The sequence below is a fragment of the Aedes aegypti genome, chromosome 3 (genome assembly GCF_002204515.2).
Source record: "Aedes aegypti strain LVP_AGWG chromosome 3, AaegL5.0 Primary Assembly, whole genome shotgun sequence".
NCBI lineage: Eukaryota > Metazoa > Arthropoda > Insecta > Diptera > Culicidae > Aedes > Aedes aegypti.
This window is the reverse complement of record NC_035109.1, coordinates 122,142,734-122,197,262: the sequence shown is the minus strand read 5'-3', so window position 1 is coordinate 122,197,262 and position 54,529 is coordinate 122,142,734. Positions and strand designations below refer to the sequence as shown.

General features: G+C 36.6%; 1 protein-coding gene across 1 annotated transcript; it reads right to left on the bottom strand.

Annotated features, from left to right (window-relative positions):
• Positions 1–5,197: 5,197 nt before the first annotated feature.
• On the bottom strand, positions 5,198–50,440 carry LOC5572560 (pre-mRNA 3' end processing protein WDR33). The gene is made up of 8 exons (XM_001654024.2): positions 49,806–50,440; positions 32,495–32,764; positions 32,258–32,409; positions 19,345–19,442; positions 19,153–19,279; positions 18,857–19,090; positions 18,230–18,783; positions 5,198–6,709 (listed from the first exon to the last, which is right to left on the bottom strand). Exons 1-8 carry the CDS (start codon positions 50,067–50,069, stop codon positions 5,451–5,453), a joined length of 2,958 nt encoding a protein of 985 aa, XP_001654074.2. The 5' UTR covers positions 50,070–50,440; the 3' UTR covers positions 5,198–5,450.
• Between the last annotated feature and the right edge of the window lie 4,089 nt (positions 50,441–54,529).

Here is a 54,529-nt window from a genome sequence, read left to right as displayed (position 1 = left end):
TTTGCATTAAAATAAAACCTATCGTTTTTTGAAACAAATAACAAGGTTTTTTGACGTGAAATTGTTTTTGTTTGAAATAAACATTCATCTTTATTACTCCCAGTCCCCTGAAACCTTGTTTTTAAATGAATCAAATTACGATAATCGCTTTTAAAAGTCTACTTTATTTTTATTTTACGTAAGTATATGAAACTTGCTCCATAATCCATTTGACTGGAAGACGAGCATTATCCGCTCCGCGACAAAGCAATAGGATGAAACCATCAGCTAGTGTAGGAGTTGACTGCAATAGTTGAATTTTTTTTTAGTGAAAACAAAAATTTAGAAAGAAAGGCCAAAACTTACCACAATTAGCTGAGATTATAGTTTATGGGTTACTCCGAAACTTTGATAAAAAATCGATGACCTCAATTCCTTAAACATAAATTTTCGATTCTATGACATTCCCCAGAAAACCATTCCCCTGAAACCCATTCCCCAGAATTCCATTCCCCAGAATCTCATTCCCCAGAATGTACCATTCCCCAGAATTTCACTCCCCAGAATGAACCATTCCCCAGAAAACCAATCCCCAGAATGGACCATTCCCCAGAAAATTATATACCTACTTTAAAGTTTTGAAATAATCTATTTAAAAAAATAACTTGAAAATTAAACTGCATACAAAGTTGTTTACAAGTACATGAGAAGATTAGCATTGGTGCTGCTAATTATGAACACTTTACGAATAATTCAAATTTCATTTGCAAATGAACTATCACAGAAGTTTCACTTTTATTGGCACTTATGAAGACTGATAGATCAGTCAATGGGGAAACACAATATCCAATATTTATTTAAAAGAATATACAACTCATCACTACTCTGCACAAAATGGAGCTACACCCTTCTTTCGGTATAGTAGTTTACAAATGTATAATTTCATATGTATGTCCAATTTTTATCAAATGTAGTGATGTATGCAGCTTTTCATCAATGTTTTAAGAAGGTGCATCATCTCTTACTTTTTAGGGCTACACCGATTAGAATCAAGACGTTCGTAGTATCATATTATAAGTTTCCGATATAATGATTACGTAAACTCGGCAGAATAAAAACTTACTATTCTACACATTAAAATGATACGCCCTTCTTTGCGTCAAGTCTAAATTACAAATGACTTGTTTAATTTTGCATAAAATAGTGATACACCCTTCTTTCAGTCTTATCCTGTTGACGATATAGACAAAATTTTCCGTAAGGATACCAAATGGCAAGAAGGCATTTGGCATGATTGATTAAATGATCAAGGACCATTTGATATAATGGTCATTTGGCTAATGACCATTTGGCATGACATGAAGAACATCCTTTTTGAAAAGAAGGAGCATAAGTATGGCTGAATGGCAAATGGCTTTATACCAAATCATTTTATGCCAAGTGACCTTATGCTATATGGGCTCTCCATCAAAATGGATATTCATATAGCTTTCTGGGGAATGGTGCATTCTGGGGAATGGAATTCTGGGGAATGTTACATTCTGGGGAACGATTTTCTGGGGAACGGAATTCTGGGGAATGGTTTTCGGGGGAATGGTTTTCTGGGGAATGTTATAGAATCAAATTTTCCGCACGTTTGCATTTTGATCTAATTCAACGCACTAGAAATATTCACATTCTCGCTGTTTCAAAACCAAAATGGTGGGCCAGTTTTTGTTCTACGAATGATTAATTTAATTAACAATGAAGGAAATTGAAACAAATAAAACTATCATTTAATGTAAAGTTTTTCTTTTGTTGTTTCAACAAATGTCTTGTAAGGATTGCTTCAACAATATTTGTGTTTTATTCTGATAAAAAATATTGTTGTTTCAACGCATTTTTTTATAGTAACAAATTGAAAAGGTTTATTGAAAACAAAAATAATATTTATTGATTTGACTAGCTATTAATTCTCTGCGTGTTGGAAATGTTGCAGTTATAATGTTGTCGAATCATTTCAACAAACATAACTGAACAGAAGAAAATTCAAGTAACAAGAATAAAATTTTCTTTGTATATATGTTACTTATGTTATTGTTCATTGAGACGCCTAACAAGGTAATAGAAATCGTGAATGTAACTGTTAGTTTTTGGATTTATTGTCCAAAACGATAAACTTTTCACTTACCCCACCTGTGGGGCAAGTGAAAAGTAAGGAGACTTTTTTTAATAACTTTTTTTTTTACTTTTTTCTTCAATTATACATAAAAATCAATTTCAGTATACTGCTTATATTTGGTGGGAATCAAGCTAAAAAATATACTCGACCTCATTTGTTTTAATTTAAGGTCTCTAGAATTTGAAGAATCCCAACTATGCAAAATCCATTACCCACTTGCCCCATGGTACCTTTATCAAATTCCTCAAGGAATACCGAAAGGTGGCTTCAAAGCTTTTGCTACAATTCTCTTGCAAATTAGTCAAAGAATATTGTGAGATTTGTTGATAATATTTTTGAGATATTTCGCTGAAAGTTTCTGTAAATCCTTCAAATTAGTTTTCAAAAAAAAAACTAATTCTTTCAAAATAAGTAATATTTCCAAAATAAATCCAAAATTGCGTCAGTAATTCTCGTTTTTTTTTTAAATTCTGGTTCAAATCTCCGGATCATACAATTATCTACGTTCTATCTATGTTTTCAAAATGTGTCTTGCCTTCAGAGGAAACCCCCAGTAATACATTTGCTTCCCAAATTAACATAGCAAAGCAAAGAAACTATTGAAAAATATTTAGCAAAGTGATTTATTAAGATATACACTTGTATTTAGATTTTGTAAGAGAATTAAATAATTACATAATCAACTCATAACTAATCACTGTCCCAATATTCTCTCTTTCTCACCTGCTTATCTGTTGCAGTATACAAGTATAAGAAATTGTTTTTTTTATTACTATAGTAAAGCTACATTGTACTTATTAAGTATTAGGTATTATTAATTTTTTTTTTATCTTTCTTGATATTATCAAGACCGGAATTCCCGGTGAGTGAAGAGTTTTGTAGTACTAGAACACCGTAGAAGATCGCTTAACATTACCTAATCATGGAACGGCTTTTTGCTCTTTTTTGTTTAAAATAGACTTTACCCAGAAGGGGCATTTGTCTCTACTTTGATCTATTATTTTAGGTAGAAAGCTTTTGATCTTTCTTTGCTCTTATCCGCAACCTGGTGCACGCGCCCTGTTGGGTCTCGAAAAACCTCGTAAAAGACTACAAACCGTCAATGGCATTCCCATATACTACCCCATACATTACACATTCAAGGGTCTGATTGTGCTCATAACCCACCCTCAGTTTGTAATCTTCTCACCAGCTTGAAATTATGTTTTCCTGGAGTATAAATCATTTCAATAAATAGTAACCGTAGTATGCAATAGTTTGAAAAGGATTACTAAATCATAATATCCACAAAATCTAATTATTGTAATGAACATTTTGCCATTGTTTCGAAGTTCATGAAACCTCTAATCAACACTACAAAATACAGCGATCAAATATCCTAAATCATCGCTCTCTGGAAAACATAATTCCAAGCCCAGGGGCCAAGAAATATTCAAGGAATCTGAAAAGAAACTTTAGAAAAATGGTTGGTGAACTCTTTGAAGAATTTGTGGAAAGAACCCTTGCGTGGTGATCTTGAAGATAATTGTGGTAAGATTCTTAGATTTTTTTTGAGAAATTTTCAGTGATTCCAGGAAACCCTGAACAAATTATTATTGAACAATTGGATAATATTTTAATCTAACGATTGCAATTTATATGATATAAGCACGTGGGGAACCTTCCTAGGGAAATGTTGAAAAGATTTTTTAAAGCATTCTCGGGGGAGATTCTTCGAGATTTTTTTGTTAAGCTCAGAAAGTCTAAATAAATTTCAGAAAAAAAATTAAATACATTATAACTACTTATCCCGGAAATGATTTTCCATGGGAATGCCAGGAGGAACTCAGTGAAACTGGTAAATGAGTTGTTGGTGCTGAAAAAGTAAAGAAATAATTCACGAAAGAATCCCCGTGGAAATTCTTAGAGGAATCTCTTAAGGCTAAGTAGCCCGTCATTCGTTTTGGCAACAATGATGACTTTTCAGCTTGCATTTCAAAGTGATACAACTCAGTCTTGATAGTTTATATTGACTTGAAAAAGTATCACTGTACGCCCTTACATGCATAAAGTATGCTGACACATTTTCAGCTGTGTCAGTGCAAAACCAACTGATTTTCTTCGATTCGAAATCGTGAGATGAATTAGCAACAATCATCAACGACGCGTACAAATTTCAATGAAGGCCTACTCGCCTTAAAAGCACATGGTTGTATACCTGGAAAGTATGTTGAAGAATCACAAAGGATACGCTAATGAATATATTCATCGTTCTTTGGAAGGAACTCTTGATAGATTTTTTACTGGATTCGATAAAGAAGGAATGTTTTCCGTAGTGAACATAGAAATTTACAAATATCACTGCTGTGCAGCGATGTCAGACAAAATTACAAACAAATAAAATCTATGTAAACTACGAAATTTGGGAAAATCGTGATTTTTATGACCGATATAACTTCTGACATGTCTGTTAAGGCAAATGATACAAATTACTAAATGTAGCCAGTGTATGCTTTAAAATGATTCAGATGTAGCTTATAAAAATCACGGACAACGTCTTCAGCCATTTAGCTGCATAGACTAACTTAACACTAGACAACGGACAAGCATACTCGAGTGGTACAACATTCATGACGAAAGGTTTCAATTACTGAAGCGGCAATCGAACACATACTCCATAACACGATGCGCTTATCTGCCTGGACAACACTAAGCGCACGGCCACAGAAACCATTATGATTAGGGTTAATATACATTTCGTGATTGCGTGATTCATCGTAAATAATCATAAATCACGATTTTTTTTCACTCTTGAAACTATAACAAATAGTGAAACAAACCTGAAAATTGTATGATAACAGTCCAACGTTTGTTGGTGCCTACGGTTATTTCTTTCGTATTGATTTGAAAACCTAATATCACAGGCAAACGTACATAACTAGTAGCAACCGTTCTCGAGCGATGAACCGACGTCAAACATGACGATGTCTTCAAAAGGCTACTACATACGTTCCTCTGTGATACACGGTTATTTTTTTTCAAAGGTTTAGTTTATTCTAAACTCTAACAGCTTAAGTGTTGCATTCCAACGGACTTTCATTGATTTTCTCATTCAACCAATAAAGCTACACAATATTTCGCAGACTGACTCAGCATATTTTATACACAGCTTCTTCACGCATTCGACCACGTTTCGCACTTACACTCATATTGAACTATTTTATCTGAATAGCAGTAGTAGGTAATGGTTGCTAAAACCCGAATCAAGCTGTACAAACCAAAGGTAGAGAAACAAAATCATTACATCCCTAATACTTATTCAGTACACGACTTAGTTCCTCCGATTGCCACCTCGGAATCCACCCCGTTGGTTACCTCGGCCACCTCTCATGTTGTTCCTGTTGCGATTACCACCCCGGTTGTTATTCCATCCACCGTCGTCATTGTTTCCTCCGTGATCTGGACCGAAATTGCCACCATTGTTGCCGAAGTTGTTGAAATTGTTCGGCGGAGGGCCTGCACCGAAGTTATTATTAAAACCACCTGGCGGCGGCGGCGGTCCGTTGAAGTTGAAATTGCCCGGCGGTCCAGAGTTGAAGTTCGGTGGTGGCCCCGAATTGAAGTTAGGTGCCATTCCCGGAGGGCCATTCGGATTGAAGTTGTTCGGGTTAAAGTTGTTGGGTCCGGGTCCAAAAGCATTTGGTGGACCTTGTCCGAAAGCGTTCGGACCCGAGCCGAAATTGTTTGGCCTGCTGTTGAAGTTGTTTGGTCCAGGGCCAAAGGTATTTGGGCCCGAATTGAAATTTGCGGAAGCAAAGTTGTTTGGACCACCAAAGTTGTTCGAAGGACCTTGGTTGAAGTTGAGATTTTTTGATTGGTTGCCAAACCCAAATCCATCTCTGCTGTTGTTGTCCTTGCTATTGTCCCCTCCTAAACTACTAGGGCGATCAACTTCCATCTCCCACGAGTTGCCTCCTAGTCCGGAACCTTCATCATTAATTGAGCTATATTTAGCGGTGGTCCATTGTCCATTACTATTGGTAGTATGACTGTCTATAGGGGACCTCCTAGGCGATGGATAGCCACTATTACCCATATCCTCTTCGTCCCAGTTCTTCTCGTTATGTTCAGCCCAGAACTTTTTCTCCTCTTCCTGCTCCCGACGTTCTTTTTCCTTCTGCTTTTCCCGTTCTCTGCCCTTTTTACTGTTTCTTAGGGCCATTTCGTCTTCAACTTCATCCGTGCTGAACTTGATGTCTGGTGGAGGGAATATGTCCAGCTGTAATAAGGATGGTATACCTGCAGTCGGATCTGGTGCGGGTGGTGGAGGAGTTCTTCTTTTCATCAACGATGTGGACGAGAGCAACGGTTCGGTCGCTTCTGGTGGTTCCGATGGTTCGATTACAGTCGCTTTGTTGTAGATGAAGGTGGGATCGATTTCCAGTTTTATCCTGGTATCGTCCAAGTTGTTGAAATCCTCCTCGTTGATTGGCGGTATGATGTCGTGAAGATCTGGAATCCTGCCCATTATGATGAACCTGTTCAGCGATGCAGGACCTTCCAGAATGGCAGCTTCCAAATCGGAACCAGCTGTGAGAGGCAATGACATGAAAGTTTCAGGGTGAGTATATTGCATAACTCAAGTAATGTTTATAAAGCTTCTGTCTGTGCTCAAGAAAAGATAAGTTGTCTGTGCTTTGGGGTCATATTGCTCCCAAATTCAAATCGTGAAAACTACAAAATTTTGTTGGATTATCGTTGCTTTGGAAAGAAAAATTAAACATATTTTACTGAAAAACTTTGGACGCTTATATCTTAGAAACAGGTTTATACAGAAATAAGGTAGCGGGCCATTTGGCATAAGGTCATTTGGCATAATAACCATTTCATAACAATTAATTGGCATAATGGCCTTTTGGCTTATGCCTTCCTTAGCCGAGTGGTTTGATTCCGCGGCTATCAAGCAACGCCATGCTGAAGGTGTCTGCGTTCGATTCCCGGTCGGCCCAGGATCATTTCATAATGGAAATTTCATTTACTTCCCTGGGCATAGAATATCATCGTATCTGCCAAACGATATACAAATGCGAAAATGGCCACGTTGGCAAAGAAAGATCTCAGTTAATTACTGTGAAAGTGCTCACAAGAACACTAAACTGAGAAGCAGGCTCTGTCTCAGTGGGGACGTAATGCCAAGAAGAAAAAGATGCCCTTTGGCTCAATCAAAATTATATCCCTTCGTTGAAAATATGATTGTTCTGGTTGTCCGACATTTCACGGAAAACCATTTCACGGTGTAATATTTCGTAATTTGTAACATTTTGCGGTTAGTAAATACCATTTCGCGGTACATACCTTTTTGCGGTCATAACTTTATACATTTCAAGGTGATGAATAAACTGGTTATCTGATATGATCCTTATTAATTTGATTGGTGGTCCTTTTTAGTTTCACCGTCCTCAGCATTTTTGGCAATTCGATTTGCCGATTCTTTAGCTGTCCTTATTGTGATTAGTTATCATCCTTCCTAGTTCATCACCCTGATACTGAAGACTTTTTTGCACCTTTTTCAATTTTATCACTTTTTGGGGAAATGGCATTCCGAAAATGGGTCCCCGTTGACCTTCGGGGAAAAGTACTACAATCATTATTTCGAATTACTCCTGCACATACACGTATACACATTTACCTCCAGTGCAACATGTGAGGTGATTGATGGCCCGGGACTAATTAAAGCCATGGATCGCAATAGGAAGTACCTCCAGAAAATACTGGTGGCTGCTGAGCAACTCGATGTCATCATCGAGTTTGTTAAGAGCAAAAGCAATATCACCAAGGATTTAAAATGAAGACTGCTGAAATTGCGACATTCAGTCCTAGCTGCAAAGCAGGACTACCAGAAGGCCAAGGCACAACTTGGCAAGGTAGAAGGCAAAAAAAAAAGACACTAAGTCGTGCCAGACTGAAATGTGGTTGCTAAGGTAAAAGTGACCAGCGCGACCGTAGTACAAGCCGCAGTAGTAGCTAAGAAAAAAGAACCACGAGATCGCCCGAACCAGGCAGTGCATCCACAGGAACCATGCGCGCAAAGCAACAGCAACCTGTTGATACGAGTTGGAAATAGTAAACAACTTTTTCTCAAGGAAAAACCTAAATCGAAGACATTGAAACGTAGGGACTTAGGCAAGGCTCTTGTTATCAAAACGAAGGAGGCGAAATACGCCGAGCTTCTGAAGGCGATACGAAGCACGGGGATGTTAAGAAAGACACCGAGCAAAAGGGTGCAGCTTATAAGCAACAAGCAAAATAAGTACTTGGCGACGAAGTTTATGTAAGATCCTTGACTGCAGAAGCGATTCTCCAGTGTAAAAATCTGGATGAAAACATCGAGGCAGCGGAGTTCTCGGCTGCCCTCAAAGAGCAGTGTGACATCGACATATTCAGTTAGGCCATTCCCCTTCAGAAAGGGCCCGCAGGGCACCCCGATGGCGGCGATCAGACTGAGCTTACAACAGCCTCCTGAAGTTTGCTTCAAGTGTTTCCGGAAGGACCATAAATCGTGGAAAAGCAATACTCCCGACAGAGGTAAGCTGTGCAGAAAATTCGGCACCGAAGGCCATAGGGCAAACAATTGTAGGCAAATCGCTAAGTTCCCAATATGTGTCGACAGAGCAGACAAAGGACACTTAACGAATGGACCCAAATGGCCGGGCACAAGCGAAGTACCAAAGTAGCCAAAACGGAAGTAACAAAATTAAATTTAAACCACTGTGATGCAACCCAGCAGCTGCTTTGGCAGTCTGTCTCGGAAACGTAGACCGACGTGGTATTACTATTGGAGTCATACCGCATACCAGCCAACAACGGAAATTGGGTGGCCGATCCGATAGGTCTCAAAAGCTAGCAGCTCTTTCTCAAAAGACGGTTTTGTGATAGCAAAAATTTACGGCGTGAGGTCAACTATTGTTGGAATGCTTGGCCGCCTTAAATTGAAAGCTCTACTTCAATTGTGGGTACAGTGAGTACCTTCTGCAGAAATTGTACAGAATCGATTATCGACGTGACATTCTGTAGTCCTATTTCGGTATCATGAACTGCCACGTTAATGACGGTTATACTCATAACGATCATCAATCGATTCGCTATTATAGTATAATACCAGGCAGGCGGCAGGCATGTAACTAGACCCAAGTCTGAGGAATATTTATACATGAATCAGATATAATACTAAGCTTTCATTTGAGGTTATATTTTCTCAGATTGGACTATTCTTGCAAACGTATCAAACATTTATGTCGAAAAAGAGCCAAAAAAGTTGGGCAGGCCTGTTCTACACACTTCATGTACGCTTAACTCATCCTTCTGCAGCTAGGAAGTGCTAGTGAGCTATAAATATTTCAAGATCATATATCTCAAGATGTAGTTGTTCCAAAGCAAGCCATTTGCTGGTGAGAAATCTAACATAATATATAGAATTTTCCGTGAAGGTATCCTTCTTGGAAAATAACTCGAGAAATATTCGAAAGAACTGCAATCTCTGGATGGAATGGTAAAAATCCCTACAGACACCAGGTGGAATTAATTGTGAATTGCTGGAAGTGTTCTTAATAAATTTCCTGGAACAATCTCTGGAGAAATTGTGGAGCTCTTTCTCATAAAAAAAATCTTTGAGCTGTTAAGTGGAATACCTATAAGAAAATGAAAACCGAATTTAGTATAAGGTACCGTGGGGCAAGTGGGTAATGAAATTCGCATAGTTGAGATTCTTCAAATTCTAGAGACTTTAAATTGAAACAAATGAGGTCGTGTATGTTTTTTAGCGTGAATCCCACCAATAATGAGCAGCATGTTGAAATTGATTTTTATGAAAATTTGAAGAAAAAATACAGAAAAAGTTTTTGAAAAATGTCTCCTTACTTTTCACTTGCCCTAAAAGTGGGGCAATTGAAAAGTTTACCGTTTTGAACAATAAATTCAAAAACAAACAGTTGTATTCACGGTTTTTATTAGCTTTAACATTTGTTAAGGCTTCCCAATGAACAATAACATAAGTAACATGTGAACAAAGAAAATGTTATTCTTTTCACTTGAATTTTCTTCTGTTCAGTTATATTAGTTGAAATGATTCGACAACATTATAACTGCAACATTTCCAATGTTAGTTCTTACATTATAGGACAGCAATTGCATTTCTAGAGTTCTGTTTGATCTTTCGACCTTAACGCTTGCTTTTGCCTGAGCGAGCGACGAGGGCAGGATCAAACATGTTGCGCGTCGATCTCGTAAGTGAAAAAGTGGCGTGATCGGGGAGTTCGGTTGGAGTAAGTTAAAAAGTGCCGCGATCGGTTAGTTCTTTTTGATCTTTCGACGACCTTGACGCTTGCTCCTGGGCAGTGCGTCAAGAAAGCCCGAGCTGTCGTCCGTTTTTTTTTTTTTTTTTCGGGTCGCGCGCCTATTATTTTTTTTTTCTGAGTGCTAGCCGAGCAAACGAGTGAAGCTGAAAGTGGATTGTGGCTGCTCAGTCAAGGATAACGGATCAATTGGACTGCACATTTAATCGTTACAATGGTGGGATGTAAATATGATGTTTCAACAAACTATGGATGGTTCGTCACTGTGAGTGTCGACACCAACTCTGATTCATGATTTATTTATGTTTAACATTTTTTTCAGAACACCCCTTATATACCTTTATTTTTGTAATTAAAAAAACTTTGAATGGTTCGACACTACAAGTGTAGACTTGCGAAAGGTTCACTTTATTCAACAAACTTTGGATGGTTCGCCACTGTAAGTGTCGGCATAAGAATAAGAGTGTTCTATGATGTCCCAACCAATTGAGTCTTTCGTTTCTTTTCAAATGAGTAAAATATAATAACACATGCTTCCGTACTGACAGCTGTAGGAATATTACATTTAGGTATTTGTTCAACAAACTTTGAATGGCTCGTCACCTCAAGTGTCGGCATAATTTTCTTCTACATAGAAATTATATGAACAATTATATTTACGTATAAGCATGTATATATCTCACAAATCATTGTTTATCATGGTCTAATCGCTTATCAAAGTGAATCCTTTGACCCAATGGGGAGGTAACAAACATCCCTCCCAGTAACTTTTGTGGAGATGCAGAGGCAAACACGGTCTCCAAATAGAAAAGGTTACACACTAACATTCCTTCCCTCAATCCCACCTGACTGCAAGGACGTGGCCGGCGCCGTTATTGACCTTGTATAAATAGAGGCACTGAGTTATGCACACTGAAGAAGATTATGGCCAATCCCAGCTGAACTTCTAGTTGATTCTTTGTGCATTTTCACTGACTTCGGTCAATCACGGAATAGCAACCATTGATATGTGTAGTCAGTCTAAGCTAAGCTAAGCTATAGGACAGCAATTGCATTTCTGCTCTGTAGAATTTCCACCGCTCGTTATTTGTTTTTTGAGAAAGTCGGATATGACGTCGGATAACTCTTCGGGAGAAATCAAATGGAATCCTTCAATAACGCATTTAGAATCTTTTTTATGTGGATAGACCTATACCCCATTTTTATGTTTTGAAGTAGCATTACATAGACATTCCACGAGATTTCCATGTGTTCTCTAAAATTGCAAGTTTTCAGTCAACGTCTTCCTTTTAATTGGCTGCCCGAAGTAGACATATTTATATTGTAATGTTTGGCAACATCTTTTAGAGAAGTTCCATGATTTCTAATAGCTTTTAACGCTTGAGTATAGTGTTTCTTGAATTATCAGCACATTATGTTTTTCTATGATAATTGCGAACCATTTTTACTTATGACTACTTAAAAAGAAAACACAAATTCAATCTCTAATGATAAACTTTTCACTTGCCCCACCTGATAAGAAAATTGAAGGTGTTTAAATTTAGTTATTTTTAGGTCTACGTCGAATTAATTCTAAAACTTTTTTTATTGCAGTTTCAAACTGTCACAGAGGACAACTAAGAATGGTACAGAAAATTATTTTCCGCAACTTTTTTCCACTGAAAATATTAAAATAAGATTGTACGCCGCCAACTTGTTACGGAGTAACAGTTGACAAATTAACAATTTTTCGCTCTATTATTCAATAATGGCTGAAAAATCTCAGAGATCTCTTTCCTATCGTAATGTTCTCAATGGCCTCAAAGGTTTAGGCATGAGTTTAAAACGTTAATTCACATATTCAGTAAAATATATCAACTGTTTTCACTTACCCCATTTACCCACTTGCCCCGCGGTACCTTAATATCATTTATTTCCACTTGAGATTGTATCCTTTAACAGATACGCGTATTTCGATTTTGACTGTAAATCCTTCTTCAGTGTCGTGTACTAGACTAGTCTCGACAGTATAGGTATGACTAGTCATGACACTGAAGACGGCCTTACAGCTGAGATCGGAATATGCGTATTTATCAAAGGATACAGTGGAATTAAGTGGTAGAGATGATCGGGTCTCGGGTTTTCGAACCCGAAACCCGACCCGAACCCGAACCCGACGGGTTCGGGTCGGGTTCGAGTTTGAAAATTTGAAATTTTTCTGGTTCGGGTTCGGGTCGGGTTTGAAGGCTACAAAATTATCGGGTACGGGTCGGGTTCGGGCTTACAAAAAGTCGGGTTTGAGTCGGGTTAAGGTCGGGTTTGGTAAGAATTGTGAACAGAGTAACAAACTAAAAGCTTCCCTATGCATCAGGAACGATGAATTTACCATCTTTTCAAACTCGGGTTTTATTCGGGTATTCTTACAAATATTTTTCGGGTTTCGGGTCGGGTTCGGGTTTGCACAGCAAAAATTTGTCGGGTTCGGGTCGGGTCCGGGTTTGCTTTTCAATTACAGGGTGTCTACTCGTTTACCGAAATGAAATTCCCTGATATTTCCAGGTTTTATAAATTAGTTCCAGGTTCAAGAAACACTCTAATTTTATAAGACCAAAACAAACTAATGACAATTTTAAAAAGTTTTTTTTAAAGTGTCTTCACTCATCTAGACTTTTTAAAGCAATGTGCTAAAAATATTAAAGCTTAAGTCGAATATTCATATGAATTGTATTTAATAAAGATGGTGTTTTGTTTTATTTTGCTTGAAAAAGTTCTGTCCATCATCGGGTTTAGAACACGGATAATAAAGTTCCCGTTCAATCGAACCCGACCTGTATAACATTTACAAATGTGGTAATTTAGGTGAATGATTAATTATTTGCATTCCATTCAAAAACTATCAAGAGCTCTGAATAAAACATGATTGTAAAAAAATAATTCAAAAATGTTTAAATTCCAGATTACTTATCCGGAATTGGTTTTTCCGAAACTGAATATTTTCCAATAATTTTAGAAATTGTTCATGAAGCATGGCCGAGTGTTTTGCAATAAGAAAATTCAGAAAAAGACTAAACAGTAATCAAAAAACAAAACAGGAACCAGGAGAAAAAAGTTTGATTTTTTATGGAATCAGACCTGACATTTCTCTGAGCATATTTTTTTTGTTTGAACTTCCTCGAGACATTACGAAAAATAATAGTGTTTGTTTTACTGCATTTTCAATGATTTTCTCAAGGAATTTCATCAGAAATAATCTCAGGTATTTGCCCAAAGATACAGATATAACTCTGAAGATTTCTTCATATTAGATACATGGATAGATATTTTAATTTCTCTCCCGGATTTCATTTAGTGATTGGCAGTGGGGTGTTTTGAAAGCTACAAAGCTCATATTTGGCCACAATATGCGTCCTACTAAAGCGCTTCTTATTGCACTGTTTCAGATAATTCGACCGAAAAAAACCCCCATGCCAAAGTGAATCATGGAAGTGCCCAAGTAGCTCTGCACCCTATAATTTCATATATTAAAAAGACGCGGACACCTTCTTCAGCCATTCAGCTGCACAGACTGTAACTTAACACTAGACAACGGACAAGCATGCTCCAGTGGCACAACCGTGAAACATTCACGACGAAAAGTTTCAATGGCTGAGGCGGGAATCGAACCTGCACTCCATGACACGACGCAATTAAATGCCTGACGACACTAACCGCACGGCCACGAAGCCCTCATTTTTCAAGAAAATCTCTAGTCCTCAAGGTTTTATTGGTGATTTTCTCATCGGTTTCCTAGAACATCGTCCAAAGGCTCTCATTTTTAACATGTTGCAATATTCAACCTGAAATGCCTCCAGGAATTTCTCAGGATTTCCTACATAATTGTCCTTCAGAATTTCTTCAAGATTTTGACTTGGAATTTCTCTTAGGATATCTTGAGAAATTACTCCAGAGATATCTAAGATTTCTTTGGAAATTCCAGAAACAGGAAATTCCACTAACAGTAACTCCTTCAGTAAATTTTAGAGATTTTTCAATGAAGTTTTCACAAATTTTTACAAGCATTCTTCCAAGAGTTTTTCGTGAAGAATTTCCAGCAAATATTAGAGTAACCTCTAAAAAAAACTTGTGTAAGTTCTTAAGTCATTCTTGATAAATAAGGATTATTAGGAAAACTATTGACAAAACTTAAAGAGTAATTGCTAAAATTATAGAAACAAAAAAAAAAAAAAAGAAAAAACAGATCAATATTAAATCTCTGTGAAGCAACTCCTTGAAAAACTCAATCGCTACGAAATTGTGTAAGAATAATTCTTATTATTATCGGAGGATTTCTTGGAAAAACAGTAGTAGTAGTAATTAATGTGGAATCTTAGATTAACTTTTGAGAATTCTATGGTATTTTTATTAGATTCATTGAGGAATGTTTGGAACAACTGTAATCCTTGGATGAAATACAGAGGAAATCCCAAAAATGAATAATAGAGAAACTGAACCACGAAACACAGGTCGAATATGAAATGTTCCTAATAGATTTACTAATTAATTACTCGAGGAATTTTTGTAACAATTCTTTGGAGTGTATGTGGACATAGAAGCGTAGAAATTCTTAAAACAATCCCTGAAAGCTTATGAATTAACCTTTGCGGGCTTCTTGGAAGATATTCTGTGGGAATCTTTGGAAGATCTGATAAAGTTCCAGCTGGAAAATTCAGTTGAAGAATTAGTGAAAAAATATCTCAAGGAAGTCCTAGAATAGTCTTTGAAAAAAAAAATTAAGTAATCCTTAAGGAAATGACTGGAGGTAGTATTGTTGAAGTGCTCAAGGATGTCCTGAACGAAATTCTGATGACATTCCCTTAAGCATCCTTTGAAAAATTGCTGGTAGAATTGGCAGAGGAATCTCTTGAAGAATTCCTGGAGAGAATCCTGTATTTGTCCCTGAAAGTATTCCAGATGAAATATCTGGAGAAAACACAAGGAAAATTCTCGGAACATTTTCTCTAGAAATATGTGAAGAATTTCTGATAGAATTAGTTGAATAGTCTCGTAACAGGCTCTGAAAGTTTCTTTTGCATCAGAATTCACTACAAGCAAGATAGGGAAAAGAGATCCTTTAGATACCATATTGGTTAAATTAGGTCTCATCATAAATAGAGACTTATTAGAGATTTGAATAAAAATAGAGATCTAGTCTCTAAAAAGAAACCTGCCCCTCAGCCCTACATACGTGAATCCTATACTGATCAAATATACTTGAAGATATTTTATGTTTAGATAAGTATAGCATAGCATAGACTGACTGTACATGTCAATGCTTGCTACTTCGTGATTGGTCGGAACTGGTAAGAATTGCACTCACCAGTTGGTAATCTATTCTCGACTGAACACGTATATCTTCTCGCACTCACACAACATGAACCACACACGACGCCACGACAAAAACACGACTGCTTGGACTTCCACGACGCACTCCTAAAGATATTTGATGTTTAGATAGGGCTATTAAGTTCCACACGCAGCGAACTGGACCATCGAAATTCATACATTTTGCCTTACACGCAGCGAACTGGACCATCGAAATTCATACATTTTGCCTTATGAAAGATGGAACGATTATCGCAATACGAACGCTTTCTGTATCGTTTTAGCTTCACTCCATATCAAGGCGTCGATAGGCGCGGGGTGTACGCACGAGCCTATCGATCGCAAGGTCCTTGGTTCGATTCCAGGTTGCCGCGAAAACTATTTTTGTTTTCAAATTTTGGTTTCATAAGGCAAATTTATGAATTTCAATACGATTCCTTGTGGCGAATTTTCATAAGGGGTTCCTATGTTTATCGATAGTCCATTTGCCTGAGTGCATTCCTGAAAAGATCCTCACTGTATAGTTTAAGTAACGTTATGATAGCGGCGCAGCCGAATTTTTTTTTGAAAAGAGTATTCTGGTGGTAAGCTCTGGATTTTGACGCAAAAATCCTTTGTAGTGAACATATTCTACCATGAATTACTACTTCAAATTTTTTCCTGATTTTAATTCAAATTCCCTGACAATTCCAGGATATTTCCAGGTTGAATAAAATTCCCTGATAATTCCAGGTTTTCCAGATTTTTTCCAGGTAGTAGACACCCTGAATTATTGTCTCGGGTTCGGGTCGGGTCCGGGTTTGAAGAAATAAAATAAGTCGGGTACGGGTCGGGTTCGGGTTTGAAAAATGTGAAACCCGACCATCTCTATTAAGTGGTCTAGTACTAAATTCCATTTTTAATTGCTATTTCTGAGATAATCAGTGGATGAAATCTTGAAAGAATACTTCTCGCTTAATTTATGATCTCGCCCTAAAAGCCATTGGTAACCAAGTGTGTAGTTTGTTCTTACTGAGCAACAGATTGAATTTACGCATTATTCAACGAAGCTAAGATAAAGAGAAGATCTTCCTCTATCTCCCAGTGTTTTTTTTTTAATAAAGACACTTTACATCAGAGGGGTGCATTCGTGTCAGATCTCCCAGTGGTGGTAGTTTTTGTCTTAGTTCATTCATTTGTTCAAAAAGAACGAGCTACACCCTCGGTTACCAATGGTTTTTAGGGCGAAATCGTAAATTATGTGAGTTTTGCATAAATGGCTAGAAGAATAAATGGAAGAATCGACATAGGAATATCTCGATGAATTCTTGCTGGATTTCCTGAAAAAAAAACCCTCATTCATTCTTCCTGAAAATTTCAGCTCATTTGGTCGTTCCATGAGCTGGCGCATTTGAATTGAAATTAATATGGGATTTCCAGCTCAAACATATGAAAAACAGTATATCATCTACTGGATTCAGGATAATTGTTGATCGCATTCAATTGAACCCAGAATGTCAGAAACACTACATCATACCTTAGTGAACAATATTGTAGAAGGTTGTATCATGATTAAAATTGATAAAGTTGGTGTTTAAACTATCTGAAGTAGATCTGAAAACCAGCTCTGAATTTCTTCAACATAGCATGATGGTTACCACAAGGCGAATCATAGCCACCTATGACGCTGGGCGAGCTGCTGCGCAAGGCGCATGCGTAAATGTGAATGTTCGGGAGTTCTGATCTAAGCCTAACTTTAGACAACTGAAGGGTTAATGAAAATGAGCTTACATCCAGATACAACCTTCTGCTATTATGTTCATTAGGGTATCAACAAGTGTGTTTGTCATTCTGGGCCCAATTGAACACGATCAATTAGTGTACAGAACAAAACCGTGACAAAGAATCAATTTTCAATATTGAAGGTGTATTTGGTTTCGCATAAAGGTTTACTGGAGACATAATCCTTTCTTATCTTCATAATCTTGAGATATAGGAGGTCATAACTAATTCATGGACAGGACATTAGCGTCATCACGCGTTGAAATCCCAATTATCTAATATGTTCGATATAGCAGCTCTCTTGCTGTTGCTAATTTCTACGGACGCATGTATGATTTTGTATTGATCTGGTTTGAGCGCCCAAAGTTAAAAAAAATATGTTTGGATCTTTTTGCAAAACAACCCATCCTTGCACCCCACCATCTCTTTTTTGAATTTTGATAGAATTATTTTTGAAAGTAAACTAAACTGTAAACAAAATGAAAATCCGTTTAAATTTCGCAAATTGATCGCGTTTTAAATTTGGGGTAAATACGACCCAAGGCACAGACAACGTACAATGTTAAAAAAATACTCTAGAATCTCTAGTGATAGAAATTGGGAATCAGATCACTGACAAACAGGTTACAGCTCTTCAAAGTGTTAACGATATACTTACGTAGAATAGGGATGACTCGATCATACAGGATAATCGCTGTAGGTGCCATCTTTTTAAGCGGCAGCGCTCCTGGATTGCTTTCGACAATCTGCGATATGACTTCTTTGATTTCTTCGGACGCTTCGCGGTGCTCTTCGTACTTACTGGCCTCATTCCACTGAGCTTGGAAGTTACGCGGAATCGGTTTGCTGTAGGGAATTTTCTTCTCCCTCATCTTCTCGTTGAAATTCGTTACGTTGGCAAAGTCCAAACCCGGAATGACGCCATTGTTGTTCGTTCCTAAACTGTCCGCGATGTCGATTTTGTCCTCTGGGCCCATACCCGGAATGACGACGTGATCATCCAGTTCGCATTCGTCCAAACCAGCCAAACTGGCCGGCAATGTGTTGAGATTGTACTTGTCTCGCATTTGATCACCGGGCCGATTTCTGGTCCAAAATTTGATTGTGTGGTCGTTCGATCCGGAACACAAGATGTGACCCAGAGGGTGCCACGCTAACGTCCACACTATACTCTCGTGGGCGTTATCGATTCCACCGACTTCTTTATCAGTTCTGAAAGATGCATGTTACGTGATTATCGTAGATCGATGCAATCAGCTAATTAGTTATACTGAAATGACCTTACCCAACGTTCCAGAACAGAATCGATCCATCGGACCCACCCGAGGCGAACAGACCCTCGTGAACAGGATGCCACGATACCGCACTGGCTTCCTTTTTGTGACCGCGGAAGACTTGGACCTCTTCGCTCAGATTTCGCAAATCGAACAACTTCAGCAAGTGGTCTCGCGAAGCTGTGACCAGCCAGTTTCCGTTGTCGTTCCACTTAAGATCCATGACGGTCGATTTGTGAGCATGCCTGGAATGGAAGAACATTTTTGATTAGGGGTTTAGATGGTCACATGATTCAGTTAAACTTACAGAGTAGCTAACGCTACATTACTCTTTGGATCCCAAATTTTGATTGGCTGTTGATTATCCTTGCTTCCGGAAACGATCAACGCTTTCTGCGGATGCCAGTGGACACATTTTACATCCGCGCCATGACCTTGAAGATAAAATAAACCTTTGAGTTCGTCAAATTCTCAACTGTAGATCATCGAACCAACTGACCTCTCAGAACACGTTCCTCTTGACAACGAAGGAAATCCCAGACACGAACCGTGCCGTCATCGCTGCAGCTGGCAAACTTGGAATCCGACGGACTGAAGCTGTATGGGTTGTGGGAGAAAGGGAAAGATAGACCGTTTCGTGATTAGGTACACCGTGTCAGGGACAGATATTTTTCTCTTTTATGTGTATAGGCCAAGTTTCGGGAGGGGGATGTCTCTTATTCTCTTAGTATATTCAATCTTTATTTTTATTTCAAAGTAACATGTGTATCAGCCAAGTCTTAGGGGAATGGATATTTCTTATTTTATTGAAACTTTATTAAGAAACAGAATGTAGAATAAATCGCCGGGAAAAGCTGGTCCTCTCGTGGTCGGTTTGCGGTGGATGGTGCTCTGGAAGTTTCTGCCTAATCCAGGGTCCATGCCCAAGCCCAAGTTCAAAACCATTGCAATCAAATCGAGTACTCGAGAGTTGGACGGATGGAGACGGTTTTATTTATTTCTTTATTCAAATCAAGCGACATGGATATCCCTTGCATGGACTTTTTAAAAAACGACAACATTTTATTCAACAGGAGATTTGGACAAATGAAACTCTATTGGGTCTCTTTCGAATAGGAAACAGTAAGAGAAATAAAAAGCCCTTGGTTATAGTAAAATCAACTCGATTTATTGATTCCATTTGGAAGATGAAGGGAAGCATTTTGAGACGGGGCTTTCATCTATGATTCATTTTTATTAAAGATTTCATTCAAAAAGTACAAAATCTACGTTCACTTATATATTATTATTACAATCAAATACAGTCTTTTGGGTTCAGTTAATATTTGTATGATTTGAAAACATTTTTATGGGCAAGAAATTTTCATAAGACACACGCCTATCGACACATACGTTTATATACATTTTTTACCGTGTTCAGCTCTAGTATGAAAATAAGATAACTTTCAAAATCTGTAAGTATTACCTAATAAGAATAATTCTGTTTCTAGCATTCGTCTTCAGTAGCGTTACAAATCGTAAGGCGAGTTATATAAATTTTGTAACTCGCCATACGATTTGTAACTCTTGTTGAAGATACCCTTCACGACAGAAATGACTCTGCTCGTCATACTAACATTTTATTGATGTTTTTTTCCAGCGGTTTTTCCATAAATTGACATTGTGTATCACACGATTTACTCCAAAATTTGAGTACAGGATTTTCTCTAAAATATTCGTTCCGCATTTGTTTAAGACCTAATCAGGTATTTCTCTGCGGATACCTCCACAAATTACTTCAGACATTCGTCCAGAGAAGGACAGCAATAGCTGTAGCGGTAAACACGCAGCTATGCAGCAAGACCACATTGAGGGTGATAAGTGCGGTGAGTTGCTGGAGGCTTTTTTCGGGTTGGAAATTCTCTCGACATTCCAGGACTTGAAGTATCTTTGTGCATGTGGCAAATAAATCCTTCAGATATGATGAAGATGCATCGAAGCCACACTTCAAATTATCAACAATACAAATTTAGAGAACCAAACATCCGTTCAAACAGAAAAATTGTAATTCTTGTTGAATATATTGGAATAATCTCTTGAAGGATTTTTTAAATCCTGTGTTTCAGTGGGAGAAATTCAGTATAAATAACACAGCGTAACAAAAATGACATTTTTGCGTGTCTCAAGGATTAAATTATGTGTCTCTAGTAGATTTGGGTTTGCTGAATCTGATGCCATTCTCAGAAAAGATTCAGCACGTCACAATTTTTAGCTACAGGTCGCCAAAGTTGTATAAAATAACGGTTTTATTAATGTTTACATGAAATTTAAAGTACAATTTATCTAACTTTTTTGTAATTTTATCCACCAAACATGCAAAATAGAGTTTAAACTTTCATTTCAGATTTAATTTGATTTAAATTGCACGATTAAATTTCGATTAAACCGATTTTTTCAACATGCTTGCAGTCTCCATAGAAAATTCGTCGTTTCTCTATATGGCAAAATACTATAATTTTTTAAACCATAAAAAATAACTCTTCCGCATCGAAAGTATAATAAACTTTGATGATAAGTATTGTTGTACACATAAATTTTGAATTTGTTTGAATTTGAGCTCCTTGCGCCTATAGTAAAACCTATTGTTCCTTTTGTAGCACGCACTGAGAGAAACTATTTTTTATTATACGAAATAATTGATAAATTAAGAACTTTCTTTACATCAAGTGAAAGCTTTTGATGCACACTTTAATAAATACAAAATAATAGAGTTTTCGTAGTTTTCATAGCTTTTAGATGATGTAAAAATAATTACACTAGCGATATTTTTCGATTTTATACGAATTTTTGTTCTTAGCTATGCGGCTATTGGTACATCGACCCTAAATGATAAAAATTTCATATTTGATGCTGAAATTCACGAACAGGCAGAATTGACTTTAAGTAATAGACACTGGTATCACTATTGAATAATAATTGTCGTCAAACAACGTTCAAGTATTCATTATAGAAACGTATTTTTTATATAGAAATATTCGATTAACGAAACAGTGTTAAAAAGTTAATCAATGGAAAATGTATAGTTTATTTGTTGGAACTTCGATTTTTATTTCGGAAATGATTTCCAGCAAAATTAGTACTCTGTTTTGAAGACGAATTTCTGACAAACTCTTGGATTTTTTTTTGGTTTTTATTTCTAACCGACTCTGGCTAATCTTCTGTAGGAGTTGTATTCAGGTTCTTTCAGAAGGCAAGTTTACGATTCCTCCTATAGCCGCAGATTACTGCAGTAAGCTCACTAGTAATTTATTCAGCAGATCCGTCAGGTATCAGTCCTGGTTTATGACACAATTTATTGAAATAATTCGGACAAAAAATTCATCCCATAGTCGCTTTTCAAGTTTTGTCAGAATCTTCTCCAATACTTTTCCCAGAAAATTTTACATTTTCCGTTGACGATATTCACCTAAATCTTGACACTTTCGCTGATTTCAAAACAATACTATAGTTGTCTTTATAATAACAAATATCTATTTCTTTCTGTTTGTATTTGAAAAACTAAAAGTGACTTTAGTGACCATTTTTTTTGAAAAAAGCGACTTTTTAGTGATCAGGTCGAAAAAAAGTGAGCAAGTCACTAAAAAGTGATTTGCTACCAGCCCTGATACCGGGGAAATTACCGGGAGAATTTCTTGGGCTATCGCTGCAGGAGTTCCTGAATCTACTAAAGAAATCTCTGGATGATTCACTGGAAAAAATGCTGTAGCACGAGAAATGTGTGGAGGTTTTCTTGAAGAACCTGGACGATTCTTCCACGAAATTTCGTAGAATTTTTTTAATTTCTATCTTGATTTCTCGAAAAAATTTTTAATGAATTTTCATTTAGTTCAACAGTGGATTATATTTACCAAAACAAATCGTAGAAATCCCTGAAGATTTTTTTTTAAATTGGAAGAGCTTCTGGTATGCCCTTATATAATCCATCAAACGCGTACCATATCGAGTTCAGGTAGATCCCGGGTCACACAACTGCTCTGAGCTGTGTCTCTGACGAATAGGACCGTCATATGTGGATTCAGCAGCCTTCTCTAAATGATAAATAAAACCGATAACGTGCCTGTTATCCAGTCGAGAAATGTGACAATTTTGGACATAAGTTTGTTTATTGTGCAAGAAAAAATAAGGCCCCTCTTTGAGTAATACACGGCACGAGTAATACAAAAATTCAGCATATTCATAAAAACGTTGATGAAGGGTTAAAACAAAATAGTGGTGCTTGAAATTTAAATAAAATAAACATTCTGTCCTCCAGGTTAAGAGTGGCTGATCATCATCCGAGATAAACTCTGCGCTAAATCGTGATTTACCGGTTATCTAAGGATTTGATGTCAACTTATGCACAACCAACCTTTTCAGTGCAGAGTACTGTCTCTAGATTTTTATTCTTAAAGATTTGAGGTTCCCTGTCATCAAAGAGTCTTCTGAAAAGTTGTTCGACTATGTCATTCCCACAACATTACCAGGGACACTAAATGTCTACTTGGACGGCTTAAATCTTTTCGGATAGATGTTTTTTTTTTAGATAAGTCAACGTCAATACCTTTCTTGAGCCTAAGAGGCGCGACCACGTTTCAAACCGCGGGTAGAACAAAAGGAGACAATACGCTCAAAATTTTACAAAAAAAAAAAATAAAATAATAAAGAATCTATCTCGAAGACCGGACAATTTTAAGTGATGTTTTCAGTTGTATTTATATAAAACTTTATTGATAAATTTTCCATTTTTTCCTGCAGTCCCTCCAGTGATTTATCTAAATATTCCTTTGAATAAATTCTTAAAAGATTATTTCTGGGATTCTATCATAAATTTCTATGCAAAAAATATTCCCAAGTTTAAAGATAAAACCTCAGCCATTTTACAACAAGTCGACATATCAAGAAAGCAAAAAAATAAACCAAAGGAATGCACGGATTAATGCCTAAGAACGTTTTTTGTGCTATTCACGAACAGCACATAAGAAATCTTGAAATTGATTACAATTTGAAGCGGGATCGAATCCAGGTCCAAGAATGGGAAACTTGATGCTACACTTGCGTCGTCTCCTTTTTTGTTGATGACACGTGGATTCGACTATGAGGACAAAGATAGCTCCAGCTCTACTCTTTGAAACTCGTTGAGTAAAGCACAATGTGCTTCATTTGGTGCTTTTCATAGGAGACATAATCGAGAACTAATGTGATTGACGGTGGTGTCGAATCATTTTTTGCTTGCTCAAGTACGCTGCAAGTGCGTGAATTTCAAACTACGGCGTAGTACATTTCATACAATGATCAAAAATTATTTTGTTATTAGAGGCCGTGAATTAATTATGTAAGGAATTATGTGGAAAGGGAGTCATGAGGAGGGGGAGGGAATTGTTTCTTACGTGCCAGACAAATTATTCTTAATTTTCATACAAAAAATCTTCCCACGGGGAAAAGGGGTGTCAAAATCTTGACATCCCCGCGTCTCCTGTAGGAAAAACAGATAAATAACAGGCCTTTTCAAGTGACAGGTCCGTCTATGCATTTGTTTACATCGGCGGAGGACCGGCGCTAAGGCCCCAAGCACAATGTGAACGGCAACGCGGTACAACGGCAAAACGGCATACCCATCTTGATCTACACTTTACTTATCAATCCCATGTTGACTAAATCCTTTTCAACATTGACTTGACAAGTAGAGTGTAGCTCAAGATGGGCTTGCCGTTTTGCCGTTGTACCGCGCTGCCGCTCACATTGTGCTTGGGGCTTAACACGGGCCTGTCATTTTCATAGAAAAACTGTCAAAGAGCTTCCGGATCAGCTGATTTGAAATGTCTCGTGAAAAGACCTATCCTAAATGCATATTCTGCTGTCAAGGGCTATTGAGGGCGAAATGTGTGATACTATTCGTAAAAGAACAAGAGAATATGTTTATGCTTTGTGAAACTTATGTCGTTTTTGTTTTTAGGAACTGGGTCGGTGATCAACACATAAACAAACCAACGTTAGGCAAATTGTAGTTCGGTCGAACCTGAATCGGGTTAGGGTTGAAACTGTGATTCAGAACGGGTTGCGCCAGTTCCAACCTAGGTTCAAAAACGAATTCGACATTAGCAACCATTATCAAATTCACCGACAACCTAGCAAAGAAAAGCAATCCTCAACTTCGCCTTCTTTGTAAAAAAAAAACTCTTATCGCGTTTGGTCTTTACGCATTTGATATTTGCCTTTCAAACGCACACAGCAATAACATAAACACAACGCGAAAATGTTGTCAGATGTATTGAATCTAATCAAAGCAGTCGTTTGTTCAGGAAATTTTCAAAACTGCTGGTCAACACGAAAAGAATACCGAAGTCATCGACCGGTCCATGATTAAACAAGCTTCTTTTTCTTATTCTTCTTGGCATTAACGTCCTTACTGGGACAGAGCCTGCTTCTCAGCTTAGTGTTCTTATGACCACTTCCACAGTTTTTAACTGAGAGCTTTCTTTGCCAAAAGAGCCATTTTCGCATTCGTATATCGTGTGGCAGGTACGATTATTCTGTATGCCCAGTGAAGTCAAGAAAAACAGGCTAAGTTCTTTCAATAAATCTAAGACAAAGAAACATAAAACGTCGGAATAAATTATCAGAAAATGAAAGATCAATTTTTTTTTTGAGCTGGATGTTTTTACCCCCTTAGTAATGAAGTTAAGAGCAACGCTTCGATGAACGATTCTCACAACTATTTTGATGTTTTTTGGACTTAAATTATGATTTTATTTTCTAACTACATTTGTAGAACTTCAAAAGACATCAAATTGTTTCAATCCGAAGACATTAAATTATTATACACCGTTATTACGAAGAATTTTCAACCGAAATCTTATGACTTCCGCACGAAATAAGATTCGAAGATAAACGCGCACACTTTTTCAAATATTGATAAAATTTCACGTTTACTATATTTAATCCTCAAGTATCTTGATTTGCAAGGACCAATTGTTGCAAATACTATAGTGATACATAAACGTGCAAGTTGATTGAAGTTTTAAATCTGATAATCATATTTTGGGTCACAATCCGTAATAGGGTTACTTTAGGCAAAATGAGTCAAGGAGCAAGATATTTGAGCGCAATATACATTTTTGATGACATGAATAATTTTGTCAGATGAGCAGCATGTTTTTACTTAAGATCTGCCAATTAATTACTATAATTTTTACATTTCCTGCTTGTAAAACATAATTATGTATTTTACCTGTTTTTCTTACGCGATACACTCCATATAGGTAGTCCATTTCAAATCGATACGGTGCAAGATTGATCATTTAATGCAACCATTTAAATTTCACATCAGGGGGGGTTGGCAATTCCAAAAAAATTTGGTCTCAAGGGGGCGAAAGTCAAAACAGTTTGGGAAACATTGCATTAATATATTCTTCTAGGCTTCGTAAACACTATCGATCTTGTATGTATGAAACATTGGACAAGCATTTGATTCTACTGAGGTCGTGTGTGCTGTGTAGATAAGGAGTGTATCGAAAAGTAGTCGCAAACATTCAAAACGGTATATCTCAGAGCATAGTTCATCTTTTTAAAAGCTTTTTTCACGCAAATCTCCATCATGTCATCAAATATTGAAGCAAGTAAAAAAAATATTGATTAATATGCAGTCTTAATATAAATACAACAAGGTTTACAAAGCATAGAAAATAAAATCTTGCACAAAATTACATTTTTGAAGTGTCTTCTGAAGATTCGATGATTTGTATTGAACAAAATTTATATCAAACAAAATAAGATGAGAAGCTTATTCTATCGGAAAAAATGTTTACTTCACACAGCACGAAAAACGGATTAAAAAAAAAATATTGCTCTAAGAAAGCTCAAATATTGGAATAAGGTCGGTTTTAGAAAGTCACTTTTGTATAATCAACTTTTGAGGCTCTGTCATATACAGTGGTAATATTATACAGCAGGGTGCCGGTACCAATGGTTGTAATGTACCAGTAGATTGGACTATGGAATAAAACGAATATTTTTCGATAAAAACGACATGTGATATTTTTGGTGGATAGATCGTCTCTAGTTTAGTCGATTTGCCAAATTTCAGCTTTTTATTTTATTAAAAAGTCATATAAATAATTAAGTTTATGCAAAAAAATTGCTCCCTTGCACCAGTAGTAGCCGTCGTGTTCCAGTAGTGGATCAACGGATGGAAGCAGTTCTTAAAATGGATGTATAAAAATGAAGAAAAGCCCTAGAGATGATCTTTATGCTTCATTCGAAAGATATTAATTGCTGTTCCGAGGGGAAAATGTTAATCCTATGTAAAAATTTGCCATTTTGTTTAAAATTCCTTATATCATTCCCGAACGTCTACTACTGGAGCACTAGCGCAACTACTGGAACACGTGTACCAATAGTGGCTCAAGCGATTTTATGTTAAAAATATAGTTTTATCACTCTTTTTATAGTTTTCCCATATAGTAGAAGTTGAAATCTTTCTGTTGACACCAAAATATCTCTGTTAAGGCTTTTCGTTATTTTGTTATGATTTTTTATAGCTTAGGTAGTCCACTAATGGCACTGGCACCCTATCAATTTTTGCTTACGTTACTTCATAAATATGCAAAGAAACTTTTCCAATCAAAAAATATTTTTTTATTCGTTACAATCGTTCGATACTACCATTAACGTGTAGAAAGAAAAAATAAAAAAACAAGGTCCTTCAAAATCGACTTTTTTATTTTTGTATTTGCTCTCAAATGCTTGTTAATGTATTTTTCAAAATATTTTTTAAACTTTGTCATAAGAGATTTGGCACAGAATATATTAGCATAAACATAATTTTTTTTTTTTAATTTAACACGTTTATTAACATATCAATTTTTTCAGAGGTGTGCAAGATTTTCATCGACATCTGTTAGTAATTTGCAAAATTATCATACAAAATGCCACTTTATTGAAACAATATTACCGCATCATAATTTTTAAATACATTGTAAAGCATTTCTGATCAAAAAATTGTTTCTAGGTGCAACCCAATAGTTTAGAGACTGTTTTGAATGTTTGCGACTACTTTTCGATACACTCCTTAGAGAGAAACGAGGATAGGTTTTTTATTAGAGGATGCCTAACTGCTGCACATCACCCATTATTGGACATCGTTGATCTTTTTTCTATGGTTTCAGGATTTAAAATACATAATAGTTGATTGTTGGATAAATCTCGCAGTTTGACTTCAAATTTTCTATCCAGTTTGGACATACGTTCGTGGGTTATGCAAATGTTGAAGAAGTCAGAAGAATCGTTCATTATTCAAGTTTTATACTTCTTATTAATAACAATTAATATGGCGGACATTTAAAAAAATCAAATGGTGTTAGTCCTTCTAAAAGTTAGATGTTCTATGACACCCTAAAATGATGAATTTATAAAGGTGTTATTTTCGATTATTTATTTAAAATTAACCACTTGTCCCAGAGATACGATTTGTCGTTGGGAAATCTCGACATCTGGAAAGTTTGAGCTATTAAAATTATACATCAATATTTCAAATATTTGCTGAGATAATTCAAATTATATTTTGACCCATTCTTATCCTTCTGACCCATCGTAAGCCCCATCGACAATAATTCTTTCCAAAGTTTATGTAGGAAAATGATCTCCGATCCGTTTGAGTACCAAGCTTTAATTTGATGGGTATTTCTCTACAAGCTTTTATTTGATAAGTGTTTTCGGATGTAAATACTTGTCTTTTAGATAATGTTCTTCTACCATAGACACTCTGAATTGTTTATGATCTATCTACAATCCAGATTTACAAGCAAATCTTTTGAATGAAACTTTAGGTAAAAGCTAGGCTACTAAGTTGTTAATTTTAGTTAGGATATTCGTTTAGTGTTGTTTAAATTAGAGGGGTCTATATTTTTATATAAAAAAGTCATCTTTCTTATTTGTAGAAATTTTGGTAAAAATGCCTCAGCAAAGTTGTAGAAGATTCAATTCACTTTGATTGACGTTATAAAGGGTGTCCACGATTAAATTGCCACACTATGAAATTGCTCTAACTTTCTAACCGTTGGGTAGATTTTAATGAAAATTTGAGTGGATTTAGTTCATAGTGCATTATTTACATCCTGCAAGTTTTAAAGTCCTATGATCAAAACTCGCGGAAATGGAGTCGTAAGAACAGCTCGTGCGTGATAAAATCTTGCGCATTCATCACGAGAACAAGGATCTCTCGCATCGTTTCATCGCTAAAACGTAGGGAATCGCGAATTTCACGGTGTCGCGAGTGACTAAGCGGTTCGAGGAACGACTGACCACCGATCGGAAGCCCAGAAGTGAAGGAAAAAGTATTCCGTACAACACCAAAAATCACAACCGCGTAGTTGGGGCCTTCAACCGAAACCCGAACGCTTCCGTTCGGGATGTGGCTAAGAACCTGCACCTAAGACGAAGTTTTGTCCAGAAGGCCAAAACTAAGGCTGGGCTTCGAACGTTCAAGGTACAAAAGGCCCCTAATCGCGACGAGAAGCAGAACAAGTCCGCCAAAACCCGTGCCAAGAAGTTGTACCTCAACATGCTGACGAAAGTTGAATGCTGCATCATGAACGACGAAACATATGTGAAGGCCGACTTCAAACAGATCCCCGGCAACCTGTTTTTCACGGCCAAGGATAAGTTCAGCGTTCCGGAGCATGTCGGCACTCAGAAGATGTTCAAATTTGCAAAGCAATTCCTGGTTTAGCAAGCCATCTGCACGTGCGGTAAGCGGAGTGCACCTTTCGTGACACGATGAACGGACAGGTGTACATGAAAGAGTGCCTCCAGAAGCGGCTGCTTCCCACAACTTCCCAACAATCTTCTGGCCGGATTTGGCCTCATGCCACTACTCCAAGGACGTGCTGAAGTGGTATGCGGACAATAAGGTCAATTTCGTGCCGAAAATGTTCAACCCTCCCAACATTCCGGAGCTCCGCCCCATCGATAAGTACTGAGCGATTATGAAGCAGCACCTTCTTAAACGACCTAAGGTAGTGAAGACAGTCGAGGAACTGAAGAAAGTATGGGTTTACATGCAAAAAACGGTTGATTCACAGGTTGTGCAGAATCTTATGGCCGGGGCTAAGGCCAAGGTGCGGGCATTTGCGTATGGACTGTAAATAAAATACGAGTAAAATGGTAAAATGAAGTTTAATAGTTATTTTTCAATCCCTGAAAATTTGATGGCAATCGGATGAAAACTCGAATTTTGCGAATCAATTTTGTGTGTGGCAATTTCATCGTGGACACCCTTTACTAATTAGATCGGACCGAGTCGCCAATAATAATTGTCACCTCCTCCAACTCGCCCCATTTCCCCGCCTCCCAGAAGAAGTACAACTAGCGACCTGCGGTTAATATCGGATCAAGCATTACAGATGCACTAGCCATCAAAATATGAATTCAGTAATGCAATACTTCATACTAAATATTGCTTAGTTTGACATTTTCAGATACTACCGCGAGGACGCCATTCACCGCTTATTTAACAGCATTTCAACATGTTAAATTCTTTCAAAAATAATTCGTTTTATATTTTTCATAACTTTTTGCGCTAGACGCAAGATAAACCATTTGTTTTTGAAGGAAAAAAGTTGAAATCTGAAAAATGTATGATGGTATCGAATGACATGTATACCAATGATACAGGTTTAGGGCGCCATTCACCGCTCATCCTAAGTATGAGGCCCTATACACAGCACTATTTGGAATCAATTTACTTCCATTAGCTGGTTATTATCTTTGTAGTGTAGTACGACAACATATTTAACATTACCAGCTGAGAAGCATTTTTTGATCTGCCATAGTAAAATCATTGTTGAACTCATATTTATTGCCTTAAACAGCCTAAAATTATTTTTTAGAAAAAATGTATAAGATAAAATCACATAAATTTCATTCTGATACACCTCTTCTTGGTATACCAATACATGCTAATAACTTTTATTGCGAAGATTGTTCATATTTTTCAAAATAACTCAATGAGCGGTGAATAGCGTCTTTACGGTATTTTTGTTTTGAATTCCTAACAATGGTAATTTCAATATGTTTCCATTTCCATTGGAAGATTTATGATGATCAAACATAAATTTCGAATAATTAAAAATCATAAAAATCCTCATCAAAATTCAGTGTTTGGAATGTGAGGAAACTATATAAGCAAACCGAGATATAACGGTACGTATAAAAATGTATCCTATTCTCGACATTCGATTCATCATTTTTCAAAACCATTCTTTCACATGGTAGCTCTTAGAGCAAGGAAGAGAAATGTACTGTAGCAAACATTTTCCACCTCTACATGCATATGTTTCTACACGACCATCAAAATCCAAAGCAAACCATGACCGTTCAAAACAAAATAATGTCACAGCTCGTCATAAACTGTAATCTTCTTCTTTCTAACGTTTATTCAAACCCGAATGCGAAAAGACTTAAGCACAGTGGCAACACGATTTTTTCGGTTTTCGGGGTTTTGACTTTTTTTTGTTCTATAAAGACAGCATAAAAGTGAACTTGTTACAACAGAATGATTGTGCTCTTGCTGTTAGTAATACCTAATAGATTTCAATTAATTGAAAACACAAGCGAAATATTAGCGATTGAATTATTTCACATTTTTTTCAATCATTCACCTCGGGATGGCTGCCCGAAAACGATAGTTACTAAAAATAATTCCATACTCATCAGATCAATCCAATAGTCAACAAACTGTTTCAAAAGTAAAGCTATTGATAATCACTATCTTTTTTTTCAAAGTGATTCCGAAAAATTTAGCCCAAAGAAAGGGTTTTTTTTTACCAAGATCCAGACAACTTGATCGAAAGAAACTTCCTTACATTTTTCGTTGTCATTGGTTGTCAAGAATTTTTTATACAAAAGTAGGAATTTATGGATATTAAAAACATATCTAAAGCTGTACACGGTATTCATTCATACTGATCCATTCACACATTGCAGGGACTGTACGGGACGAGGATCATTTTTTATTTGTATCACAGTTTATTTCCTTGAAAGTCAGACTATATCCGGCAGATTGTGATGTAGATTTTATTAATCAGTGGGGATCGAATCGATAAGAGAGTGGAAGGATTTGGACCCTAACGTTTTTATTGTATGATTCTCTCTCTAAAGACCGACGCCAAATCACACGAGCCAGCTTTTGTATTGGAATGTTTGGCATTTTAAAAGAGACTTTTTGATACCAGTATATTAACAAGAGAATAAAGAGGGTATACTTAATTGTGAGAAGATAGGTTGCTACAGGGCGATACACAGAACCAGCGGCCAGTAAATACCAACAGAGAATCCTCCATTGGTAAGCTTCTGGCACCGATTGACCGATATTGTTGCTGCTGTAGTGGCAGTAGTACCTGATTCCACGGATGGGTTCCTTGTGAGCCTGGAACATTTTCACATTGTTCATGTTGGATTGCCAGTACTTGACGTAGCCGCTGTGGTCGCCTGTCACCATCCAGTTGTCGTTGTGAGACCACACCATTGTTCTCACGGATACGTCATGGGCCTGAGGATAAAACACACTTAGTTTCTGCCTTAAGGCTATGCTTATTACAGCTCAATCATTGATCACTCGATCAATGAAACATTACCTGTAGAATCGTTTCGAAATTGAACGTCAGTCCATTCCACAGCGTAAACTCTCCAGAACTGGCACCGGTCACAAGACGTCGCCCTTCCGGAGTCCATGCAAGCGTGAAAATAGGACAACGCATTTTGTTGGTGGCCGTTTTGACGAAGCGCGTCGTGACCGCGTTGGTTGGATTATCCATGTAACTTGGTGGCGGTAGCAACTCCGGAATGTAGATATTTTCGGGCTGGAGAGCCCGTCGATCGCGGTAATCACGTGCCCAAGTGCGAGTCTGGAAATCACAAAGCGAAACCATTTATTTATTAGCTGATGTCAAAGTTGATCACAATTTTCAATTTTAAAATAATGTTTTCTGTAGGCGTCGCAAGGGAGCGACAAGATTTAAATTTCATGTTTTTGGTGAAAATTGAGCAAGCCATTTTATAGTCAGTCAGCATCGAAGCGTCCTGTATTCTACCTAGCTTCTCTACTGGAGAAGGGTTGGCTCAAAGCTTTGAGCTTTGCTACCAACACAGGCAAAATACAGGAGGATTCATTGTGCTCTTATACTGACGGCAATCAACCAAACGGTTCTATCGATCGATGACTGATATTGGGAATTAACACGCAGTCAGAGATGGCCTGCTTGCTCAATTTTCACCATCTAATTAAATTTAAATCATGTCGCTCCCTTGCGCCGCCTATCCACCTATTCATTTCAACAAAATGCCGTTCTGTGACTAAGTGATGTTATGTGATCTCCTATGGTGTTGTAGTACTATAAAGTATTTTACTCTCTGGAAATTCTTGCCTTGATAATAACTTTTCATTTAATAATTAAAAAAAAAAGAAAACATTTTGAGCTCTGTTAGGGTAAATTATGTATTTTGGACAGGCTAAGGATATGTCTGGAAACGGCGATCGATTAACTGCCTTAGATACTAATATTTTATCATGTTCTGATATTTATATGCTTAATGTATCATTGTTTTCTGAGTTTCTGGAGAGAAAAAGCTTACAAACTGTAGCAATAGGTGCCAAAATAGCGTTTTTTAATTGCCTGTCTGTTATGCATTTCGGACACCAAATATACATTTTGGACACCCTTATGTGAATATAATTTGGACAGGGGCGTTATCTCACTATCTATTAAATGGTTTCTTAAAAGAACGATCATATCATAATGTTTGAAGAGTTTACATGTGACTTATGCATTTTTTCGCTTATTGGATGTGTATATTAGTGATAATCAATAATTTCATTTAAGGGGGCAGGATCCGTCATTGATTTCGGAATTTTCAAAAGCAGTTTTTTCGTTCAAAATCAAGAAAATTTACAGGAAAATGCGTTCACTGTGTTCTATTCTCAAAGCGAAACACAGTGAACACATTTTCATCGAATAATTTTTAGATTTGAACAGAAAAAATGCTTTTGAAGTTTCGATGATGACGATGATTACGATGACGGAGCGTTGATCGTTAATGCAAGCAAATATCATCAGATCCACGAAATACGCCTGCAAGTATGCATGCATGCGACATTCCAGTGCGTTTCATCAGATGGCCAAATTATGTCAACTGAACAAAAACCGTAATCTATTTTGGACACCACCTGATTTATGCTTTATATACTAAGGTTAAGATTTTAGATGAACTTAGCTTAAATTTTAGACATATTTTATCATATTGCCGCCTTTAAACTTTTTATGAATGCCTATTCTGAGCGCTATTATTGCGTTTAAAGTATGTTCTTGAAACATACATCCTCTTGCATTCGTAGGTTTCACAGGTGTTCTTTTGATACAATTTACAGTTTTGATATTTTTGAAGCCAATTTGTAATTGTTATGAAATTCGCCATCATTATTAAGTAGCATAGTGTATTAATAATGCAATACATGATTTTCCGTACATAAATTCCTCATCATCTCATTGTAAATGAGCATAGAACAAGCAACCTGTCTAAATTATATGCATGTCAAAGTTATATACGTTACCCTATGCCCTACGGCGCCCGAGCCTGCCAAATAAACAAAATTAGTAAAATAAATATGGTTTTATATGGTTAAAATGCTATTTCAATATTAAATTATTTTGCTCGTAGGCTCTGAAGTAATCAATAGAACTGTTTGACCTACGCATTCATTACATTTTGCAGCATTAGCACCATTTTCACATGGTTTTTGCGTGGTCAGCACAGACTATTAATTTGCCTTAAATGCATCATGTTTACAGCACTTTTTAGTAGGCCTCCAAAGACCTAAAGTTTTATTGTTTATGCTTCATTTCTGTTGATGTTTATTTTTTATATCTTAAGTTTTGAAAAAAGCGAATAATGAATTAGATCCCAGTTATTAGGTTAACATTTTCACTGTCCGGCCATAGAGGACTTGCAATGGTTTCACAAAAAAAGGTTGCTTTTCTTTGATTTTCTACACTTTCTAGGCGGCATCCACAAATTACATAACGCTCTAGGGGGAGGGGGGGGAGTAGGCTCAAGCGTTACGGCTCATACAAAAATTTCAAATTTTTCATACAAAAAAGCGTTACGGAGGGGGGGAGAGGGTCAAAAATTTCAAATTTTAGCGTTACGTAATAAATGGACGCTGCCCTATTAAATTTTGCATTGTGATTCATGCAAAACATACTGAAGTCAACGTACGAAAGTAATTCAGGTTAAATTATTAAAAAAAAACATGTGTGGCTACACTTGTATGAAATATTCTCGTTTCACATTTTTTCAATAGATCGAATCAGGGTGAAACTTTTGACAACTACTGTTTGTTTACGATTGGACATGGAAACGTCATAGTTTGTATACATTTAAAAAATGCGTTCTTGTATAGTCCTAGAATAATAAAATCTTAATATCATAACTCGTTTTTGGAAAATTCAAACTGTCCGGGCAGAGGCTGTCCGGCCATAGAGAACTTCCCCCTACGCCTTTCTTTTGATGTTTCTGTGAAAATATTTATATTATATGCTATGGATTGTATAGGAAACAACATTTTAATTTTACACTAATTGCGCGTGATCGTAAAATTGTTTGAAATTTAGTAAGATTTATTTTTAAACGGTACATATTGTTGCAAAATATGAGCAATTTCAAAAAATCTCTAAAAATCTCTTGTCAAAATGATTTATAAGTAATGTATTCACAGGAGTTTATAAAGATTGCCTCAAGTTTAACAGGATTTTTTTAAAAAAAGTTTCACAACATTTAATCAAGGACTTCATCAGAAATTGAAGAATAGCTTATAACACATGATATCTATTGATATTTTTAGGGACTTCCTTATCGGCTTCCTTAGCCGAGTGGTTAGAGTCCGCGACTACAAAGCAAAGCCATGCTGAAGGTGTCTGGATTCGATTCCCGGTCGGTCCAGAATCTTTTCGTAAGGCGGCGTCCATTTATTACGTAACGCTAAAATTGGAAATTTTTGACCCCCTCTCCCCTCCGTAACGCTTTTTGTATGGAAAATTTTAAATTTTTGTATGAGCCGTAACGCTTGAGCCTACTCCCCCCCTCCCCCTAGAGCGTTACGTAATTTGTGGATGCCGCCCAATGGAAATTTCCTTTACTTCCCTGGCCATAGAGTACCATCGTACCTGCCAAACGATATACGAATGCAAAAAATAACAACTTTGGCAAATGCGAAAATGGCAACTTTGGCACTGTGGAAGTGCTCAGAAGAACACTAAGCTGAGAAGCAGGCTCTGTCCCAGTGAGGACATAATGGCAAGGAGAAGAAGAAGAATATATTTGCCAATGCAGGTTGATGTTTTCGGTATATTTTTTTTTGATAGGCAGCCTTTGCATGGTTGAATTCAATAATGGCGAACGAAAGTATAACTTTTTAGAAAGCAATATAACACCATATCACTCATAAATGCCAACTAGTGACACTATTCCATACTAATTAGGTTTCCCAACCATTGCTCTTGGCTGAACTAAGGACTGTTCATTTTATAAAGTGGACACTTTGTTTATGCTATATCTTTTTTATTTATTGATAAAATCGTAATCGGTTTTCTGTGTATCGTTGACCTATTATTCTAAAATGCTATAAAAATATAAAATCTTTGAAAATGCTTTTGGCTCTTAATAGCAGTCTTCTAAGATCATCCTTCTGCTCCAAGATTTGAACGAGCATGCTTTGAATTCATCTCAATGATCGCGGGATCCTTTCGAATCATGATTTTTTAATCTCAGTGTGCGTGATTCGTGCAAGGATTCAATCCCAGGATTGAATCCCTGTCATTGAGAACATATAGCCGAGCAAACGAATGCTTCTCTTCTAGAATACGATTGGGGACAAACAGTGTTACCAAAGGGGAGGTGAAGTAGTATGGAAGGCAATAACATTATGTACATCGTAGGAAATATCTAAAATTATATCAAACTACTGCAAGTTAGTCTTAATGTTCGTCATACTACTCGTGGGGAAGTGAATCAAGTAAAAGATTTGACTATCATAGCATTATTTTTGCTAAATCAAGACATGCTTACAGAGAATTAGAATACTGACGCTGAACTCCCAAGTTTCACTCGGATTGTCAACGAAACCTGAAAGACCAAAAATTGTCGCAAGATTTCCAATTCAGGAATCAACTGTGTATGCTGACACCATTCAGACTCATCCCAAGTGTCTTGTCAGACAGACATTTGCAATAAACGCTCAAGAAATATCAATGCTAACTCGATTAATTTCTACTAGCTAATAATCGATCAAGGATTGAATCCTAGGATTCAATCCTCTCATACACGTGGCAGGATTCATTGCATGCCTGGATTCGAACAGAAGATGCGCGCGAAATGAATCATGCTTCGGTGGTTTTGAATCTCAGCCGCTGAGATTTTTTGAAGACTGCTAAATAGTTTTTCCAAAAACACTTAAAAAAAGCTGTCCGCCAAAGTTTAACATTATTTTTCGCAAAACAAAAATCCTTATTCTTATGAACAAATTGTATGTTTGTATCCTTTACTATTCTACTAAAGGTAAAGCTTTAAAAATATCAATTATAATCCACCATTCTATGACATTAGATAACTTTAGTGATTTACCCATTTATGGTCAAATTTGCTGATACACCATCCTTTCACTCCCAGCAAAAGAGAACAGTAAAAAGCGTGTTCAAAACTAGTTTGGATTACTAAAGAAACTATATTAGTATAAACGAAAGCTAAATCGTGAGATTAAACCACAGTCTTAAGTATAAATTTTACTGTTTATGGTAGTTTTACTAAAAAGTCTCATACTTTTAAAATCATGTACGCATATTTATCGATCTACAGCAAATTGTAAACAGTTTTCTCCGAATTTTTCAATTGGTAATCTCAGAATAACATATTATGAAAATAATATTGCAATTTTAGAGAAAACTTTCCGCTTTACGGATCAATGGAAAGCTACCGCAGCTGTCACATCACTGATTTGCACTGGTAAATCGTCAGTAGGCTTCAATGATACCTTGGATACCGTATTGATGATTGTTGTTTGTTGGAGTTTTTCATAGCGCTTTCTCTTTCAAGCATACTATGATTGAATTGTTTGCTTAATGATAGAATGATTTCGAAGCTTGCGGTAGAACTTTGACAGCTAGAACTTTGACAGCTGCGGTAGAACTCGGCGGCTACCGTAAAACGGAAAATTTTTCTAACAATCGTAATATGTGGAAAATAAAATCGATTTCATACAGCAGTGTTGCTAATTTTGATGATTGTCAATGTACTTTGATAGGTCTTCTAAGAATAAAGCAATTGTGTTTCTGTTGAGCTTTGAATGTGACGTGGGGACTTACTAAGTAACTCTATGAAGGCGTAAGTTATTTTTCATATTAATACTATACTAGGACTTCCGTCAGGACGTACTTTTACACAAAAAATTCTACTCATATCAATTCCCATCAAATTTAAAAAAAATTCTTTAAAAATATACGGGAAAATTGATTTTATTATATCTGTAAAATTGTTGCTCCAAAAATAACTTGATTTTTTCCATCAGGCTTCTGATTGATGATGCTTTCGAAGAACAAGCCTTTTTTGAAAATAGAAAATATAAATTATCGAATTTTCCAGCCAATTTCTTACAATCATTGATTTTGATAACCTCAAAAAATCGACCGATCTAATCGTTGTTCCATATTCGTGTGAAATTTAATTATTTTGGAGAATTTTTATTATCACAACATTGTACAATACTAGTCGAACGATGTGCAAAAAACCGATTGAAATTTCATTGATTAATAAGAAAGATACAGCATGCACAAGGTGTCCACTTTATAAAATGAACAGTCCTTAGCAACTTTACTGAAAACACTGCCTGCTTTTTGATCTTCTAAGTTACATAGAGTTGAGGACCGAAATCCGTACACTTCATACAAATAGTAGGCGTTTTGAATGAAGTGGACGTAAATAGATTCATTTCTCAGGTTACGGATTTCGGGACCTTCCTTAGCCGAGTGGTTAGAGTCCGCGGCTACAAGGTAAAGCCATGCTGAAGGTGTCTGGGTTCAAATACCGGTCGATCCAGGATCTTTTCATAATGAAAATGTCCTTGCCTTCCCTGGGCATAGAGTATAATCGTAGCTGCCACACGATATACGAATGCGAAAATGGCAACTTTGGCAAAGAAAGCTCTCATTTAATAACTGTGGAATCATAAGAACACTAAGCTGAGAAGCAGGCTCTGACCCAGTAGGGACGTTAATGCCAAGAAGAAGAAGTATGAGTTTTTTTGAATGCTCACTAGATCCTTCTACTGGTAACATATGGAACCAACTGTACAAGATTTTTGTCGTCGAACAAATGACAGTTTTTTGAGTCAAACAGACATGCAGCTTATAGCCCTTGATTCAATGAGCAACTTTGCTGAAGTTATCATTCTTCCAAATACCTACTCAGTATCTTGGGATATTGAACATCATAACAAATATATGAGCTCCATATAGTAACATTTTCTAAGCTAGCGCCATCATGCGGTGAAATCCCCAACTTATCATTGTGTACTATGTTGGTCCTTTCCCTGACGCAATTTTTTACCGAAGAAAGTATAATTTTATATAGAACTTCTTCTGAGATAAGTATAAGCGTTCAAAGTTTGAAAAATTTACTGTTTTTTGGACCTTTTTTCACCCCTACCCGCAATGAATTAGCCCCCTTTGAAATTTTATTATATTTTATAGTAAAATGCAATTAAATTTGCTTCCCAAAACTGCAGAAAAATCGAAAATCCATTTGTATTTCGCGAAATTACAGTGATTTGAATATGGGGTCAATATGACCCCTAGGGATAGACAATGTACTACTGTCATGAAAATTACTGTAGAAAACTTTGTTTTTCAATTTCTCATCGTAATAAGCTGTTTTCATCACGCCAACCCGTCATGGAATGGCTTTCTTTCCCGTATTGTCGTATGAGTCTACTGCCTATCTGAAAAGCGTTTGGTAATGACTCATTACGCAACGCATTGGGTCTCAGATTGCACGTTGCACCAAACAGCTTTTGCATTTAATTTGCTTAGCAAAAATTTAAAAACAAACATTTTAATGGGTGAAAATTGCGTAGCATGCTAACAATAATAGAAATAATTGAAATGAGCTATTTTTTTTAGAGAATTATTGAATTGTACCTCAAAATAATATATATTGAAGGTGGTTAAGATGGAACGGGTTGTCATACGATTTCAAGATAATCAAAAAAAAAAAAACCTTGTGCAAATCAAATAACTCGCGAAAACTCATCAACGTGTGAAAACATTTCACAAATATTGGTTAACTATCAAACAAGTTACAGTCCCTCAAAGTGCTCTGGGGTCATAATGATCCCAAACACTAACAAAGGTTTAACTGAGAGGTTTCTTTGCCTAAGTGGCTATTTCGCATTCGTGTGGCAGGCACAATGTTCAGGAATCGAACCCAGAAACCTTCAGCAAGGCTTTGCTTTGAATGCAATTTTCGCTTCGCTTCGCAATTCACGTCTACCCTGGTCGCGCCCTAAGGCAGGCATTGCAGAATCCGTTCTCAATAGATCATTGAAGGTAGTTTTTGTCAGTGCTCACCGCATCAAAACAATGGCGCCACTGTACACTGAACGAAATCTCCCGCCATGAATTGAACGATTTGTAATTCACTTGTCTATAAATCTTCACATTCCTCATTTTGAATTAATATTCGAATATATGATGAAACTACCGACAATTGAACAAAAATCATCCAATTCTGTGATGATTTTTGTTATACAGTTGTGTTCAGAATAATAGTAATGAAAGCCGATTTTCATACAAAAAGCTCAACTTTGGCATGCTGTAACTTTGTTTCCAAGTGAGCAATCTGCATGAAATTTTGGCAGTGAACTACAAATATACTCAATTTCATTATCACAAGATTTGAAAAATTTCACACTACCGGCTTAAAAGTTAAACACCAGGTGAAATCGCTCATAATAATAGTAGTTTTTCTTTTGTAAATTTTTGTTCAGCAACAATTTTGTAAAACATTGGCTTGTTGATACATTTATAGCTTGGGTGGAAATGATTGAAACGATGAGTAAAGAAAAATTCAAAAACTCAAAATACAGCAGATATTTAAAATATTAAAACTACTATTATTTTGAGCGATTTTACCTAGTGCTTAACTTTTTGGCCAGTAGTGTGAAAATTTTCAAATCTTGTGATAATGAAATTAAGTATATTTGTAGTTCACTGCCAAAATTTCATGCAGATTGCTCACTTGGAAACAAAGTTACAGCATGCCAAAGTTGAGCATTTTATATGAAAATCGGCATTCACTACTATTATTTTGAACACAACTGTACATCCGTATGACATTAAGCAGACTGTTCCTAAACGGCAACAAGACGGTAGTCAGATTTCCGCAAACTTACCCCTATACCCCTATACCTATACACCCTCATTCTTCTTATTTCGACATTTTACACCTCAATGAATCTGTTTGTTTTGTTCCGCTTTCTGGAATTCCTTACAGTGCGCACACCTACTCAGATAGATAGGGTTTGTTCACAAATTTCATAACGCCTAAAATGGCAATTTTTGACACCCACCCACCCCCTTGTAACGCATTTTGTATGAGTATTTTTTAAATTTTAGATGAGCTGTAACATTTTCAGGACACCCACCCACCCCCGTCAGCTGAGGCGCGTTCGCATATTGCGTAACACAGACATATGAATTATGCTAACACAAAAAAAAAACATCTAACTTATGACGGATTTTAGTTTCTACCATGTCCCAAATCAAAAATCATTCAATTGCCGTCTAACAAAACATACAGGAATCGTACGATGATAGATGTCAAATTACACTGTTCGACGAAAAAATTTTTTGGATGGATCAGAGACGCGTTTATATGGGTCTTAAAGTGCAAGAAAAGTGTAGAAAGAGGCCGTTTTCAAATGATTTGCAGCACCCTTGGATTATTTTTTGACAAAGTTTGAAAATTTTGGATTTTTTATCAAAAAAAGCGTAGTAAGCAAAATATTAATATATTTTCAAATTCAATTATTCAAGCATTGAATTAGTCAAATCAATATTTTTTAGCACTAGATCGCTTCAGGGAAACGTGCACCATTTCAGAAGAATATTGGCATCATTTTTATATATGAATTTGAAATGTTAACGATCATTAAGCAAGTATGTGAGGATGTGCACCATATAAATAAGGTACAGTGGGGGAAGTGTATCAGTGGGGTAAGTGGATCATTTGTCAATATAAAGCATAAATACTTGAATATGTTGAATGTTTTCGCACCATTGCTTTGTTTTAGGTTATATTCTTATGCCCACACTGATACTATAGCCAAACTGGTACTACACGTACACTAACACAAGCAAACTTGTTAGCTGCAAATAGTAATTCATTTGAAAATTGTTTTCCATCAATCAAAAATCCATTGTATCTCTGTCTTAAATCGAATTCTATTATTTATATATTATTATTTTTCTATTATTCTTTCGACACATGGTGAGCACTTCAGTTCTAATTGAATGAATCACAATGAAAATATGTGATTTTTATAAATAAATACAAATATATTGGACATGGTACACTTACCCCTACTTTTTAATGGGGTGGGGTTTTTTTTTTTTTTTTTTTTAAATCTTTATTAGAGTGTATTTTAACGCACGAGGGCTAGTTCTACACTTAATGGGGTGGGGTAAGTGGATCAAGAATTATTATCATTTATTGACAGACTGCTTACGAGAATTTTATTAAGCTTTAATATTCGCAAATGTTGTTTTCCTTTATTTTCTTCCATTCCCAGCTTGAATTTGTCAAATTGACCATAGAAAATTTGAATTAATCCACCTAAAAGTTTTTTTAACCTTTCTGGCATAAAAAAAAAGAATAATAATTTCAAAATTTACACGAAACTTTTCGTGTTTTATCTAAGTTGAGTTGTGAAAGAGCAAAATATACTAATTTTCCAATTGAACGCATAGTATCGTACCTTATTTGACCATATAAATTGTTCTAGACAGATGATACACATATGTTCATAAATAAAATAGAAGGATTTCAGTTTGTTATTCCAAAGTAAAAGTAACTAATATTTTTAAACTAAGAGTGTTTTTCGCAAATATCGTTAGGAATAATCCAACAATACTTCTGTTTAACTTATGCGTATAAATGGATGAATTTTTTCCAAATTTTTCTAGAGTCAATGTTTTTTTGTTAGATTTAGTATTAACTAAAATATACATACTTTTTATTATATTTTGATTAAATAAAGGTACTTTTTTAATTTTAAAGTATTATAATGTAACATTACTAGCACTAATAACAAGAACGAGAGTAATATCATTTCTATTATACATAAACACACCACATTTGTTTCGAGAACAGATTTTTTTAATTGGTGATCCACTTACCCCACCATGGTGGAGCAAGTGGATCATTTGGCGAAAATTTTTAAGTCTCTCATACTCAATACATAACAATTAGAAAAATAGAAATAAATGACGATTTGACGTATAATAGTCACTCATTTGTTATCCACAGAAAAAAGTTTGAATTACATTATTCACGTTAGCTGTACATAACAATGAAGTTAACTATTGATTTTTCTGTATCCACTTACCCCACGGAACCTTACTACTTATTTTTTCTATTTCACACATCTGGTTCATTATATAATAATTATTATAGGTTCAAGAAGATGCTTGATTAGGATTTTATTCGTTGCTCCATTTGATAAAGCAATGAGCAATACAATCCAGTAACATTTGATTTCAACAAGCATACAAGCTACGGAAAATTGGTGCATCTGTTATGTTTATATGGGCTGGTTGGTCTAATAAACTCTAAGCAGTAATACAAAATTAGCCTCCCAATTTTGATCCTAAAGTCAATCGGGAATGGTTTTAACGAAAATTAACATCGTAAATGCGTTCTGATGCACGTTAATCGCAACATGTTACAACATCCGACAAACGGTTCGTCCCACGACAAACAGTTCATCTGATGCTCCATATATCGGTTCAACGCGCGTGGAATGATGTATCGCAATCATGCTTTTGCAAGAATGACGGCCCTCAAGATCATTCGAATGGACCAATGCACGTGTTCACCAATTTGACATTTGAGCGGTGCCGAATTCACTCGTTGCCATGGTCACGTAAATAACACGGCACCACTCAAAAGTCAAATAGTGAACCCGTACATAGGTCAGGCCCGGATTTGGGGGGGTGCCGAGGGGGCAAATGCCCCGGGCCCCCCGATTAGAGGGGCCCCCCGAGGAACCAATAATAAGCAAAACAATTTTTGAAATACTTTCATATAGACATATAATTCAAACTTTCAAGTCAACATTAGAGTACTTGAGTAGATTGTTGTTTCTCATATCTGAATCTCATAATATGGTTTGGTCGATTACCTATGATCCTTCAACATATTTCAAAAAAAAAAAAAAATCGTAAATATTAAGCCAAAATCTCCAAAATTCTTCTCGAGCTAATTTTAAAAAAATTATTGGAATTGAAAGTGCGCTTCACGTTTTTGAACTGTAGAGTACTGCGCAATTCAAAGAGTTTATTTAAATTAGGACTTTAAAATTTAAACATATTTGCAATGCTATCAGAAGCTTGAAGTTTAAGGATTTTTTCTGTTAGTAGTCAGTATTTGTGGGCTTTGCAGCCGTGCGGTTAGCGGCGTCAGTCGTTTAGGCGTATTGTGCTACGGAGTGTGGGTTCGATTCCCGCCCCAGTCGGAGAAAACTTTTCGTATAACGAAAAATTCTTCACTAGTCCACTGGTCGTTCCGTGTGTCCGCTGTCTAATGTAAGTTATGTTCAGTCTGTGCAGCCTATGGCTGAAGACGGTGTAAATTGTCTTTTTATTATTGAGATTTTTTTATTTTGTAAAAGCCTAGAGTAATTTTTAAATATCTTCCAAAGAATATAAATACTATATTTTTTATGGAAGCATGCGGCGACGGGAGAAAATCTGGAAACTTGTGCTTAATGAAGTCAAACGGCTATAAAAAAATGTGCTAAATTCTTGCGGACGGAATAACCTGAAATAGCTCTTAATCAATTTCAAAAGGATGTTTAAGATGTAATCAGTTCGTTTAATCTCTGGAAACCTTTGATGTTGGGATAATGATAAATGCCAGAAGCTTTCTTGGATATGACTACCGTAAATTCGGGGTGAAATTGATCAGTAGGGTGGAATTGATCGCGTCATGCGATTTTAAATCTCACTAATAGTACACCAAAATCAATGCAACGTATAGTAAATGAACGTTGTGTGTCTCAAATATTATCGAATTGTGTGTAGTGAAGGATTTTGTGACAAACAATGTTTATTTCTATGAAAATATTGCAAAATTCCAGAATCATGTTTGATGTGAAATTGATACACATTCATAAACTTCTACAGTCGCCTCTCTACATCTCGATATCGAAGGGACCATCGAGATAGGGAGAGATCGAGACAAAGAACAAATTTTTGATGAATACTAGATTGAAAAACACTCCGTTGCCAAGAAAGTAATAAACAAACAGACGTCATTTGCGCTCCTAATTTGTTTTGAATCCCAAAACTTTGGTCTAGTAACCTTCGATGTTGGTCATATCGACATATGGAGAGAAAATTGAGAACGAAAAATCAACAGAAACACATCGAGATATGGAGATATCGAGATAAGGAAGATATCGAGATATGGAGAGTGAAAATGTATGCAGACTGAAGGGACTTATGAAATCATCGACATAGGGAGAGATATCGAGATGTAGAACATCGAGATGTGGAGAGTCGACTGTAGTTCTAAACAAGAATTTGGACATGGTGTCAGCCTGAAAATATGTGAGGATGCTTAACGTATATCCATAAAATAGATTTTACAATCGAAACTCATATCTATTTGCTCATTTTGTTGAAATAATTGAATATCTGTTGCGTGTTAGGAAAATTCTTTGGAAATTGCCTTCATTTAGGCGTTTTCCGCATTATTCTTGAAATTTAATTCATCACGTTTGTTAGAAAATTTCGGAATATGAACCAATTAGGTTCATCGTCCTACTTGTTTTCCAGCATTTAGTTGTATGATATTGATAACCTTTCAATAAGGATGCCAGAAAAATCGTGAAAAATGACCAATTTCACCCGAAATTACAGTGTCCTGAGAAGAAGAGGAAGTGGAATTTCGATGAAAATAGCATCATTTACAATAAAAAGAAAGTGTTTGTCTTCTAACCTTTATTCTTTTTAATAAATAAGGCTAAATAAGGAATAATGAGATAAGTGAAACGATGTAATGTTCTATATGAATAGGTTAAAACTACTTTGGAGAAAATGACTTTGAAGTTTTCAACAATTTTTCACCCCATACAAATTATACAGAAGCCAGAAAACGAGCCTATCTTGTACGAATTATGCCACTTTTCCCGTTAGACAGAAAAATCACCTAAAATACTACTGGAATATGTCACTTACATCCCTTTAAATTTCAAAACTAAAATCTGAATTTTGTATTAAGTGGCCCTTTTTCTGAAATCTGACCCGGGCCCCCCGAAGCCCAAATCCGGCACTGGCATAGGTCCATACTGTGTTATTTATCGCTAGAGACGATTTTCTTCCATCCTTGATCATGATTGCTACGTATCCTTTGGTTACTTTGTTTTACCGCATTTGAAGCTCAGTTAGCCAAGATTTGCACCTCAAACGCAAACAGCAATCAAAGCAAGCGAAGAAAAACATCGCATCTGTATGGATCATTAAGATAACCAAAACGGCCGCTATGGAAAGCATAGATAGCAACACCGTAGTCTTGTGTGTTTGACAGAACAGCAATGCTGTCACAATGTTAAATCCCATATACAGTGGCGCCTTTGTTTTGATGCGGTGAGCACCGGCAAAAACTATCTTCAATGATCCATTGGTCCATTGTCGGCAATGTTTCGCAAGTTGTTACGAGCTTGATGAAAAGTATCTGCGAAGGTGTGTTCGAAGAGTAGGGGGAAGTCCTCTATCCTCTATGCCCGGACACTTTTTGTTTTTTGGTAATATTTCAAATTCTACATTAGTTTTACCGTTAATTTTTGTACAGTATAAAAAAATCACATTACTTTAAGTAAAAACTCACATGAGAACAAAAATAAACCTTTACAATTCATTTTTATGATGCATTACATTATGTACCAAAAATGGTGTGCACTGATATGTGTCCTCTATGGCCGGACACTATGATTTTCACCATCAAAGTTTACACCAAAACCCACAGAAAGGCCAAGGGGTGCTTCGTATTAGAGATGGTCGGGTCTCGGGTTTTCAAACCCGAAACCCGACCCGAACCCTAACCCGACGGGTTCGGGTCGGGTTCGGGTTTGAAAATTAAAAATGTTTCGGGTTCGGGTTCGGGTTGGGTTTGAAGGCTACAAAATAATCGGGTACGGGTCGGGTTCGGGCTTGAAAAAGTCGGGTTTAGCCGGGTTTGGGTCAAGCTCGGTGAGAATTGTGAACAGAGTAACAACCTGAAAGCGTTCCTATGCACCGGAAACATTGAATTTATCATCTTTTCGAGCTCGGGTTTTATTCGGGGTTCTCTTAGAAAACTTTTTCGGGTTTCGAGTCGGGTTCGGGTTTGAACAGCGAAAATTTTTCGGGTTCGGATCGGGTCCGGGTTTGCTTTTCAATTATTGTATCGGGTCCGGGTTTGCTTTTCAATTATTGTCTCGGGTTCGGGTCGGGTCCGGATTTGAAGAAATAAAATAAGTCGTGTACGGGTCGGGTTCGGGTTTGAAAAATGTGAAACCCGACCATCTCTACTTCGTATGTCAGCACATGCCTTGTGGGTTCAATCTTTGAATGATGTATAGCGTTTGAAGCATATTAGCGAGGTCATAGGTCAGTTCCATAAACTCCTTCTTGGTCAGCGCCATAGATCGATTCGCCATATGTCGCCGTATATGTTGCATAAGCGGTTGCTCGTATTCAGATGAAAATGTCTTTGAGAATTCAACGCGTTTATAGTGCTCCACAATTTTTTGTCAGCTCTTAGGTTCAGTCAACTCACCCGTACTCGATCTCCGTATCTCAATGGACCTATGCACGGGTTAACTTTTTGACGTTTTGGCGGTGCCATGTTATTTATGTGGCCATGGTAACTAATGAATTCGGCACCGCTCAAACGTCAAATTAGTGAACTCGTGCATGGACCAATGCACGTGTTCACTAATTTGACTTTTGAGCGGTGCCGAATTCATTCGTTGCCATGGTCACGTAAATAACACGGCACCGCTCAAACGTCAAATAGTGAACTCGTTCATGGAGTTCACTAATTTGACGTTTGAGCGGTGCCGAATTCACTGGTTGCTATGGTAGCATAAATAACACAGCACCGCTAAAACGTAACATAATGAACCGGTATAGGTCCATAGGTCCATATCTAGTTAGAGAACCATAGTAAAATTTGGTGTTCATGGCTACCTCGATGGTCCCTTGCTGGGAGGGAGAAACCAATACAAAGTTTCTCTACGTCACAATGAGCCGAGATTTTGCTGTCACGAACTGTCACTGTGAGCCCGGATCTTAAAAAATGGACAAACATTATAAAAGCGCCTAATTAGCCAAAGCATCTTTTTGCATATCATCAAAAGTAGCAAAAATCGAATTAGAATCAATTCATGCACATTCAAAAGTAACGTCACGAGAGCACCGTTTATTCTAATTGAATATAACGTATTGGAATGAGGCTCTTTTTACTGTTTTCAATAAAACTGAAAATTAAACGCATAGAAAACTGTGGCTCTTTTTCAATGTTTGTCTAGAAAGATCGAAGGTGCACAACAAATGAAAACTAGCGATTTCCACCAAGCCTGCCTTGATTGTCGTAGGCAAACTGGAGTTATCTTGTAGTTTGGAAACATTTTGTATCAAATTTCGTGTGTAGTATCTGTGCCTCCCTCCCAGGTCCCTTGAATCGCATATTTGCACTGTTTTAGTATTATGTAACACGATATCACCCTAACTCGATGCTCCCTTCATTATCGAGTTATCGTTATGGAGAGATAAAGATAACTGTACATCATATCTTGTGACTGCTTGCGAATTATTATGCTGCGAACTCATATGAAAAATGCGAATTATAAATTACATCCCAGTTATTAGGTTAACATTTTCACTGTCCGGTCATAGAGGACTTGCAATGGTTTACAAAAAAGGTTGCTTTATTTGAAATTCTACATTTTCTAATAAATTTTGCATTGTGATTGATGCAAAACTTACTGCAGTCAACGTACGGAGACAATTCAGCTTAAATTATAAGAATCATTTGTGGTTATACTTGTATGAAATTTTATCGTTTCACATTTTTTTGGTAGATTGTATCAGAGTGAAACTTTTAACAGCTACTGTTTATTTACGTTTGGACATAAAAACGTCATAGTTTGTATACACTGCAAAAAAGTGTTTTGGTATAATCCTGGAATACTAAAATCATAATATCATTATTCGTTTTTAGAAAATTCAAAGTGTCCGGGCATAGAGGCTGTCCGGCCATAGAGGACTTCCCCTAACAATAGTGCCCCCAGGTTTGGAGCTTGTTTAGATGGGTTTTATCGTGCACGATTATCTCCATGATATAGTATGATATAGTATAGATATAATTAGAGCTGTAGCAGTAGACGATAAACAGACTCTCATGGTGTGTTGCGGATCATGATTGTTACAGAAAGCAATAAGTGAAAGATAATTTCAATTTGAGATTAGTAACTGAGAAAAGCTAAACATTTGCAGACATAAACTTAATTCGCTGCACATTTTAAGCTACATCATTTGGAAAAATGACAAAAGGAAAAAAAGTTCAAGGTCAACGTACCTCCAGCGCTTTGATGATCGATGCATTGTAATCGACAGTTTTACGCATCACCGACTTACGAAGCCGTTTCCCGTCGAAATCATCCTGCGTCATGGGAAGTCCGCCGCGGAAACCATTGAAGTGATGATACGGCCGATGATGGTAAAAGTTGTGCTGGGGCTTTTGCGACTGAGGATTCTGGTAGCTCAGTATGCGATTAATGGGGGGCGGATTGGCATAACTTCCCCCTCCCATCGGATCCGGCGGAGGTTGCGAAAACTCCATCTTTGTTTTTTAACTAGCACTTCAGCACTTAATGTATAATAGTTTTAAATTTAACAAGCCCAATATGAGACTATAATGCGTTCAAACCAAAATGCATTTTCAATCCACTGAGTTTTGCTGCATTCCTACAAGTTTTCCATTTTTCGACTCTTAACGCAACATTCTACGCGCGAATATTGTACTCGCTTTTCAGCTCCATTCCATGAAGATATATTAATATTTGCACACCAAAACACTCGCGGCGACTTCAAGTTTCAATTTATCACTACCAAACTGTATATTTTCGTGAAAAGTGAACGATTTTTGCAAGAATTCTTTCAACAAGAACTAAACCAACGCGTGAAAGAAGCGACCATTTTCACCGAATGACATTTTTGACGTTTGTTTCGGATTTTACCCTTTATGTCGACTTCGTTTATACCGACAATCTGCTGATTTTTATAGCCAAACGGCTGCGTACTTTTACACTGTGATAGTAATTAACGCAAAAAGCAGAAGAATAAGGAAACTGGACTATCGAAATTTATATTATTATATATTATTTACTGCTTCGCGACTAAAAATGGGTGAACCAACGTGCAAAGTTTGATTTTTGACCAACTTCGCCGCGTCACAACTCGATTCTCAATAGTGCGCATAATGCACACGACGGAGGGCATAAATGCGCACTAGACCGGCCCTTGAACAAAAAAAATTGGAAAACTCAACAGGGCACCCCCTACATATGTGCATATGGGTAAGGGAAAAGCTCTCTCAAAATTTCAACTTTATTGGTTGCTCCACCAGCCGGCGCAATCTAATCGATGTTTGTATGGGATATTCGTTTCAAATATATTGAAAACTAGTGGTCCCGGCAAACTTCGTCTTGCCATCAAGTAGGCTGTTGAAAAACGCTTTTGATCGTCCCATATAAAATGACAGTTTCGTTCGCGCTCGTTTTTTCAACTTTCCCGGTGAATATCCTGGTATTTTTATACACACGAACACGTCGGAACCCTTGACGAACAAAACTGAGGAAGAATCATTCAAATCCGTTGACCCGTTCTTAAACCATTTCGTGACATACAAACACCACTCCATTTTTATTTATATAGATTGCACCTAGGTCACTGGGTGATATGAATAAAAAACTTTGAACTTTACTACATGTAGCATCTACTCAAAAACAAAATCCACAAAGTTTACTACACTTTTGGTATGAATAAAAAACTTTTCGAACATGTAGTACTTACTACTTTCGAACATGAGCAGTGACTGAAGCTGCACGTTAAGAAATTTCCATTCAGAGTGCAGAGTGATTCTGCACGTAAAGAACAATCTATTCAGAGTGACGCCTAAAATTAATACAATCCATGCATATGAAGAAAATGCATGGAATCTAATCGATTACGCGACAATTTGCACAAATCATGAAGGTGCTGTTATTTGACAAAATTTGTAGTGTAATTTTGCGATTAGTCTGGTATTCTCTTTATGTCTATGATTTTATGATGATGGTACATCAAAGAATTTTCTGGGTGGTTTTCGGCCTTCGCCAACGCCAGTGATTGATGATTTTTTAAATACTAGCTTAATATCTATGAAGAGATCTTGAGATTACAGCTATCAAATTAGGAACCACATATTTTCTAGCACCAGTACTGAGATTGTGGTGAAATTGCGGTAGAATTTTGATGCTCCCCGTGTGTTTTCTTAACAGCATGTTGGATTCCGAAAGTTCTAAGTGTTTCTGCGATATTCTCGTTATTTTGGTGGGGTTTCTGATAGTATCCTTGGAATGTCTAGAACTTAGAATGTCGAGATTTTTATGGGAATTGTAGTGATTCCATTGGTAGTCGTTAGAATTCAATGAGGATCTCCCCTAAAACACCAGGCACAGACAAACAGACGTCACACTCTCATCGTTGTCCATCGACCACCTTTTTAACGGTCGATTCAAAAATATGGTAGGTGGCCGATCCGCCACCCGCAGCGCTCGTATCGTTTTTGTTCGTGTTTGACGTTTACACACTACCGCCATCTGTTGGCCCATCGGCCAAACACACCGATTATAGCATTGGGCGTACCTGTCTTCGTGACTATGATTTTGATTAAGATTTGTTCTAAGTGTTACGTCTGTTTGTCTGTGCACCAGGGTTGCCTTTGAAATTATCAAAATTCTTGTCGATTTCCCAAAAAATCCCATTGAAATCTATAAAATATTTACCGACATTCAAATCGTTTATATTAAACCGTTGCTTTGAAATTCCAACGGAACTGGAGATCAACGGAATCTTAAAGGTTTTTACAATAATTACGAAGATTGGTTTTCAGAATTACAAATATTCACACAATAATTCGCAGGAATCCCACCGCAATATCATAGATTCTTACAAAAATACCGTCTCAAAGATACCCACAGAATTCCAAGAGATTAATATTCGGAATCCCATTCCCACCCCAATTCTAGAGTTTTTAACAGATTCCTAATATTTCCGCAATATTCCTAGAATGGTATTTAAATTTTCAGAATTATCATAAAAAATCCGACATCCCTATCGGAATCTCAAAGTTCCTACAGGAATTCCGGAATTCAAAAGGAAATCTGAGATGTCAGATGTCAGATTTACACGTAAAATTCAGAATTACTTTATCAATATCTGAATTCCTACCGACATCCTAAAATTCCTAGAAAATAACATAATTATCGTAATGCCAGAATTCACACGGATATTACAATTTGCTACTGCCGGTAATCTTACCGGAATCTCAGAATAGGCGGAGCGAAAGTTTTCGTAACCTCAGAATTCCTTTGCAAAACTCAAAATACCTTCCGATATATCAAAACTCATATCGTTTTCCCATGATTTTTACTCAAAAGTAAATTATTCCATTTAATTCCGCAAACTCAAAACATGTGTAGCAACCTCTGAAGCTAACTACCAGTAGCTTTGTAGTAAATGCTACCTTTATTCATAGCAATGCGTTGTTTGTAGTATGTTCGAAAGGTGTAGAAAGGAAAATGACACAAACATGTTCCACTCGTGTTCCACATATAGCGTTTACTACCGAGAATGTAGTAAACTCAACTTTACTACATTTTATTCATACGGCCCACTGTTTCGTTCCGTATACCAGTTGATCGCATTCAATAGGGTCCTAAAGCCCTGTCAGAATTTTAGTACCGAACGCTTAAGTTTAGGTCAAAAACACATGTTTACTCAATTTTCTAATGTTTTTCGTTGGTTTAAGTCCAAAAAACATTTTTAATGTTTGTTTTTAGATTTTGTCACACCCCCTGGCTTAAACTCAACTATATACAACTATATACAGCTGTACGGTTACTTGGGGACCCATTTGAGTTTTTACAGTCGATAGTAGTTCTAGCAGAGGCGCGTCCACGTTCGAAACCATGGGTACGACAAACGTTGGTAAATATTTTACCTTAGGATACCTCAAGAGTTCAGGCTAGATTTTCTCAAAAAGTACCACAGAAATAGAATTTCTCCAAAGATTATTTGGGAAATCATAAAAATTTCTTCAAAAATTCTATGAGAAATTTTTCAAGGAAGTCCTAGTGTCTCCAAAATTGTATCCAGTGATTTATCCATAGATTTTCCTGGGACATCCTCCGAGATTCCTGGCACTTTCTGTTCAAAACATCTTCTCAAATTCTATCAATAACTTCTCCAGTAATGCCGTCAGGAACTTCCAGAGGTTTCCTATAAAATTGTCTTTCAGGATTTATATATTTTCTGTAGATGCCTTCAGCAATTACCCTAGAGATTCCTTCTATGATTTCTACAGAAATTCTCCCACTAATTCTATGAGATTTTCTAAAGTAAGTCTTGAAAGTTTTTTTTTATGAAATCTTCCAGAAATGTCTTCTCAATGAATTTTTCGAAAAACATTGAATCAGAATCTCGGATGAAATTTGTGCATGAATGATTGGGAAAATGACTGTAATATTAAGTGGTGTAAAAACTTGATATTGGATGGAATGCTGGAGAATACATGGATGAAGTGCTGGAGAAATTCCTAGAAAACAAAAATCGATTTGTTTGAAAAAATCCTCAAGGAATTCTGGATTTATGACAGTAAACTTGAATGACTTGTACAAGGAATCCACATGAACAGACGGAAGAATTCTTGTTGAGTTTCTTGAAAAAATCCTTAAACTATAAACTCTGGAATAAACCTTTGTGGATTTCTTCGGGAGAAATTCTGTGGAAATCTTTGGAAGATCTCCTACAGTAACAACTGGAGAATTCGGTAGAAGAATTGGTGAAAACAATATTTAGATAAAATTCTAGGATAGATTTGGAAAAAATGAGGAAATCACTGGAGAATTTCCTGGAGGAAATTTTGGAGAAAATTTTCTAACCGTGATTTGAAAAATTACTGGGAGAATTGGCAGAGAAATCTCTAGATAAATTTCAGAACAGATCCCATTAGGAGACCCTGAAAGTATACAATAACTA

Coding starts and splice junctions, on each gene's coding strand:
- LOC5572560 (XM_001654024.2), bottom strand. CDS start 50,069: ATGGAGTTTTCGCAACCTCCGCCGGATCCGATGGGAGGGGGAAGTTAT. Junction 32,765..49,805: donor CGATCATCAAAGCGCTGGAG/GTACGTTGACCT, acceptor TGTGATTTCCAG/ACTCGCACTTGGGCACGTGA. Junction 32,410..32,494: donor ATTTCGAAACGATTCTACAG/GTAATGTTTCAT, acceptor TTTTATCCTCAG/GCCCATGACGTATCCGTGAG.